This window comes from Phyllobates terribilis, unplaced genomic scaffold, assembly GCF_046119375.1.
Source record: "Phyllobates terribilis strain yellow unplaced genomic scaffold, ASM4611937v1 Scaffold_1__5_contigs__length_1240528914, whole genome shotgun sequence".
In the NCBI taxonomy this organism is placed as follows: Eukaryota; Metazoa; Chordata; class Amphibia; order Anura; family Dendrobatidae; genus Phyllobates; species Phyllobates terribilis.
Genome location: NW_027362761.1, coordinates 252,590,630 through 252,662,718, shown reverse-complemented (window position 1 = coordinate 252,662,718; position 72,089 = coordinate 252,590,630). Strand labels below are relative to the sequence as shown.

General features: G+C 44.9%; 2 long non-coding RNA genes and 2 other non-coding genes across 4 annotated transcripts; 3 read left to right on the top strand and 1 right to left on the bottom strand.

Moving 5' to 3' along the window:
- Positions 1 to 13,598: 13,598 nt before the first annotated feature.
- Positions 13,599 to 30,840, bottom strand: LOC141256403 (uncharacterized). Its single transcript, XR_012317370.1, has 3 exons — positions 30,743 to 30,840; positions 19,024 to 19,363; positions 13,599 to 16,312 (listed from the first exon to the last, which is right to left on the bottom strand). It is a non-coding gene; the product is annotated as an uncharacterized lncRNA (long non-coding RNA).
- LOC141256392 (uncharacterized) lies at positions 30,802 to 36,343 on the top strand. Its single transcript, XR_012317359.1, has 7 exons — positions 30,802 to 30,959; positions 31,208 to 31,254; positions 31,678 to 31,746; positions 32,687 to 32,720; positions 33,019 to 33,080; positions 34,812 to 34,889; positions 35,937 to 36,343. It is a non-coding gene; the product is annotated as an uncharacterized lncRNA (long non-coding RNA).
- On the top strand, positions 32,801 to 32,945 carry LOC141175221 (small nucleolar RNA SNORA79). The gene has a single exon (XR_012253023.1). It is a non-coding gene; the product is annotated as a small nucleolar RNA SNORA79 (small nucleolar RNA).
- On the top strand, positions 36,074 to 36,218 carry LOC141175243 (small nucleolar RNA SNORA79). The gene has a single exon (XR_012253025.1). It is a non-coding gene; the product is annotated as a small nucleolar RNA SNORA79 (small nucleolar RNA).
- Positions 36,344 to 72,089: the final 35,746 nt, after the last annotated feature.

The window sequence follows — 72,089 nt, the reverse complement described above, 5'->3', positions numbered from 1 at the left end:
TGGACCACAAACTCACAAACGGGAGTACAGAGACAACAAGCAGGAGTTAGGTACGAGTTCAGACTCTGCAGAAAAAGGAAAGGAACGGACATAGAGGCAAAACAGGTAAAGGATAGGAGAGAGTTCAGACTGGAACTGAGTGTACGAAAGAGACCGACACTGCAGCGGGATACAGGAGCGGGTCTGGGAATACGGCCCCCAGAGAGGCGGGACGAACAGGCAAGGAGCGTGTTCAGACAGGACAGACAAGATACAGGAACAGATCTAGGTAATCGGCCCCTAGAAGGCGGGAGGAACAGGCTAGGAGCGTGTTCAGACAGGCCTGGAAATACAGCCTCCAGGAAAGGCAGCAGGCAAGAGTACACAGACAGGACTCAGTTCAGACACGGGAACTGACACCGCAAGGCAGGAGACATAGACAGGACTCAGTTCAGACAGGAACAGATACCGCAAGGCAGGGACACAAACAGGACTCTGTTCAGACGGGAACAGATACCACAAGGCAGAGACACAAACAGGACTCTGTTCAGACGGGAACAGATACCGCAAGGCACAGACAGGCAGATCTAGGAATACGGCCCTTAGAAGGCGAAAGAACAGGCAAGAAGAGTGTTCACAAGAACAGACCACAGTTCAGACACAGAACAGGAAAACAGGATAGGACCTGGCATGTCAGAGACAAAAAGCCGACTGACAGGAAACAATGCTCAGGCGCCATCTTGAGGAAGAAGGTGGTATAAATACCCAAAGATGGACAGCAATAGGCTGAAGGTGCAACAGGGGCGTGTCCGCAGCAGGTACAAGAAACAGGAAGTTCAGCGGGCGTCGCCCTATGCAGCCAAAACAGACAAACAGACAGCAAGGAGGGAAGCCAGAGAGACATTCTGGACTGGAGATCAAGTGCGCGCTCTTGCACAGTGGGAGATGGACCACCATGCAAGGACGCCGCCAGGTATGTTACAGCTAGGGGTATTAATGGGGCCATCATACAGAGTGGGGACTATTAGGGGGGCATTATACTGTGTGGACTACTGTGGAGGCCATCATGAAGTTTGGGGACTACTGTAGGGTCTATCATACAATGAGGGGGCCATCATAAAATGTGGAGGCTAATAAGGGACCATCACACAGCATGGGATCATGATACAGTGTGGGGGCTACTAGAGGCCATTATACAGTGTGGGTGCTACTAAGTTGCAATTATACAGTGTGTGGACCATTATACAATGTATGGGCTACTAAGGGGCCATTATAAAATGTGGAGGCTACTGTAGAGCCATAATACAGTGTGGGGGCTATTGTGAGGTCCATCATGTCGGAAAGGGGTTAACGCAATATTGACATCGACGTCTGACAAGTCTGGAACCCAACACTTGTTCCACCTCATACTCCTTGTCCTCCAAGTCAAACTCATTAGGGAAAGGAAACCATGCCGGGGCCTGGCAAGAGGCTTTAGTCCTAGCTCAAACTACAGACATACTCATCAACATCTTTTCAAGCACTCTGCCACCAAAAGGACCTGGAAAGAGTTCTCCAGGTGTCAGAGAAATCAGGATGTCCAGCCAACACAGAGTCATGCAATTTGTTAAGAAGATCAATGCAAAGCCATGAAGGCACAAAAAGGCTGCCAAGTGGCAAGCTCTCCGGTGCATCAACCTGAGCTTCCACAATGCGCTGTCTGAGATCAATCACCAGTGCATCCACCACCACCCCTTCACTAAGAATTTTGACTGGATCTTTGTCCCACAACACTGGAACAAAACTACATGATAAAGCATCAGCCTTAACATTCTTAGTACCAGGGAGATGTTATGCACACGCCCGGACTGACTGGCGTGTGCGGGTGTTGTGGTTCCACTGGACCATGGACCGGAGAGTGCCTGGAGGGGCGTGACTAAGTATCTGGCCGATCCGACCAAGGTGGCACGACGGCATACGACGCCAGTGCACCAGGGAGAAACCGGGCAGAGGGACCAGGTGCTACTCCAGGTCAAACTCCTGACACGGGGGTTGACCCTCACTGGGATTACTGGAACAGGCAGGTTAGGCTGGCACAGACTGGTGGATGTAAGCAAACACGGCAGGTATGCAGATGGGTAGATACAGGCGAGTATGCAGGCAGGGAGGTACTGGCCGAAAGGACGGGCTGGAGCACAGAAAGGTTAAGACCCAGTACAGACTGGGTCACAGAACCGCAGATGCGGTAGACAACCACAGCAGAGAGGGAACGCCCGAAGCGGTGGGCAAGAACAGAGCAGGACGGGGCTGCAGGAGCAGCGAGGGCAAGAACAGAGCAGGACGGGGCTGCAGGAGCAGCGAGCACAAGCAGGGCAGGACAGGACAGGACTGCCGGAGCAGCGGGCAGAAGCAGGGCAGGACAGGACAGGACTGCCGGAGCAGCGGGCAGAAGCAGGGCAGGACAGGACAGGACTGCCGGAGCAGCGGGCAGAAGCAGGGCAGGACAGGACAGGACTGCCGGAGCAGCGGGCAGAAGCAGGGCAGGACAGGACAGGACTGCCGGAGCAGCGGGCAGAAGCAGGGCAGGACAGGACAGGACTGCCGGAGCAGCGGGCAGAAGCAGGGCAGGACAGGACAGGACTGCCGGAGCAGCGGGCAGAAGCAGGGCAGGACAGGACAGGACTGCCGGAGCAGCGGGCAGAAGCAGGGCAGGACAGGACAGGACTGCCGGAGCAGCGGGCAGAAGCAGGGCAGGACAGGACAGGACTGCCGGAGCAGCGGGCAGAAGCAGGGCAGGACAGGACAGGACTGCCGGAGCAGCGGGCAGAAGCAGGGCAGGACAGGACAGGACTGCCGGAGCAGCGGGCAGAAGCAGGGCAGGACAGGACAGGACTGCCGGAGCAGCGGGCAGAAGCAGGGCAGGACAGGACAGGACTGCCGGAGCAGCGGGCAGAAGCAGGGCAGGACAGGACAGGACTGCCGGAGCAGCGGGCAGAAGCAGGGCAGGACAGGACAGGACTGCCGGAGCAGCGGGCAGAAGCAGGGCAGGACAGGACTGCCGGAGCAGCGGGCAGAAGCAGGGCCAGAGCGGAGCAAGGCTGCCGGAGCAGTAAGCAAGGAGTCAGAGCAGGCTAGAACCACCGGAGCGGTAAGCAAAGGAGTCAGAGCAGGCTAAAACCGCCGGAGCGGTGAGCAAAGGAGTCAGAGCAGGCTAGAACCGCCGGAGCGGTGAGCAAAGGAGTCAGAGCAGGCAAGGCTGAGTAGGGGGGACAGGGCTCTGTTCACACGGAACAGACAGGAAGGGAAAGGCAGAGCCAGACACCCACAGGGTACTTGCAGAGAAGTAGCGAGTGGACCACAAACGGGAGTACAGAGACAACAAGCAGGAGTTAGGTACGAGTTCAGACTCTGCAGAAAAAGGAAGGGAACGGACATAGAGGCAAAACAGGTAAAGGATAGGAGAGAGTTCAGACTGGAACTGAGTGTACGGAGGAGACCGACACTGCAGCGGAATACAGGAGCGGGTCTGGGAATACGGCCCCCAGAGAGGCAGGACGAACAGGCAAGGAGCATGTTCAGACAGGACAGACAAGATACAGGAGCGGGTCTAGGTAATCGGCCCCTAGAAGGCGGGAGGAACAGGCTAGGAGCGTGTTCAGACAGGTCAGACAAGATACAGGAACGGGTCTAGGTAATCGGCCCCTAGAAGGCAGGAGGAACAGGCTAGGAGCGTGTTCAGACAGGCCTGGAAATACAGCCTCCAGGATAGGCAGACAAGAGAACACAGAACGGGACCTGGCACCTTCAGAGTGCAAGCACACACTGAATGAAGCACTGTGCTCAGGCACGAATAGATGGGAGCAGCTGAGCTATATACCAGGTGACAGACAGCAATAGGCTGAGGACGCACAAGGGGTGTGACCCACAGCAGGTACAAAAAAGCAGGAAGTGATCGGGCGCCGCCCTTAAGCAGCAGAAACAGACACAAACAGACAGCATGGAGGGAAGCCAGAGAGACATTCTGGACTGGAGATCAAGTGCGCGCTCTTGCACAGTGGGAGATGGACCACCATGCAAGGACGCCGCCAGGTATGTTACAGGAGATATGTCACAGAGAAATCAAATTGAACAAAAAAGAGGGCCCACCGGGCATGTCCAGTATTCAAGCACTTAGCAGTCAACATTCAGTACATTTTTATGGTAAGTAAAGACCGTTACTCTATGCTTAGCCCCTCCAACCAATGCCTCCATTCCTCGAAAGCTCTCTTAATAGCAAAGAGTACCCGATCGCCTATATCACTGGTGGCAAACATATGGCACCCGTGCCAGAGGGGGCACGCAGAGCCCTTCCGGTGGGCACGCACGCCATTTCCTCAGCACTGACACCACTCTCCTCAGCCCGCGCACCATCCCCCTCTCACTAGAGCCGCTAATGAAGCGCTGAGAAGGGTGAGGAGATGGCGCACATGCCCACAGGTAGAACTGTAATATGTGAAGTCCAGATCAGTGTTGGAACAGACAGAGGTGAGTAGTTATTATTTTAATCTGAGGCCATTATATGGCGTGGAGCACCATGTGGGGCCCATTACATGGCATGGAGAACCATGTGGGGCCCATTGAGCTGCGTGGAGCACTTTGTGGGGCCCATTGTGTCGTGTGGAGCGCTGTGTGGGGCCCATTACACTGCGTGGAGCACTGTGTGGGGACAATTGCGCTGCGTGGAGTGCTGTGTGGAGTCCATTGTGCTGCGTGGAGCACTGTGTGGGGCCCATTACACCGAGTGGAGCACCATGTGGGGCCCATTGCGCTTCGTGGAGCGTTGTGTTGGGCCCATTGTGCTGCGTGGAGCGCTGTGTGGGGCCCATTGCGCTGCGTGCAGCGCTGTGTGGGGCCCATTGTGCTGAATGGAACGCTGTGTGGGGCCCATTGCACAGCATGGAGCGCTGTGTGGGGCCCATTGCGCTGAATGGAGCGCTGTGTGGGGTCCATTGTGCTGTGTGGAATGCTGTGTGCAGCCCATTGCACTGTATGGAGCACTATGTGGGGCCATTATACTGTATGGAGGACTATGTGGGGTCCATTATACTGTGTGGAGCACTTTTTGTGGCCATTATACCGTATAGAGGACTATGTGATGCCCATTACACTGTATGGAGGACTATGACCACTGTTACTTTATGAAGTAATTACTCTGGAATGCTTCAACGGATCCCCCTGATTCTGAGATTGTTTTTTCGTGACATATTGTACTTCATGATAGTGGTAAAATTTCTTCGATATCACTTGCTTTTATTTATTAAAAAATTTTACAATTTTCAAACTTTGAATTTTCATGCCCTTAAATCAGAGAGATATGTCACACAAAATAGTTAATAAATAGCATTTCCCACATGTCTACTTTACATCAGCACAATTTTAGAACCAACATTTTTTTTGTTAGGAAGTTCTAAGGGTTAAAAGTTGACCAGCGATCTCTCTTTTTTCCAACAAAATTTACAAAAACATTTTTTTAGGGACATCTTATTTGAAGTGACTTTGAGGGGCCTTTATGACAGAAAATACCCAAAAGTGACACCATTCTAAAAACTGCACCCCTCAAGGTGCTCAAAACCACATTCAAGAAGTTTATTAACCCTTCAGGTGTTTCACGGGAATTTTTGGAATACGGAAGAAAACAATGAACATTTAACATTTTTTCACAAAAAATGTTACTTTAGACCCAATTTTTTGATTTTCACAAGGGTAACAGGAAAAAATGGACTACAGAATTTGTAGTGCAATTTCTCATGAGCATGCTGATACCCCATATGTGAGGGAAAACCACTGTTTGGGCGCTCTGCAGGGTTCGGAAGGGAAGGAGCGCCATTAGACTTTTTGAACGTAAAATTTGTTTGAATAATTAGCAGACGCCATGTTGCGTTTGGAGAGCTCCTGATGTGCCTAAACAGTGGAAATCCCCCACAAGTGACACCATTTTGGAAACTAGACCCCTCAAGGATTTTATCAATAGTGAACATTTTGAACCCAGAGGTACGACACAGAATTTGATAACATTAGGTCATCATATTGAATAAGTTGTCATTAGTCTTGAGCGCAAGTGCTCGCTACTTGAGTTTGCATCGGGTACTCAGGTATGCACTATGTATCGCGCGTGCTCGAGTGACATGCTCGAGTCTCCACCCCATATGCTAATTTTGCATCGCCATATTTTGACACCTATAATTTTTTCATCTTTTGGCCGACAGAGTCATGTAACGGCTTGTGTTTTGCGGGATGAGTTGACGTTTGTATTGGTGCTATTTTCAGGCACGTGACATTTTTTGATCGCTTTCTATTCCGACTTTTGGGAGGCAGAATAAACAAAAACCAACAATTCAGGAATTGTTTTTTTTTATTTTTTTATTCTGTTCCGCGTGTGGTACAATTGATAAGGTAGGTTTATTTTTTGTGTCAGTACGTTTACAGTGGTACCACATTTATATAGTTTTTCTATGTTTTGGCGCTTTTACACAATAAAAGCTATTTTATAGAAAAAAATATTTTTTTGCATCGCTTTATTCTGAGAGCTATAACTTTTTTATTTTTCGGCTGATCGAGCAATATGGCGGCTTGTTTTTTGCGGGACAAGATTACGTTTTTATCGGTATCATTTTTATTTATATTCATCTTTTTGATCGCCTGTTATTCCATTTTTTGTTTGGTGTTATGATGATAAAGTATTGTTTATTGCTTCGTTTTTTGTTTTTTTTTACCGTGTTCACAAAAGGGGTTAACTAGCGGGATAGTTTTATAGGTCAGGTCGTTCCGGACTTGGCGATACCAAATATGTGTACTTTTATTGTTTTTTTTTTCAGAATAATATTTATTGATGGGTACATTATATTTTTATTTTTGGTGGATTATTTTTATTTTTATTTTTTAAAATATTTTTACAATTTTTTTTCTTCATTTTCTAACACTTTTATTTACTTTTATTCTTTGTCCCACTATGGGACTTTCACTTTTTTTATTCTGATCGCCTGTATAGCATAGGGATGGAGCACCATGACCAAAGTATCTTCCTGCTGTCTGGTGACCCGGATGTTGTCATGACGACATTGGGTCGTCATGGCAACATCCGGGAAGCCGCGGCAGACAGCGTTGGACGCCGGCAGGAGAGGTGAGTATCGCGATCACCTCCCCTTGCACCGAATATCTCTCGCAGCTCACCTCAGAGTCTGAGGGTGCATGGCAGTGATATCATGCACTGCTCAGATGCTGAGATCAGCTGCTGGCAGACAGGACACAGCGCTGAAGCAGAGGGGAATAAGGAAGGTGAGTAGAAGTGTTTATTTTTCTCATGTGTGCAGTGATGGGGGCCATGTATACCAGAATAGGGGGGCCATGCATACCAAGATTGGGGATGAGGGGTTCATGCATACCAGGATTGGTGATGAGGGGGCCATGCATACCAGGATTGGAGATGAGGGGGCCATGCATACCAGGATTGGGGATGAGGGGGCAATGCATACCAGGATTGGGGATGAGGGGGCCATGCTTACCAGGATTGGAGATGAGGGGGCAAGGCCATTCCCTTCAAAGTGGGTTTTCTCACTGAATAATAGTGGTAAGTAGAAGCTTGAAAAGGGTGGCAGTTAAAGAAGCACTTCAATCAAAGTTTTTATCCTCTTATATATTGCAATAATATTATATAGCACGGTGTACTTGTAATTATTAATTTTGCCTTTCTACCCAGCTAATTCTTATCTTTCTCTTCTCTATGTACTAAAATGAAATCTTTTGCTCCTGCAGAAATCATTCCCCTCTTCAACTCCTGACCCAGGCCTGTCCCCCTGCCATTGACTTTTGCAGTGATTTATGACTCAAGGCTTCAGATGGTCAGTTTTTAAGGGGAACCAACCTACCAGCATTTGTGTATTTATTGCTAAATTCCCTCCCTAACCATCCTTTTAGCCTGCTAGTCACTTAAACATGTTGAAAAAAAAGTATTAATAATCTTGTTTTTCTTATGCAAATTGGTCCTTTGACACAGTGCTATATAATATAAAGATTGTAAGATATTAAGAGGATAAAAATTTTGATGGGAGTTCTTATGCATGCATGCATGCTACCACTCCATTTAAAGGGGCTGGCCACTTTCTTTTATTAGTGGAAATTCTTGGAGAGGATAGATTTGGACCCTTGGGTCTCCTGGCCTTGTACCTCGATGGATAGCTGTTCTATCCCAGGCGGGCGGAGACGGAAGGGTGAGACTGTGTAATGTTGTACCATCTTGGGTATTTGCTGGGACTGTTCTGTGTTTATTGTCCGCTTTGTGGTTCAATAAAGTATTGCCACGCTGTTTTACCATCACCCTGTGTTGTCTGAGTAGCGTTACGCCCACGGAAGACCCCGGGTCTTCACAGTTGCACTAACAAGAGAAAGTGGCCAACCTTTTTAAAGTAAGGGACTAATGCAAACAGCTGAACACATTCTAGTAATCAGTAGAGGACCCAACTGTTGGGCCCCCAGAGATCAAAGATTTAGCACCTGTCATAAGGAAAGATAATGAATGTTTGTTGGAAGTCCTGTTTATAGGGGCTGTCAACTTTGGACAGTCCCTACTTGTTAGAAGCATCCTTGACAATAGGGTGTCCTCCTGCTTTGACGAGTACGTTAGCTATATTCTCTGGTGAGATCTGGCAGAAAGAATTCAATTTCACTGCAGCACCATCATAGGGGTAATAAAGCGGTACACATATTCAAGTTAATTATCTGTTTGTGTAATGCAGGATTGGTCACGTCCTCCTGAGTGAGAAATTCTCTTTGTAACCACTTTTGGACAAGAGATAAGGATTCAAGAAACAGTTTTACATATTAGAAGGTCAGCCGCCCCTGTTGAATGGCAACCTTTGTACAAAGGAAACACAACTTTATTTGGAGTATAATAAATATAGACTATTAGACCAATATGAAGCATTATATTTATTTCTATTAAAGTAGACATTTAGACTAAATAACTTCTACTTTACAAGATATATAGAAATATATTTATACATATAATTAGATATCATTGAAAATGTGGACATGTTTCCAAAAGACAATGCAGTTTACATCCTTATAACTTTGAAAGGCCGAGATGAGGCTCAGTTCAGAAGTTCTCCTGCGCTCTTTCCTGGGGAGTCATATGCAGTGTTTCCAACATCATTGAAAGGAGATGTACTGAAAAATGGCTGATTATAGAATTCACCTTCAGATGACCTTAAAGGGGGTGTGTGAATTCTATGCTTTACTGTGGTATCAGGACATATTGAAAAAAATCTTATGTTCCTTAGAAGGTAGACTCAACCTCAGATGAACAAGTACACATAACTAATTACACTCTGCCATTATTTAACAAAAACTAGGCCAAAATGCAGAAGTATTTTTGCGCAAAAGTAAGTACACCTTTATTTTTATTTTACTCACTTATATAGCGCCACTAATTCCACAGCGCTTTATTGATTCTATAGGAATTAAGAGTGTAAGTAGTAGCTAGGTGCTGTAATTAAAAGCCCTTGATTAATTGATCATCAGTAAGTGTAACCACCCCTATAAAAGCAAAAGGTTGGGCAGTTTGCTGGCCTATGGCATTCAGGCGTGTGTCAGCACAATGTCAAGGAGGAAAAGCATCAGCAATGATCTTAGAGAAGCAATTATTGCTGCTGATGAATTTGGGAAGAATAAGTCAATTCCCAAACAATTTGCAGTCTATTATTCAACACTTCCCAGGAGTGGATGCCCCAGCAAATTCACCCCAAGGTCACGTGCAATACTCGACAATTTGCAAATCCAAGAGCTATAGCTGAGACTATTAGGGTATGTGTACACAACATTTATCAGATGCCGGCATTCCTACCAACTTTTGCTACCGTAAGATACTTCAGGAAAAAGATGACAGTGTTTTGACGGAGCCCTGTTCAAAGTGTTTTCATCTGGTGGCTGATTGGTGGGCTGCTGGACCCCCACCAATGTCAGACTGATGATGTGCTTGGAAATCCAATTTCAGAGAGCTGTACTTAAACAAATGCCGTTAAAACTCAATGAACTTAAAGGGAACCTGTCACCAGAAATAGCTCTATTAACCTGCAGATATGCGGTTAATCTGCAGCTTAATAGCGTCTGCAGGAAGAAAATGAACTTTATTCTCCCCTCCAGCATTCGGTTTCAGTCATGGGGGCAGTGGCGCCACGGGTTCAGTCATTGCTCTGAGTATACAGAGCGAGCCCTGACTGACACTCGCTCTGCATTAGGGCTGGCTGTCAGTCAGGGCCGGGTGCACTGATACAGCGGCCGTTCTGTATTCTCAGAGCAGTGACTGAACCAGAGCCGTCCCCATGACTGAAACTGAATACTGGCGGGGAGAATGAAGTTCATTTTCTCCCCGCTGCATTCGGCTGCGTGCCGGGCAGCATAATAACGCTATTAACCTGCAGATTAAACAAATATCTGGAAGTTAATAGCGTTATTTAACCCCTTTCTGGCCCAGGGCGTAAAAATACGTATCTGTGCCCTGGGCCTTATGGGCCTGATACGTATTAGTACGCCCTGTCTTTAATGCGGTGATCGCATTAAATTTCCGGCGCTATGTTACCTCAGTGTAGATGGCGCCAGCATCTCGGGGGGTGTCGCCGCTCCCCCGATCGCTGTGATTGGCTGTTCAATTCTAAACAGCCAATCACAGCATTTCTCACTGTTTCCGGCAATTAGATTGCTGGAAACAGTGATGTGCAGCCTAAGAGCACCGATCCTAGGTTGTTGCTAGGAGACCCCAGCCCTGGCCCCAAACTGCTATGATCGGTGCGATCGCCGATCACATCGATCATAACGGGACCGTGCGGTCACGGCTTGTGACCTGCCTGTCACCGCCCCATGACCCCCTGTGATGTCAGAAGAGCCCCCAGCCAGCTCTGATTGGAGCGATCGATGATGACTACGTCACTGATCAACGTCCGTGTTCGCTGCTTTTCAGGACTTTTTTTTCGTCCCTGTCAATTCTCCCCCCCCCCCACTTTGCACCACCTCCATGCGTGCATCCAACAGCCGCCGAGAGTTGATCGGTGACACAAATCACCGATCAGAACTCGCGCTCGCTACTTTACCCTTTTTTTTTCAACTAACCTTTTTTCTTTTCTAGAGGGCGGTGGCGTTATCTGATTGTGCGCCGTGCTGTGCCTTGCTCCAAAAGACATCTTACAGAAGACATCTGAAAGACGACAACTGTAAGTAGGATTTTTTGATCCGTCCTCATCCACCCCAATCCCCCTCTCTCCCCTCTCCTCCTTCCCCCCTTCCCATCGCCCTTTCTCCCACCAAGTGCCGATCATTACTTGATCAGTACTTGATCGCTTGACTTTTATCTGTTTTTTTTTCCTGTGCTTTCTGCAGCGGCTGAGCGCTGATTAGTGACCACAGATCACTGATCCGCACTCGTGCTCGCTGTTTTACCCCCCCACCTTTGCACCACATCCGCGCTCACACCCAGCAGCTGCCGCGTGTTGACCGGTGACATAGTTCACCGATCCGCACTCGTGCTCGCTGTTTGTACCACCTACAGTAGTTCCTTTTTCTCTTTTTTTTTCAGAAAAAAAATGTTCACACCAAGCACACTGACACACACACACTCTAAATAAAGTACTGATACACACGCACCACATACATAATAAAAAAAAATGTCCCGCTCATGGCAAACTCGCTATTCAGTGGAGGAGGCATACGCTTTTCTTGCCTCCGACACTGACAGCGAGGGCGAGGATCCCACATTTCTTTAGTTTTCTGATTCCTCGTCGTCCTCCTCCTCCTCACGCACTGCTGGACCGCCACGCAGTCGCCCCAGAAGAGAAGATGAACCAGCGCCCCCCACTACTGACCCCATATGGACCTCGCCCCCCGAAAATTATGAGTCACTGATTCCTTTCGTGGCAGAATCAGGAATCAAGTTTGACACCACCAGCCTCACAGAAATAGACTTTTTCAAAGTCTTTTTCTCTGAGGATTTCATAAACCTCATGGTGGGCCAAACTAATTTATACGCTCATCAATTTTTGGAACAAAACCCCTCTTTATCATTTTCTAACTGGTCTCCTGTAGACGCAGAAGAAATGATGACGTTTTGGGGCCTGGTCCTTCATATGGGGATCTTGAAGAAGCCAGAAGTTCAGCAATACTGGAGTGTTGACGTTTTGTATAACACTCCAGTGTTCCGAATGGTCATGACCCGGAAACGCTTTGAGGCCATCCAGAAGTTCTTGCATTACAACGATAATGCAAGGTGTCCTGCACGCGATGACCCGAACTTTGATCGTCTTTTCAAAGTTCGGCCGGTCATCAAGCACTTCAACAACAAGTTTGCTGAAGTGTATGTGACCCAAAGGGATATCTGCGTGGATGAATCCCTAGTTCATTTTAAGGGGTGGCTTGGATTCCGGCAGTACCTGCCCAGTAAGAGGTAAAGGTGCGGGATCAAGCTGTATAAACTTTGTGGGAGTACCTCAGGGTACACTCACAAGTTTAGAGTTTATGAAGGGAAGGACTCCCGGATTGAACCCCATGAATGCCCCCTGTTCTGGGAGTGAGTGGGAAAATTGTGTGGGACTTGGTGCACCCACTACTGGATAAAGGTTATCACTTGTACGTGGATAACTTTTATACCAGTGTCCCTCTCTTCAAGTCCCTCTCTGCGCGAGGTACCGCAGCCTGCGGTACTGTCCGCAAAAGCAGAGCCCAATGTAGCAACCACCTGTTGGTGGTCAAGTACAAGAGGGATGTCCTTCTCTTGACCACCATACATGGTGATGGCAGCACCCTCAGCACTGTACGAGGTTCCACTACACAGGTCGTCAAACCAGACTGTGTAGTGGGGTACAACAAGTACATGGGGGGAGTTGATCTCTCTGATCAAGTCCTCCAGCCGAACAGTGCTTTGATAAAGGCCAAGGTATGGTATAAGAAGCTGGCTGTGCACATTGTACAAATGGCAATGCACAATGATTTCCTTCTGTCACTATGTGCAGGCCAGACTTCTACGTCGTACCTTCACTACCGGGAGACAGTTATCAAGGCCCTGATATTTGGCAGTGGTGACGGAGCGGGCCCCGTAACTTCCGGAACTGAAGGACTTCGAATTGTACCGGGCCAGCTTTTTCCGGGGCAGATCCCTCACAGTGGAAAAAAACGTAAGTCACAAAAGAAGTGCCGAGTGTGTTATAAAAGGGGAATACGCAAGGACACCATTTATCAATGTGACACCTGCCCCGACAAACCTGGCCTGTGCATGAAAAACTGCTTCAAAAGATACCATACTTCCATGGACTACTAAATTAATTTCTAACGTAAGACAACCTGATGAACACTACACAACTGATGTAGTGTTCGTCAGGTTGTCCTACGTCAGTTGTGATCTGTTCGTCAGGTGGTCCTACACAACTGACGTATGACACTACATTATACAATTAAAAAATCAGGTATAGTTCCCAAAAGGGGGCACTTGTTGGGCATTTCCACTGTTTAGGCACATCAGGGGCTCTGAGAACGTGACATGACGCCCACAGACCATTCCATCAAAGTCTACATTCCAAGCGTCACTCCTTCCCTTCCGACCCAAACAGTAGTTTTCTCCAACACATGGGGTATCCGTGTACTCAGGAGAAATTGGACAATAGATTTTGAGGTCCACTTTCTCCTGATACCCTTGTGAAAATATGTTTTTTTTAACATTATTGCGGAAAAATTTTTTTTTTTATTTTCACAAGTCAACGTTACACTGTGTTCCAAATTATTATGCAAATAATATTTTCTCAGATTTTCCCAAATTACCTATATGAATTGCAGTCATTGTAATTTTCCAGTCAAGTAACTATTAGAGTACAATTGAAAGGTTTATGTACAAACTGCCTATGATAACAGTATATTTTAAAAAAAATAAAAAACTCAAACTGCACTCAAAATGCATGTTCCAAATTATTATGCACAGCAGAGTTTTCAACCTTTTCATTTTAATAAAGAACAAAAAAATGGTCATTTTTGAAATTATAAGCATTAGCAGGTTATTACAAACTGAAATCAAACAGTTTTCAACTCAAAACTTTATTCTAGGTGATGTTACATTTTCACATAGGACCCCTTGTTCGAAAGGAGCTTCTGAACTCTCTCGTCCATTGAATTTGTCAGGTTTTGGATGGTTTCTGCTTCAATTGTTTTGCATGAGGACAGAATTCCCTCCCAGAGCTGTTGCTTAGATGTGAACTGCCTCCCGCCATCATAGACACTCCTTTTGATGATGCTCCAGAGGTTCTCAATGGGGTTGAGGTCAGGGGAGCATGGGTGCCACACCATAAGTTTGTCCCCTTTTATGCCCATAGCAGCCAGAGATGCAGATGTGTTATGTGCAGCATGAGACGGGGCATTATCATGCATGAAACTTTAGTGACTCTGTGTCACAGTATGTCACAAGTTGTAACAAGAAACCATAGGAAGTCATTACATCCAATGTTGCAATGTGTTGCTACAACTTCAGTGTCGCATGACAAATGTCGCCCCCTCCTCCACCCGGCACCACACTTTCAAGGGTATCGGCATCCTGGATGCAGATACTAATAAACACAATACAACCATGGAACCACGGAGCCGTCAGCTTCGTTTCATCATTCTCCCTGTGCGTCTGAGTTCGGAGTCTTAGCACAGCGGATACAATGACACTGTCGTCACTACATCGCGCCCGCTCTAACCAGTGTAGAAATCGGAATCACTGTGTGAGTGGGCAGTGTGGGGTCTTTCATACTGTGTGAGGGAGCTGAGTGGAGGCCATCATACTTTGATGGGACTATGTGGGTTTCATCATACTGTATGAGAGGCTGTGTAGGGGCATCATACTATGTGGGGCGACCATTATACTGTATGAGAGTACTGTGAGGGCCATTATACTGTGGAGGGAGCTTGGGCCATCATACTATGTGGATGACTGTGGGGGCCATCATACTGTGTGGGGCGACTGTGGGGTTCGTCATACTGTATGGGAGGATTGTGGGTGCAGTCACATTGTGTGGCGGGACTGTGGGGCCATCATACTGTGTGGGGGACATTATATTGTGTGGGGGCTGTCATACTGTAAGGAAAGACTTTGGGGCCTTCATACTGTGTAGAGGACTTTGAGGGCCATCATACTGTGTGGGGCGACTAACCTGCTGAATATTGTTCTTTTCATATACACCTCTCGACCATGCAAAGAAAATAAAAAGCTATTTTATCATATGTGTGGTGAGTGTAAATCTACTTTTTTGATATGTTACATTTGAACTTTCTCAAATATTGTGCACCACACATGTGAATACTGCCCAATGTGTTCATCCTGTTTTTGGGAGCAGTGCCGACCCTTTTTCTCTATTATATGAATTAGTAATTTCACTTTATAAAATTGCTAAAGTATACAAGAGTTAAGATATAACCTTACAAAAAAAACCTGTCACCAGTTTTCGAGCCTATGAACAAATGCCACCAGATTTAACTGCTCCTGGGCTGCATTCCACAAGGTGTCTATCAGCTCCTGACTCCACCTGTATACCCCAAAAAATATCATTTGATATGCTCCCGCTTTGTATGTAAATGAGGGTGGTCCAGTCCGATGGGCGTCTTCTTGCGGCGTCTGTTCTTCCTCTCTGCTCCTAATCACGTCCTACTGCTTTGATTTATGTGGATGACGAGTCCTGCGTCATCCACATAGCGAACAGAGATCTTGGCCTTCACAGTAGCCTCACAGTACCGCTCAAGCGCACTCTGCTCTACCCTACTTTGAGCAGAGCATAAAACAGCACTGCGCAAGCGCATACCGATGTCATCAGAATGAGGCTACTGCGCAGGCACGAGATCTTGGTTCGCCATGTGGATAAAGCAGGACTCGTCATTCACATCAATCAACGCTAGGTGCTTGCGCAGTGCTTTTTTATGATCTGCTCACAGAAGGCAAGGAAATTATCAAGATCCGAGGCTGGAATCTCCCTTTTGCAATTGCTGACCAATGACGTCCCAGACGTGCTCAATGGAAGACAAGTCTGGAGATGCAGGCTGATTCCAGTAGCAAGCGGCCTAGTGTCGAGTTGAAAAATGTTTCGACACTTTAGAGAAATGGATGTACCACTGGTTCCACAACAAAATCAATGTAACGCCAAGCTGTTATTGGCCATGACTGTAGATAGTGTATTTTTTTCTACTGTATGTAGCTCTCCTGTATTAGTTTTTATCTTCTCAGTTTGCTATCAAGCTTCAGGGCAAGCAATAAATATTACCAGCCAGTCAAGAATATACTTGGTACTGATAGTATGTGAAACATAGAATTTGTAACCTAGAGAGAGAAGATAGATATATTATTGTGTGGAACAAAGAAAGAAGATTCTAATGTTGCTCCTCCTATCTATACTAAACTACTCAACATTGAAATTGTAACACCAACTCCTGGAGTTATAGAAATCACAGGATCCATAGACATGTTAATGATATGCAAATGATGAAGAAAAAGAAAACAAAATTTTCAACATCTCGATTTATCCACTATTGAGCGTGAGCGCCACATGCAGAATTACAAGCACTTACACACTTTGTCATGTTATCAAAGAACTTATTAATGGATTGTCTGTGGAATGTTCTGCCACATTGAATGCACTTGGGCAAATCATTAAAATCCTTCAGCCTGGCTGCATTTATACTCCTGATACAAAGTCTGGAGATGCTGCAGGACATGGCAGCACATTTTGGCCATGCAGGCTGCTTACATTAGTACGATCTACATGCGGCCTACTGTTGTCGTGTTGAACAATGGCTCTTTCTACACTTTAGAGCCATGGACGTACCACTGATTCCACAACCAAATCAATGTTATGCCGAGCTGCTACTTTACCTGAAATGAAGACAAGAGGGGTTCGGGTACCGTACATTACGCCACCCCACACCATAATCCTGGGAGTAGGACTGGCTTGACTTTCCCTTGAAGGCCTCTAAATGGCATTGCGCCCATGTTGTCTCCAGATGGAGATCGGAGGCTGGAATAGAGCAAAAGTGGCTGGAATGGAGGTCTATCCTCTTCAGCAATAAGTCCCGTTTTTGTCTTAGACGCAATGATAGCCAGAGATTGGTCTGAATAATGCCAATGTTGATAATGCCAGTGAGCGGCGCTATCGGCGGCCGCTCACAGGCATCACGTGACCCCAGCGCCAACGTCACAAGTGAGGTGTGACTCAGCACTGGGGTCCCCGCGGTGGCTGCTGGGTTGTGGGCGGGGTTACCCCCGCGCGCTTTCCCAATGAATGGGGAGAGGCAGAGCGCGTGGTGGATGCCGGGTGTGACGCGGGGGATAACCCCACCCACAGCCTGGCATCCACCATGGAGATAGGAAGAGCGTGACCCCTGGCTGCTGCCGGCACTTGTCGTGACATCAGCGGATGTCAGAGCCGGCTGCAGCCGGGGGTCACATGATGCCTGAGAGCGACACTGGTAAATATTACCAGTATGGCTGGAATGGAGGTCTATCCTCTTCAGCAATAAGTCCCGTTTTTGTCTTAGACGCAATGATAGCCAGAGATTGGTCTGGAGACCATGTTTCCAATGGCCTAAAGAGGTATTCTTGAAGGAACGTTTCACCAGTGCTACTGCCAGGATTATGGTGTAGGATTGCATAATGTTCAGTAGCTGGAACCCTCTAGTTTTCATTACCGGTACTCTAACAGCTCGGTGTTAGATTTGTTTGGTTGTGGAACCAGTAGTTTAACCCATTTCTGCAAAGTATCTAAATGTGCTACCATGGCCTGTAGTGAGTTCGGACATATCTGACATCGAGAACATCTGTGACTTCATTGGTCGACAATTGCAAAGGGAGCAGCAAGCAGTGGCTCTTGACGATTTATGTGCCCAAGTACAATCACCTGGCAAAACATTCCTGAGGCAACCATTAATACCTCATTAATAGCATGCCAAGGCGAGTAAGTGAATGTATTTTTGCACGTGGCGCTCATACTTGATACTGTATGAATCGACATGTTGTGAAACTTTTTTTTCCATTTTTTTAACATTATCGTGTTCATTGATCCTGTGATTTCCATAATTTCATTAATTTTTCTTCTTGGTGTTGCAGTTTCAATGCTAAGGTGTGTTTTATCCACTGATGCTACAGAGGGCAAAACAAATAATAAATACATTTGTTCTGGCCACTGTCCGTTGTATATATTTACCATATATATACTGTATCATTTTTTAACACTTTTCATTAGTTTACTATTTTGCTCATCTATTTTAAATTAAAGGTTATTTCTTCATTTTTCTCTACCCTAACAATTTTAAACAGTGAAATGACTTTTAGGACGGAGACTTTCAACTGAGCCTCGAACGCGGATCTGAGCCAAGTCCCTCTGAGTATAAAAGCTGAGTTTTCCACTGAGATATTTTACCTTAAATTTTACCAATTCTGATTTTTTGTTTCTACTCTCACTACCCTACACTCTCTCGAAATTACGGATTACAGGAAAAAAACCTTTCTGCAATTTTCATATATTGTTTAGTTCAAGAAAATAAGACTCATTGTGCATTGTGTGCGTCTAATATATAGCAATATATTTATTATATAACTACAGTTAGGTCTATATATATTTGGACAGAGACAACATTTTTCTAATTTTCTAATTTTGGTTCTAGACATTACCACAATGAATTTTAAACAAAACAATTCAGATGCAGTTGAAGTTCAGACTTTCAGCTTTCATTTGAGGGTGGCACATGTTAAGGAGCTGAAACTCCTAAACCCTTCATCCAATTTTAATGTGGATACCCTCAAATGAAAGCTGAAAGTCTGAACTTCAACTGCATCTGAATTGTTTTGTTTAAAATTCATTGTGGTAATGTCTAGAACCAAAATTAGAAAAATGTTGTCTCTGTCCAAATATATATGGACCTAACTGTATATTTGAATTTTCCAAGCAGAGACTATATATATGTACACACACACACACATATATATAAATATATAAACCATATTCTTATGTATTTAATCCTCCCCCTTGTAGTTACCCATTGTAAATCCAAAAGAACCAGAATATTCCTGCGGAGCCCTCTCTCTACTTGCAGAAGCCGCTCGGTTAGCCATAGCAATATTGCGCAGTCGTACTCCATCATACATTCCTTGCAGCTTATTATACTGCCGGTTCCACTCCATTAGCTTTTCTGACAGTTCACTATCTTTTCTTTCGTATTCTTCCAGGATTTTCTTCAGCGAATTCACTTCCCCCTTCATGGCTACTAATTCTGAATCCTGGCTTTGAATTTGATGGGCATGAAGTTTTTCCACTTGCTTCAGATGTCCTTCTGCCTGGCTGTACTTATATTCCTGATACAATCGCTCCTGGTAAACCTGGTTACAAATTCAAAGGTTGGCTTAAGTGATGGCAGCCAATAATACTCGATATACCATACAGAGGACAAAGATTTGGATTTATTAATGACAGATTATTGTAACTACACTACTTAAGTCATTTCCTCACACCTTTACCAACACAAGAAACCAAGCAACAAGTCTTGGAACGATTTCTAAAGAAATGTAATATTACATATTTATATTGTACTCATCTGCATATTCCAGATTCAAAACACCTTCTCCGCCAGGCGCAATCTTGCTTTACGCACGCTAACCGAGGCCAGCGCTGTGTCTTCACCCCTGCACCCGATGTCTGATATTGTCTGCAGCGCTGACATCACGTCAACCATGCTGCAGCCGATCAGTGATCTCAGTGGCTCTGATTGGCTTATGCCGTATACGCATGCAGAAAAGCTGAGCTCACTGATTGGCTGCAGCGTTGATGTCAATATAAAGGTATGTGCATTCAAAGTTTTTTCCAAGCGTTTTTCTGCCTGAAAAAGCGCTGCAAGAAATAATGTAAAAACGACAATGCTGTGCACGTATGCGGTCTTTTGTCACTCCCTTTCACCTCCTCTGGATTAGGAAACCGTGAGGAGGCTAAATGAAGTAGTGTGTTAATACCTCAGAAGAAAAAAAGACGCCAGCGGCACAGCAGTCACAAATTAAAATAATGGCGAAACCGCTTCAGAAAAAAGATTGACGGCTTTTTCCTTAAGTGTCTAAGCCTAGGAAAACCTCAGCCAGTGCACTGGCCCCTTAAAGCACCACTCCAGCGTTTTGTTTTTTTCTCAGTGCTGAAGTGCCCCTTTAAGTCCCCGGATATATCCCCACTTCCAGCGTCTTCACCGTTTTTCGGCACGGCTCCAGTCCCACAGCCCCATCAATGTGTGCACATAACAGGCACTCAGACCAGCGGCAAAGAATCAGTATTGGACCCATGGAGGGTAAGTAAAGCAATGTTATTAAAAAAAAAAACACTCGACAGGGGTTTTTTGAAACCGAAAAATCCTTTTCAGGCACCCATAGACTGCTATGAACGAAAGCTGTATCCCTATATACAGTACCTTGATTTATATGTAGCCGCCCCTATGACTGAAAGTGAGGACACAGCTTCACTTCCTCCTGGTAGCCGCAGTGCACCACAACGCATACACCGACGGCTTCCCGAGCAGCGACGCAAACGAACGTGACAGCGTGTGCCAGGTCCGCTCCGTGCGTACGTCTGATGGCCTGAGTGATGTGCGTGCACCTGCGGAGCGGGGCCGGATCACATAGCTCCTGCCTCAAGCGCGGGCAGCTTAACCCCCAGCATGCCGCAGTTTATGTGGATGCTTAGATGCAGGAAGGGAGCTCCTGGTCACCCATCGGCTCCCGACAGGGTTGTCGCAGGTGCTGATGGGTTGCTGTGGATGTCAGGGCGCCTGATAATGGCCCTTATAGCTGCCATGTTACTAGACCCTGCCTAAGGTATTGTATATAGTCATAATACATGGGTATAGCGGTGTATTATGTGAGCTCTTGTATAGCGGTGTATTATATGGGCTCTGGTGTATAGCGGTGTATTACATGAGCTCGTGTATAGCAGTGTATTATATGGGCTGTGGTGTATAGCGGTGTATTATATCAGCTCTGGTGTATAGCGGTGTATTACATGAGCTCGTGTATAGCAGTGTATTATATGGGCTGTGGTGTATAGCGGTGTATTATATGGGCTCTGGTGTATAGCGGTGTATTATATGAGCTCGTGTATAGCGGTGTATTATATCAGCTCTCGTGTATAGCGGTGTATTACATGAGCTTGTGTATAGCAGTGTATTATATGGGCTGTGGTGTATAGCGGTGTATTATATGAGCTCTGATGTGTAGCGGTGTATTATATGAGCTTGTGTATAGCGGTGTATTATATGAGCTTGTGTATAGCAGTGTATTATATGAGCTCTGGTGTATAGCGGAGTATTATATGAGCTCTGGTGTATAGCGGTGTATTATATGAGCTCTGCTGTATAGCGGTGTATTATATGAGCATGTGGTGTATAGTGGTGTATTATGAGCTCTGGTGTATAGCGGAGTATTATATGAGCTCTGCTGTATAGCGGTGTATTATATAAGCTCTGGTGTGTAGCGGTGTATTATATGAGCTGTGGTGTATAGCAGTGTATTATATGAGCTGTGGTGTATAGCGGTGTATTATATGGGCTCTGGTGTATAGCGGTGTATTATATGAGCTCTGGTATATAGCAGAGTATTATATGAGCTCTGGTGTATAGCTGTGTATTATACTAGCTCTGGTGTATAGCGGTGTATTATATGAGCTCTGGTGTATAGTGGTGTATTATATGAGCTCTGGTGTATAGCGATGTATTATATGGGCTCTTGTGTATAGCAGTGTATTATATGAGCTGCGGTGTATAGCGGTGTATTATATGAGCTGTGGTGTATAGCGGTGTATTATATGAACTCTGGTGTATAGCGGTGTATTATATGAGCTCGTGTATAGCGGTGTATTATATGAGCTCTGGTGTATAGCGGTGTATTACATGAGCTCGTGTATAGCTGTGTATTATATGGGCTGTGGTGTATAGCGGTGTATTATATGAGCTCTGATGTATAGCGGTGTATTATATGAGCTCGTGTATGGCGGTGTATTATATGAGCTCGTGTATAGCAGTGTATTATATGAGCTCTGGTGTATAACGGAGTATTATATGAGCTCTGGTGTATAGCGGTGTATTATATGAGCTCTGCTGTATAGCGGTGTATTATATGAGCATGTGGTGTATAGCGGTGTATTATATGAGCTCTGGTGTATAGCGGAGTATTATATAAGCTCTGCTGTATAGCGGTGTATTATATAAGTTCTGGTGTGTAGCGGTGTATTATATGGGCTCTGCTGTATAGCGGTGTATTATATGAGCATGTGGTGTATAGCGGTGTATTATATGAGCTCTGGTGTATAGCGGAGTATTATATAAGCTCTGCTGTATAGCGGTGTATTATATAAGTTCTGGTGTGTAGCGGTGTATTATATGAGCTGTGGTGTATAGCGGTGTATTATATGAGATGTGGTGTATAGCGATGTATTATATGGGCTCTGGTGTATAGCGATGTATTATATAAGTTCTGGTGTGTAGCGGTGTATTATATGAGCTCTGGTGTATAGCGGTGTATTATATGAGCTGTGGTGTATAGAGGTGTATTATATGAGCTCTGGTGTATAGTGGTGTATTATATGAGCTCTGGTGTGTAGCGGTGTATTATATTAGCTCTGGTGTATAGCGGTGTATTATATGAGCTGCGGTGTATAGCGGTGTATTATATGAGCTGCGGTGTATAGCGGTGTATTATATGAGCTCTGGTGTATAGCGGTGTATTATATGAGCTGTGGAGTATAGTGGTGTATTATATAAGCTGTGGTGTATAGTGGTGTATTATATGAGCTGTGGTGTATAGCGGTGTATTATATAAGTTCTGGTGTATAGCGGTGTATTATATTAGCTCTGGTGTATAGCGGTGTATTATATGGGCTCTGGTGTATAGCGATGTATTATATAAGTTCTGGTGTATAGCGGTGTATTATATGAGCTCTGGGGTATAGCGGTGTATTATATGAGCTCTGGTGTATAGCGGTGTATTACATGAGCTCTGGTGTATAGCGGTGTATTATAAGAGCTCTGGGGTACAGCGGTGTATTATATAAGTTCTGGTGTATAGCGGTATATTATATGGGCTCTGGTGTATAGCGATGCATTATATAAGTTCTGGTGTATAGCGGTGTATTATATGAGCTCTGGGGTACAGCGGTGTATTATATGAGCTGTGGTGTATAGCGATGTATTATATGAGCTGTGGTGTATAGCGGTGTATTATATGAGCTCTGGTGTATAGCGGTGTATTATATGAGCTCTGGTGTATAGCGGTGTATTATATGGGCTCTGGTGTATAGCGGTGTATTATATGAGCTCTAGTGTATAGCGGTGTATTATTTGAGCTCTGGTGTATAGTAGTCCATTTATTTTATGAGCTCACTGAAGTTCTAGTTCTCTAATGAGGCTAGAAGTCAAAAAATTTTAAAAAAAGGTTTACAACATGTATAGAAAAAAATACCCCCACAAGAAGAAAAAAAAAATCTTCACATCATTGGTATTGTTGCCTCCGTAACAACTCCTCCACCCATTCATTTACCATATTATTTATCTTGCACAGTGAACGCTGGGGAAAATGAATAAAGAACGCCAAGATTGGTGTTTTTCTGCCCCATCTCTAAAAAAAAAATACAGAGTAAAAAGTGATAAAAAGTTCCTACATACCCTAAAATAGCACACATAAAACTACAGCTCGTTTTGAAATTTGGGATATATACAACATTTTGATTTTTTTTTTGTCAGATCTTTTTTCATGGCTCTCACCGTTAAGGTTAAATACTAGTTTTAGAGAATGGATCCTTTGAAGGCAGTGATACTAAATATGTGTTGTTTTTTTGCGAGGATTTTTTTTTTTTTCACAAATAAACTTTTTTATTATTAAAAGTGGGATTTTTTCATTGTTTCTCTTTATACATAAAAACGCTTTATTTTGTTTATGCAACACTTACCAGTCCCACGTGGGAACTTGACCATGCGATCCTTTGGTTACATTGATAATACAGTGTACTACTTATGTATTGCTGTGCATTGCCAAAGACTGACAAGTAGCTAAGTAAACCTCGCCTCCGGCTGAGGAATATGGCAGACATGGGGGCTATTGTTAGGGCTTTAGTTGTCATTATGCCATTAGTCATCCCTGCAAACCTTATTTATTATCCCAGACAGTAACCTTGACACTCAGTAATCATCCATCACATTCTATTAGCCCCCCAGGAGAACCAGGATGAGCTGTAAATAGTTATCACTGAAGTGTGTGTGACTGTGCCCTGTGATAATCCCTGTGCTGTGTGTATGCAGAGGGTGGGTCATTGTCCCTCTGTTACAAAGGTTTGTGTGATGGATGGGGGTGAATGTGTGTAATAGGGTGGTGGCCCTTGGAAAGTAGGTGTATATGATGAGGAGGCCTCAGGTGCAAGGGTGTGTGCTGAGTTGGGTCAGTTGGGGTGCAGGTCTGTTTAGGAGAGTGTGTGCATGCGTGTGTGTGTTTGTGTCCTCAGGTGCCGGTATGTGATGAACGGGGGTCCTCTGGCCTGAAGGAGGGTCCTGGGGTGGAAGCATGTGTGTAGGAAAGACCATGGAGTGCAAGTGTGTGTGAAGGGTGGGATTGGCTATTGAAATGCCTATTCACACTCATTATCCGCCAGTGTAAACATGCCGGCAATCACAAAACAAACGAGGAAAACGCTCATTCGTTGGGTGATTGGATCATTTATCAATGATTTAGATGAAGGAATTGAGGGTAAACTGATTAAATTTGCTGATGACACAAAGCTAGGAGGGATAGCTAATACTAGAGAAGAGAGAGAGAGGATTCAAAAAGACCTAAATAAACTGGAGCAGTGGGCAGCAACCAACAGAATGGTTTTTAACAGGGAAAAATGCAAAGTACTACATCTGGGCAATAAAAATGAAAAAAGCATATACAGAATGGGAGGAATAGAGCTAAGCAACAGTACATGTGAAAAAGACTTAGGTATACTAATAGATCATAGACTGAACATGAGTCAACAGTGTGATGCAGCAGCAAAAAAGGCAAATACAATTCTGGGATGTATTAACAGAAGCATACAGTCTAGATCACGTGAAGTCATTATTGGTCTTTACTCCTCTTTGGTCAGACCTCATCTGGAATACTGTGTACAGTTTTGGGCACCACATTTTAAAAAAGACATAGACAAACTGGAGCAAGTTCAGAGAAGAGCGACCAGAATGGTGACTGGTCTGCAAACCATGTCCTATGAGGAACGGTTGCAGGATTTGGGAATGTTTAGCTTGCAAAAAAGAAGACTGAGAGGAGACTTAATAGCTGTCTACAAATATGTCAAGGGCTGTCACATTGTAGAAGGATCATCTTTATTCTCATTTGCACAAGGAAAGACTAGAAGCAATGGGATGAAACTAAATGGGAGGAGACACAGATTAGATATTAGAAAAAACTTTATGACAGTTAGGGTGATTAATGAGTGGAACAGGCTGCCACGAGAGGTGGTGAGTTCCCCTTCAATGGACGTCTTCAAACAGAGGCTGGACAGACATCTGTCTGAGATGATTTAGTGAATCCTGCTTTGAGCAGGGGGTTGGACCAGATGACCCAGGAGGTCCCTTCCAACTCTACCATTCTATGATTCTATGATTTATGCTGGCATAAAAATAGTAGTTACGGGCCAAGCATCGTCCCATGTGCACAGGTGATGCGCTGCCGATATGTGCTTTATATGGGAACTGAACGATTGTATTAGCCTTTCCTCTATTTCCATAATGTTTTCGACTGACTCTTTAAACAAACAATAAATGATTGCTAATTGATTTACAGTCATGGCCTAAAGTGTTGGCACCCTTGAAATTGTTCCAGAAAATGAAATATTTCTCCCAGAAAATGATTGCCATTACACATGTTTTGTTATAGAGATGTTTATTTCCTTTGTGTGTATTAGAACAAAAAAAACAGAGAAAAAAAGGCAAATTGGACATAATTTCACACAAAACCCCCAAAATGGTCCAGAATTGTTGGCACCCTTAACTTAATATTTGGTTGCACACCCTTTGGAATAAATAACTGCAATCAATCGCTTCCTATAACCATCAACAAGTTTCTTCCACTTCTCAACTGAAATTTTGGACCACACTTCTTTTGCAAACTGCTCCATGTCTCTCATATTTGCAGGGTGCCTTCTCCCAACAGTAATTTTAAGATCTTTCCACAGGTGTTCAATGGGATTTTGATCCTAATTCATCACTGGCCACTTCAGAACTCTCCAGTACTTTGTTTCCATCCATTTCTGGGCTCTTGAAGTATGTTTGGGGTCATTTTCCTGCTGGAAGACCCATGACCTAGAACGCAAACCCAGATTTCTGACACTGGGGGCACTACATTGCGACCCAAAATCCTTTAGTAATCTTGAGATTTCATGATGCCTTGCACACAGTCAAGGCACCAAGTGCCAGAGGCAGCAAAAACAACCCCAAAACATCTTTGAACCTCCACCATATTTGACTGCAGGTACTGTGTTCTTTTCTTTGTAGGCCTCATTCCTTTTTCGGTAAACAGACAGTAGAATGATGTGCTTGGCCAAAAAGCTCTATCGTGGTCTCATCTGTCCACAAGACACTTTCCCAGAAGGATTTTAGCTTACTAGCGTACATTTTGGAAAACTGTAGTCTAGCTTTTTTATGCCTGTGTCAGCAGTGGGGTCCTCCTGGGTCTCCTGCCATAGCATTTCATTTAAATGTCGAAGGATAGTACGTGCTGACACTGATGTACCCTGAGCCTGCAGGACAGCTTGAATTTTTTTGGAACTTGATTTGGGGCTGCTTGTCCACCATAAAACTATCTTGCATTGCAACCTTTCAGCAATTTTTCTCTGCCGTCCACATCCAAGGAGATTAGCTACAGTGCCATGGGTTGTAAACTTCTTGATTATATTGTACACCGTGGACATAAGAACATCAAGATCTCTGGAGATGGACTTGTAACCTTGAGACTGTTGATATATTTCAACAATTTTGGTTTTCAGGTCCTGAGACAGTTTTCTTCTCCTTTTACTGTTCTCCATACTTAGTGTGGCACACACAGATACACAATGCAAAGATTGAGTAAACTTCTCTCCTTTTATCAGGTTTGAGGTGTGATTTTTCTTATTGCCCACACCTGTTACTTCCCACAGGTGAGTTTGAATGAGCATCACATGCTTGAAACGAAGTTCTTTACTCACAATTTTGGAAAAGTGCCATTAATTTTGTCTGGCCCATTTCTGGAGTTTTGAGTGAAATAATGTCCAATTTTCCTTCTTTTCTCTGTTTTGTTTGTGTTGCTCCAATACATACAAAGGAAATAAATGTGTATAACACAACAGGTGTAATTGCAATAATTTTCTGGGAAAAATACTTCATTTTCAGGAACAATTTCAAGGGTGCCAACACTTTCAGCCATGACTGCATGTATGAAGTTATACGGTATTTATCAGATTACAAGATGGACTCCCAACCCCCCCTCCAAATTTGGGAGGGAAAATGGGTGCATCTTATAATCAGAAGGTATTGTATTTTACCTGTGGGGCGGCAATGGTGGAGCGGGGTCACAGCTTCAGGAAGTCAGCAACGGCTGGAGTGCGGCGATGCTGCGGGCTCCGTCCTCTCAAAAGAAGTCGGTGGTGAGTGGAGGCCCCCTCTCCTGTACATATCCCTGTGGTGGGCTTTGGGAAAATGGGCGCTGGAGATGGCGCATGCGCAGATTAGGAGACACTTTTTGCGCTTTCATCTTGGAGCAATTTGTGTCTCATACTGCTTGTGCCTCATTATTCCCCGATTCTTTCCAAGTACACTCCCCCGAAGAATTCACCATAGTGGAGTTTGGAGTGTGACTGGTTGAGGTTGCGGACAAGTGTCTTTTATACTGATAAGTTCAAACAGGTGCCAGTACTACAGGTAATGAGTGGAGGACAGAGGAGCCTCTTAAAGAAGAAGTTACAGGTCTGTGAGAGCCAGAAATCTTTCTTCTTTGTAATTGACCAAATACTTATTTTCCACCAAAATTTGAAAAACATTTCTCTCCAAATGAGACAATGTGATTCTCAGGATTTGTTTTTGTGGCGCCCCTGAGGGTTCAGTCGCCACAGAGGTACTGCACCTCACCCAGAGTTGTGGTATCTCCTTCTCTCAGGTAAGGAGGGAGTGCTGCCCGGAACCCCAACACCTGCATCCAACACTACACTACTCCAGGCTGGCTGGAAGGGCAAGATGCATGTGCACAGTGCTGAGCCCTGTCCCTGGCTGGAGTGGGGGCAACCAGTAGTGGGTGTGGGTGGAGGAAGCAGTTTAGGGGAGCACCATAGTAGTAGGTATATAAAGGGAAGCCATCTTAGGGTGACGGGATCAGTCAGTGAGAGGAGTGAGAGAGGACAGTCAGTCAGGGAGCAGAGTCTCTTTAGGAGCTCTGCTCCACAAGTAGGGCCCAGTGCTAGAGGCCCAGGAGGGGAGCAGAGGAGTAAGCTCCGTTCTGTTAAAGGGATCTCAGGGGCTACGGCGAGTGCAGGACGGCACCCTTACGCCCCGAATCTGTCAGAAGACAGAGGGATCGTAGGCCGCAAGAAGGGGACCGGCCCCTGGACCAGCCGTGTTACTCCAGGTCTCGGCTGGAAAAACCGGAGGCTTCTGGCTTTTATAGTCTAGTTGCCAAAGCCTCATTCTAATCTCCGTGAGGGTCAAGCAGGTCCAGGAACTCCAGTTAGACAGGAGGGACTTCAGAGCACCCGAGCGGGACTGAGAGTGGGGAAGCGCAGGGCAGGAGGGAGAAGACCCAGCGTGAAGACGGTCTAGAGAGGAACACAAGAAAGCAGGGTTCCGTCAGGTGCTCTTAAACTACCTGAGGAAGAGCTGAACCCCTGTTCTGGTAAACGCAGCGCGACGTGGGAGGCTGACATCCGTACAGTGCACCTGTGGAACTTACATAAGAACTGTGAGTAAAGACTCGGATGACTGCACCGCACTGCCTCGGTCCATTATTTCAGCTACGCCATCTTTCCCCCTGCACTACAACGGCCAGCGCAACCAACAACACCTACACTGCCCTGGAGCTAGCTCTTCCTGTGCAGAGCCACACCATCCCTGCTGCAGTAACATCAGCTTCAGAGGACTGGTCCGCAGCGGCGGCTCCCTTTGGCCGCATTCCACAGGTGGCGTCATGAACTTTACAAATCCCCTATAAATATATTCCCCTTTTTGTTGACCGCCCTGGGCCACGGACCGGGCCAGCCATCGTGATATCCCCCACCAGCATCCACCGGCCCGGCTGCCGAGTACCCCACGGCTCTGGGGGCGCGTCATTTTCTCATTTTGTCTCTCATAGTTGAGGTCTACCTATGATGTCAATTACAGGCCTCTCTCATCTTTTTAAGTGGGAGAAATTGCACAATTGGTGGCTGACAAAATACTTTTTTCCCCACTGTATATTGAGAACTAGCTGGTGCATTATACTATATGGAGGCTATTTATACAGTGTGGGGAATACAGTTAGGGTCCTACAGTGTGGGAGATAATGTGGGGTCTTTGTGCAGTGTGGGGGCCATCATACAGTGTGGGAGATAATGTGGGGTCTTTGCACAGTGTGGGTGCCATCATACAGTGTGGGAGATAATGTGGGGTCTTTGCACAGTGTTGGGGCCATCATACAGTGTGGGAGATAATGTGGGGTCTTTGCACAGTGTGGGGGCCATCATACAGTGTGGGAGATAATGTGGGGTCTTTGCACAGTGTGGGGGCCATCATACAGTGTGGGAGATAATGTGGGGTCTTTGTGCAGTGTAGGGGCCATCATACAGTGTTGCATACATCAGTTTGGAGGCTACTAAGGGGTCAGTATACTGTGTGGGGATACTATACAGTGAGGGAGCATTATACTGTGTATAGGAGAGCATCATACTGTGTATAGGGAAGCTGTACATGGGGGAGACTCAGGACATTATTAAATGTTAAGTGGGCACCTATTGTTATAGGGGAACTCAGGTTATTGTGACTGTCAGAGGGGCACACAGAGGGCATTATTACTTTCTAGGGGGAAAATGTGGGCACTGTTTTCTAGGGCACTTACACACGGCATTACTATATTCTAGAGGTTGTTTTACCATCTAGAGGGCGCACAGCAGGTGCATTAATAGGGACACATACAGAAACGGAGGCTCAGTATTGGATTATCAGCAGGATGAGGGGTTTGTGTAGGTTGGGAATAGATGGGGACGATGCCTGATATGTAAGGAGTCATATGTGTCTTTGTTGTGATCTCTGCAGACCTGAGACTCTGAGTCCTGGATGGAGGAGTTGTCCTGTCGGTCTGGGCCAGATGGAAAAGTGAACAATTTAATCAGAAAGAACGTCAGCTGTAAGTTATATAACCGTGCTGTGATCTCTTATATGTTCTGCAGGACTGGCATCTATCAATATATGGTCACCATATGGCGGTACTATCAGTGCTGGTCTTTGTATATTTTCAGTAACAGCGCGGTCATCTGCTGAGGTTCTCCTACATCCACTATCTGGGTGCCCCTCCATAGCTGTAATCAGGGTTACCTGGTTAGGGGCCCACGCAGAAGTTTCAGCCCCCTGAACCAAAACCCTAGCTATGCCTCTGGTGGTTTAGTAATTCATTTTATTGGAATAAAAAGTTCTAGATTAAGGGCCATCCTCCTGGCTAGATATTATACTGTACGGACTGGGGAGAGAATACTGACTGTATCACCTCCTGCTAATCTCTGTGCTGTATTACGAGGCTCCTCCTTCTGATCCAGTCTCCTCCTTACCAGCGCGCACTTCCGGCGGTAGGAGGCGGAGCTCTGTGCTGTGGGCGGCTCCGCCCCTTCCCATGACGTCCTCCATCACACGCAGGAGCCGCTGCAGACTGCTTACGGGCGTGTGACCGCGCACTCTAAGCTCCTGTGCTCCTGCTTGCCCAGGAGGTCAGTGTGGGGGCGCGGGCCGGGACTTGTACGTTCTGCTCCCGTCTCGGCGTTCTGTGTATGTGGCGCTGTGTAGGTCTCTCTCGTTTATCGGAAGCCGTTAATCTCAGGGCCGCCATGTTGGCTGAGCACGAGGTGGCTCCGCAGTCGTGTTCCCGCGCTTTCTATGGCGCTAGGACTTGGCCTGCCCCTCTTGTTCCATGAGTGCTCACAGTGAGAGGGCCTCACTACAGACTTCTTATTCTTAGGTGTCCGGAGCTGCAATGACGAGCCTGTGGAAGATTCCACCCGGAGGGTAAGGTTGTTGGTCTCAGACAGCCCTGACATTAGTGCTTCCTCAGTCCGGTACCTGCCTGTTATTCATCCGCTCCTTCCCTGTGATCACACAGTAGTGTTAGTCATGGGGGATTTGTGGTGTTTGCTGGAACTTGAACTATTCCCCAGATCCCTGACTGTGCCCTTAGTGACCTGACTATGCCCCAATCCCAACGTGCCCTTAGTGACCCCTATAATGCATCCCACTTGCCAGTAACCTGCTGTGATGAGTTTGCATAGTCCGTGTTTCACCTGACAACCAATGATTATGTTCTTGCCCTGAGCAGGCTTGTACTGTGCCCAGTGATGCAATATAGCTGGTGCCCAGCTGCTGCTCCCCATAATATATTACATATATTTATAATTTGCTTCCACTTTAATAAGATTTAATGTTTAACCTTAGCTGGTTGGTGGACTGTGACACACATGGACTTCCTGCTGGAGATGACTTGGCAATTTGGATCCAGTGCAGGTAAGCAACACTCCTATCAAGTACTAATGTGTTCTTGATCTTAATGGCCCTGTCACACTTAGCGACGCTACAGCGATCCCGACAACGATACGACCTGTCAGGGATCGTTGCTGCGTCGCTATGTGATCGCTGGTGAGCTGTCAAACAGGCAGGCTCACCAACAGGGGAGCAGTGACATCATGGAAAGAATCTTTCCACGATGTCCTGCTCCTGGTTACCAGCCTGCTGAAGCAGGAGCGGGCTGGTAACCATGATAAACAGCTGGTTACTAGGGGCACACGCGCACCTAGTAACCTGCTGTTTATCATGGTTACCAGCCTGATCGCTGGTCACACAGCGATGTGTGCTGACCAGCGGGAGGGCAAAGACCAAAAAATGGTCCAGGACATTTTGCAGCGATCAGCGACCTCACAACAGGGGCCTGATCGCTGCAAAGTCACACATAGCGACATCGCTGGTGAGGTCGCTGTTGCGTCACCAAAACTGTGTCTCAGCAGCGATCTCGCTATGTGGGACGGGGGCTTAAGTGATTCTTGAGTGTCTCCTGCTACAGTCCTAAGGTTAAGTACATGCAGGTTGTTCTGTTTTTTTTTGTTGTTTTTTTTAACCCTTTTGTAGACACTTGAGTGCATTTACATGAGCCAGTGTTGCAATTAAACAATTGCATCTATCTACAAAGATTTGAACATATTTCCTGTCAATGCATTAAAGGGTCAACAACTGTCTTGCTTTATTCCCCCTAGTTCAAGCCTAAAAACCATAAACCTTGTATGTAGACTGGCTCCATGATGACCCTGTGGTGTTCTGTGATGAGTTTGCATAGTCCGTGTTTCACCTGAGATCTGTGATTATGATTTGTGCTCTGAGACACACTTGTCCGTTCTGTTTAATTCCCTTTAGTAACTTTTGTTACTTCATGATGTTTTTCTGTTTTCTTTAGGTGATCTGGAGGTCAGGATGGTTAGTTTTGAAAGGTAAATTTCATTGGTTTGAACTACAGAATCGGATTGCATTGTTACCCTATTGCTAGTGATTTATTAACACTCCCACTCATCGATGGCTGTTCCTTTCTGAGCCCCCAGCTATGGGCTTTGAGATTTTAGGCTGTCGTAGATTAAAATTGCCTTTTTCACTCAGGAGTGAGTAAAGGTGGGTTGGCTGCCTCTCCTCACTTCTGAATTTTGCGGGGCAAGACAAAAAAGCCACCCTACTGTGTGTGGTGTGATATGTCAGACTAGCAAGTACTTTTTCTAAGCAATCTTCTTGTTACAGGTTATATGGACCGGTGAGAACCTACAGTTGATGTAATCTTGCTTTGCATTTTTGGTTGGAAGGTACGTATATAAATCAAACCTCCAAATTTCAGTTACAGTATCTATTGCCAGTCTGTGGCTCCCCCTTTTTATTTCGGAGCCTTGCACTGATGTGTTTGTACTTTAGAAAAAGTTGCCAGAACGGTCCTAATTTTCCACTAAATGTAATGATTTTTTAGCAAATTGGGTCTAAACTTCCGGGTTGTGTGATCTTTGCATGCAGAGCAGGATCCCACAACTTTTGGCGGATATCCTCACTCTTTGCATTACCCCAGTGCTGTCTCAGACTTTACTAGGCCATTGTTGGATGGTAACGGCTTAGATGTTACTGTTCTATTACCACTTAAATGGGTTGTGCTACCATAAAGAATACAGTTCTCAAAGCAAAAAAAAAGTTGGAAAATAGTTTTGTAATTTATAGTGGTTAAAAATTATTCTCCATTCCTAAGATAACCTTTTTATTTTTTAATTATGCTCTGGCGCCCCCTGGTGTTCATTTTGTCTGATCAGTGGCTGGTTGAGTTTGCGCAGTTCCTGTCATAAGAGGTCCAACTCCCCATCCCTAGTGTGCACAATGTATTCTCCTCACACAAGTCTGATAGCTCATGCTCAGCTCAGGTCTGACAGCATGTCTGTGATTCATCCCAACCCCCTGCACTCACACAGCTGACCTCTGGGTGAGATCGTTCTGCTTCACTGACTTGTTTGAGCGCAGAGGTCAGCTGTGTGAGTGCTGGGCGTTGCGCAGTTGGGGGGGAATCGGACCTCTTATAATGACAGGAACTGCACAAACTTGACCAGCCAATGATGGGACGGATTGAATTAGCGCCAGGGGGCATAATTAAAAAAATAACAGCATTCAGAAGAGAACCAGAAGCATAATTTTTAACCACTATAAATTACAAAAATATTTCCACCTTTTCAGTTTTAACTGTATTATTTATGGTGGCACAACCCCTTTTAAGTTGGTCAGTTTTCATGAAGAAACATGAGCACTCAGCTGAACCGGCGCTTCAGTGTGTAGGAGAGCTGGCCAAGATGACTGTCAGTCAACAGCCATCTAATGTACGTGGCTGGTGGCCAGTGTGAAAATTTCAAGATGACATTTGTTTATTTTTAAAACTGATTGTGATATGAAGTAAAAACTGATAGTTTAAAAATATATGTAAGGCTGTGTGCCCACGATGCGGATTTAATGCGTTTCCGAGGTGCCATTTCCACTTTGAAAACTCATTAAAAACACTTGTTAAGTTGCCATGTTTCCCAATGATGATCCACATGTTCTGTGCACATGCTGCGGATTATCAGTGCGGAAAAATCCGCAGCACAACCATTTCTTGTGCGTAATCGCCGCCTTTAACTTTCATTGAACCGCATAACATCTGCATGTATGCAGACCGGCTCTCTGCACTACATTTCCAATGCCAGCCGCCGGCCAATCAGTGGCCAGCAGCTAACATCTATGAATGTGAGTGACGTCATACGCCACTGCGCTGGGATGCAGATATCAGCTGCTGGCCTCTGATTGGCCGGCGGCTGGCATTGGAAATGCTGTGCTGGGAGATGGTCTCTGCGCGGAAATGCAGCACTGCTGTCGGCAGCTCCTCTTGGACCAGGTCTGGATCGTCAAGGGGTCTGTGCCTGCGGACTGCATAAAGCAGCCTCAGGAGCTGCGTGCGGTCCGTGTGTTTGAGACCTCTGCTGTGTGTTTTATTTGCTTCCTGTATAAGATTTACTGTTCTTTTTCCTTAGATGGTTGGTAATCTACAACCACTGTGACATATATGGACTTTCTGCCAGAGATGACTTGTACATTCAGATCCTGTGCAGGTAAGCATACACCTCTCAAATGTTAATGTGTAAATGGTGATCTTTAGTGCAATTCTCCCTGCTTTAGTCTTAAGGCTATTCACACTAGGTGTGTTTTCTGCCTTGTTCGTTTTTTTTTTTTTCTGCAACAAAGCCTCTTTTGGCAGAAAAGAAGCTGCTTCAAAAACATAGGTTTTGGTCCGTTTTTCAGGATTCCAAAGTTCAACTTTGCTTCCACTACAGAAGCATGAACACAGTTCTTGCATTGGTGACCTATGTAAAACCATATTAACCAGAATTACAAATGTAACAGTTGGGGAGGTGAATTGTTCAAGAATAGTTTATCCAAGACATTAGCAGAGCATTGAGTTTGTAGGACACGTTTTACACTTGGAACAATGCCTGAGCAACTCGGGTACTAATCCAAATTGCCATCTCGGTTGTCCAAGACAAGATGGTTTAAAATTGGGAGAATCACAAGAGTAAGTGAATTTCACATACTGCTGTACTTGCTTTTTTCATTAAAACCACAGCAAAACCTGATGCCTGTGTTTTTTTTGCATTACCCCTTGCTTTCAATGGGTGAAAAACGCTGAAAGTGACCTGCTCTATTGTGCAGAAAACCATGGATAAAAAGCAAGCGGTGTATGAGATTTCTGAAATCTCAGACTTTGCTGGTACTGTGAGACGCAGCTGAAAATTTGCATTGAAAAAAACGCCTATTGTGAACAAAGTGATGAACATTCTGACACTTCTGACCCCTTGGTAGACACTTGGCTGTATTTACATGACAATATTGTTGAAAAATTGAGAAGTGCATCTGTCTAAACTCCAGAGATGTTGTGGGTTAAGCTGAAGCTGTGATTTGACCACTTTGTGTGTACATGGACAAGCTCCATAATGACCCTGTAGTGTTCTGTGATGAGTTTGCATAGTCCGTGTTTCACCTGAGATCTGTGATTATGATTCATGCTCTGAGCCATACTTGTCCATACTGTTTAATTCTTTATAGTAGTAACTTATGGGCTGTTTATCTACTTCATTTATCATTTTATGTTTTTTCTTTAGGTGATCTGGATTAAGGCAACAGGGAACGGTTACTTCTGAAAGGTAACCTTCGGTGGTTTGAATTATAAAATTTATTCATGAAACCGGCTTATGCTGATTTTGTCAAGCCATTAAAAGCTAGAGATTTGCTGAAGTTTCAACAGCTGTTCCTTTCTGAGCCCCCAGCTATGGGCTTTGAGATTTTAGGCTGTCGTAGATTAAAGTTGCCTTTTTCACTCAGGAATGAGTTAAGGTGGGTTGGCTGCCTCTCCTCACTTCTGAATTTTGCGGGGCAAGACCAAAGAAAACCTATTCTAAATGTGTGGTGTGCCAGAATAACAAGTGCTCTTAAGTAATCTTCTTGCTGAAGGATATATGAAATGTCAATGGACTCATGAGAACCTACAGTTGATGCAGTTTTGTGTTAGGTGCAGAGATCAATTGTTTGAAATTCTTTCTGGTAAAGCTATATATCTTCCTAGTGTTTTGACCTTTAATGGTGAAATCGATGGTCTTTTTACAACCTGGGAAAAACAAATTAAGACTACTAAAGCCACTAAATACCAACGTGATTTATCAGATAAAGAGAATGATAAGATTTACAAATGGCAATTCAGAGCAACCCAGAATGATAGAAAATCATCAGTGTCTTCCGCCCTATCCACCAATAATGAATCTAATGAATCTTCGTCTTCTAAATACAACTAAAATACTAGATGGGGACATAATAAACGAGATCCACGGAGAAACAACCCTCGCGGTGGACTTGTTATTGACAAAGAATCATCCGACACTAATCTTAAGGTAATTAACCTCTCTGAGCATGTTTTGAGCCAATCCCAGATTGACATTCTGGGTAAAGGTCTTTCCTTTTCACCTTCGGGTAATTTTGACCCCTTTGTGGCAATAAAAGACCTTCACCTGTTCGCCCGCAAATTGGTTTTTAAAAAGATGTTTCACAAACCTATTGATCCTTACATGTTTCCCACTCTAGAAGAACAGGAAGCCGTAGAGACCTTACAGGACCTTATGGATGAACAAACAATACCAAATATATGTAAGTTGCCCGATTCTATCAAACCCAAATCTCAAAAATTTCCTCTCCTTTCACTGTACCCTCACATTGACCTGTTTGTTCAATTGGTCACTGAGGAATTTAAGAATATATCCACCAGACGTCTATATGATAACTGCAGTAGGGAAGAGAGGCGGGCTATTGACGAACTTAGTGACCTTCGTGATATAGTGATAAAACCTTCAGATAAAGGTGGCAATATTGTTTTATGGCCTATTTCAAAATATGAAAATGAGATTAAAAAACACTTGGGGGATTCGACCACCTACAAAAAACTTACCTTTAACCCCCTTTCAAAATATCAGGATCTTCTTAGGTCCATTCTGCTTGAGGCAGTATCATCAGGGACATTATCAAAACAGGAATCTGATTGCCTTTTTGATAAGAGCCCACGTATTGCCACCTTCTATCTTCTTCCGAAGATTCACAAGAATATGATTGCCCCCCCAGGTAGACCTATAGTGTCTGGTGTACAAAATTTCTGTGAACCAATCTGCCGGTTTATTGACCATACCCTCCATCCTTTGGTAGAGACATTACCGTCCCACCTCAGGGACACTACTGATTTTCTCAAACAAATGGATGGGGTACATGTGGATGAGGATGTCCTCATGTGGTGGTGTGTGACGTTGAATCTCTTTATACGTCCATCCGCCATGAGGACGGAGTTAGGGCTACCAAGGTTTTTCTGGAGATGTCGGACATGGAGATTGGGATGCGCGACCTTGTGGTCGAGCTCTTACAGTTTTCCTTGAGTCACAATTTTTTTCTGCATGGAGAGTCCTTCTACCTACAGCTCCAGGGGACAGCAATGGGAGCGGCTTGTGCCCCTTCCTATGCTAATTTGTTCCTGGGGCTGTGGGAGAGGGAGATCTTCATGACCGATCCAGTACAGGGTATTCACAAGATCCTGTACTGGGGTCGATATATTGATGATATTTTCTTTTTATGGCAGGGCTCTGACACGGAGGTTGCGCATCTCATCTCCACTCTAAATCTCAATAGCCTCAACATCAATTTAACTTTCAAGACTGGGAGACACAATATGGAGTTTTTGGACGTTTTACTGAATATTGACAGTCATGGACTCATCCAAACGGATGTTTTTCGGAAGCCTACGGCGACTAACGCCCTTCTGCATGCGAATTCCTCTCATCCCAGGAAACTGATTCATGGCATCCCCACAGGCCAATTTTTGAGAATTCGCCGAATTTGTTCCAACGATGAGAGTTTTGAAAAACAAGCACTGGACCTCAAAGATAGGTTCAGAAAGAGGGGCTACAGTGAGAAAGTTATGCAGAGAAGTTACCGGAGAGCTAAATTCTCAGATAGGAAGAACCTACTATACCAACAACGAAGAACTGGAGGAAAAGATATTGTAAGATTTATCTCAACATTCAACTCTAGAAGTAATGAGATATGGAATGCCTTGAACAAACACTGGCAGGTTCTTCTGCTGGACCATACCCTCTCCTCCTATATTCCACGTAACCCTATGGTTACTTATAGACGGGCTCAGAATTTACGTGATAGACTTGTTCATAGTCATCTTTATAATAAGAAAAAACTTATATATTTGGATCAAAAGGCCCTTTATGGGGATGTAGACCCTGTGGGTCATGTGTGGCCTGTCCAAACATTTGTTCTGAGAAGGCATTCACTAACGCGGACAAATCCAGGGAGTACACTATAACCCACGCCATTACGTGTACAACAATAGGGGTCATCTATAGTGCTAGATGCCCCTGTGATAAGATATATATCGGCATGACTACTAGGGAGCTCCGTAGACGAACAAGGGAACATGTTTTGGACATTATAGCAGCCAAAGAATCAACTAACTTGGATGAGCTGAAAACCTTACCCCATTTTAAAAAATACCATGAGTGTGATGCCTCTCTCCTCAAGGTTAGTGGAATAGACCGGGTCTATGTGGGGATCAGAGGTGGAAATTGGAAAAAGGTCTTGGCCCAAAAAGAAGTGAAATGGATCTTTACTCTTAATACCATGGTACCTCATGGTCTTAATGAATCCAATAGCTTTGTTCCTTTCCTTTAAATATACTCTCTCACCCTTTTGTACTCTGCTCTCTCAGCTTTTTTCATTTTTCCTTGCGGCCTCTTTTTCTTCTCTTCTCTTTCTTTTTCTTTTTCTTTCTTGGCTGGTGGTAATCTTTCTGCTTATCATTATTTTTATCGGTTTACTATATATATTTTTTATTGTTGTTGTTTTTTATGCTGTTTTTACTACTTGTTATTTATTCATTTTTCTTTTGTTCATTAGTTCTTTCGCCTACCTGATGTATTCCCTGAGGATTTCTATTTTTGCCATGAGTTGAAGTGAAGAAATATACCATTATGCTGTACTTCGAATTATTTTCTGGGATGGACTGCAAGCGTGCCACAATATGGACATACACATTTTACTATGATCATTTTACTTTTTTTGTCATGTTTCTTATATGTATTTTTCATGCTTTTTTCTGTAATGTTTGTTTACCACGATTATTCCATGTTCTCATTTTTGTGGGCGTGGACATAATATCCATCAGGTACACATTGTTTCACCTGTCTTATTTACCTACATATCATATTTTCTTGTGTTCTACCTTCACTTATATCCTTATGCACATTTTTTATACTTGTTATTACATATTTTTTCATTGTATTATTTTTTCTCACTTTTTTTTGTCATTTTCCTTCTCTCTTTGAGTCCCCCATTCTTTTCTTGTTCCTCTAGACACGTTCACACTCTTATTCCTGCATTCTTCTGTCTTTTCTTCTACACTTACCTATACCACTGTCTCTTTGCGTTCCATGGTGGCACGCATCAATCTCTTGCAGATATCTCTCTCCCCTCTCCGCTATTACTATCTCGGACATTTTTCATTACCTCACTTCCGGTTTGCGTTTCACATGCATCCCGGATGTTCTGTTTACGTCACTTCCGGGCGCCGTTGCGCTCCAACGTGACACGCACGCCAGCACCGATGCTGCGGGTGGACGGCGCTCTGATGAGATGCGGTCTCCTGACAGATCGCTGCTTGGCGCCTTTTTTTGCATAGCGCTATGCTTCCGTCCTCATACCCTTCTCCTCATTGGCCAATTGCCCTATATATACCCCCTCCTCATCCCCTTTTCTGTATCCTGGTAAAAGCCTACGGCGAAACGCGCGTCGGACCTGTGTGGACTCTGAGGGACTTCCAGGTAGCTCATTTGATACCTTTATGTCTTTTTTCTAGTACCTTTGACCCCTGTATCAGCTGTCTTACCTATTAACTTACTGACCCCCTTTCTATGTGGTCTGAGTATTTACCCACTTGGGACATCTTTGATGCACTTTGCACTTTACTTGAATGATGGTCTCCATATGTATTTTTACTTCAGGCTGACCTGGGTCACTGTGTTCCTATACATGATTTATTTATTGATCTATGCTTCTACCTACCCTCAGATGCCCATTTTTCTGTTTACTTTTTTCCTCGTTTGTATTATTGTTCTTCATGTGTTTTTATGAATTCTTCAATAAATGCTTATTTTATATTGACCATGAGTCACATTTATAGGTTCTTTACTTTCTACTTCTACTTTAAGATGGTGCCCACCTTATATACTCTCCTATACAGTGCACCCAGGATCTACTCTCCCCACCCACACACCACCAGGTTCCCCCTTTCTAGGTGTTCCCTCCCCCCACTCCAGCCAGGGACAGGGGTGGTTGTGCTCACTCCCGGGAGCATGGTTGCCCTGTCCCCCGGAAATGTGGTGTAGTGCATGTGGGTGTTAGGGTCCTGAGCCACACTCCATCCTTACCTGGAAGTGAGATATCACACCTCTGGGTGAGATGCAATACCTCTGTAGCAACCGAACCCTCGGGGCGCTACGGATACACAGCTGATAGTCCTACTGAATAGACTGTTAGAATTTGTATTATGGCAAGAAAAAAGCAGCTAAGTAAAGAAAAACGAGTGGCCATCATTACTTTAAGAAATGAAGGTCAGTCAGTTCGAAAAATTGGGAAAACTTTGAAAGTGTCCCCAAGTGTAGGTGCAAAAACCATCAAGCGCTACAAAGAAACTGACTCACATTAGGACTGCCCCAGGAAGGGAAGACCAAGAGTCACCTCTGCTTCTGAGGATAAGTTTATCTGAGTCACCAGCCTCAGAAATCGCAGGTTAACAGCAGCTCAGATTAGAAACCAGGTCAATGCCACACATAGTTCTAGCAGCAGACACATCTCTTCAACAACTGTTAAGAGGAGACTTTGTGCAGCAGGCATTCATGGTAAAATAGCTGCTAGGAAACCACTGCTAAGGACAGGCAACAAGCAGAAGAGACTTGTTTGGGCTAAAGAACACAAGGAATGGACATTAGACCAGTGGAAATCTGTGCTTTGGTCTGATGAGTCCAAATTTGAGATCTTTGGTTCCAACCACTGTGTCTTTGTACGATGCAGAAAAGGTGAACTGATGGACTCTACATGCCTGGTTCCCACCGTGAAACATGGAGGAGGCGGTGTGATAGTGTGTGGGTTCTTTGCTGGTGACACTGTTGGGGATTTATTCAAAATTGAAGGCATACTGAACCAGCATGGCTACCACAGCATCTTGCAGCGGCATGCTATTCCATCCGGTTTGCGTTTAGTTGGACCATCATTTATTTTTCAACAGGACAATGACCCCAAACACACCTCCAGGCTGTGTAAGGGCTATTTGACCAAGAAGGAGAGTGATGGGGTGCTACGCCAGATGACCTGGCCTCCACAGTCACCAGACCTGAACCCAATCGAGATGGTTTGGGGTGAGCTGGAGTGCAGAGTGAAGGCAAAAGGGCCAACAAGTGCTAAGCATCTCTGGGAACTCCGTCAAGATTGTTGGAAGACCATTTCCGGTGACTACCTCTTGAAGCTCATCAAGAGAATGCCAAGAGTGTGCAAAGCAGTCATCAAAGCAAAAGGTGGCTACTTTGAAGAACCTAGAATATAAGACATATTTTCAGTTGTTTCACACTTTTTTGTTAAGTATATAATTCCACATGTGTTAATTCATAGTTTTGATGCCTTCAGTGTGAATGTACAATTTTCATAGTCATGAAAATACAGAAAAATCTTTAAATGAGAAGGTGTGTCCAACTTTTGGTCTGTACACCACGCTGATGAGTAGAGTATTAAAGAAAAAAAATAATTAGAAGATACTTCAAAATGCAATAGAGAAACGTAGAGCTAAGATGTTCATATTAGATTAAACGCAGTAGGACTCCTGCCATCACGCTCTGTGTGACTTAATTCAGTATACGTATATATATGATTTTACAACAGAAAAAAATAAGACCATACTTCCATTTGGTCCGAATAATAGGTAGAGTGATTGGTATAGCAAGGTTTAGACCAGGGTTCCCCAACTCCAGTCCTCAAGGCCCACCAACAGGTCATGTTTTCAGGATTTCCTTAGTATTGCACAGGTGATAATTCCATCATCAGCACAAGCAATAGTTACATCACCTGTGCAATACTAAGGAAATCCTGAAAACATGACCTGTTGGTGGGCCTTGAGGACTGGAGTTGGGGAACCCTGGTTTAGACCACCTAATAGAATTGTGACAGGAGAAGAGAGCACTCACATTACAGCAGAGTCTATGCTGGGAAAGGAAATCCCCCTGTCATATAAGTTCACTATTTTACATGCATGAGTCATCATAGAGGAGAGCTGTGCACGCTAACTCGATGTTGAATCATCGCTCAAACAGGCAGCAAAATTGCTTGGTGAGAGTTAGACCCATGTACTCACGAATAAATCCCAAGTGTGAGGTTAGTAAATTAATAAATATTCATATGTATAAAAAGTGTCAGAGAAAAAACTGAAGGTGCTATAGTGTCATTATAAAGTGTGATTTTCAATTAAAAACCAAGTTTAATAGAGAAATATAAAAAGCTGTATGAGCCTAATTAAAATATAAAGGAAATAAATTAAAAATTGATAAAAGCTATATCAATAAAAAATATCTGTAAATTCATTCAGACCTTGGTGTTTCAGAGTATTGAGCTTGTATATCCAAAATACCTCTTTTCTATTAAGTTGATCACTCCGATTGGGCGTATCAGGGGGTATATGTTCAATTGGGGTGATCGGTAAATAAATGGAACATTTATTATGTGCTATAGTAAAATGCCTAGACAGGCCATGCAATAGAAAACCTTTTGCAATGTTCAACATGTGTGAATTTTAAACTCTTGTGTAAGGGTTGAATCATCCTTCCTATTTACTGATAGTTGCATGTGTAATCGATTAAATAGATAACAAAGCTGGATTGACAGCTCGGGAAGCTTTTAATAGGGAAAGTGTCATTGCCATCAGAAGAAGAAAAGTGAGTTCTTTGTGACAAATGGCGAGGCAGCACAGGCATTTATGAGTGCTGCATTTGAAAACTCCTTTAGGGCGCTCAAGAAAGGTGGACCCTAAATTTCTGTCAGTATAGCTGGTTGTGTTCTTGTGTGACCTCAGTCTGCTAGGCGCTATTAAATTCCTGATTGTGGGAGCTCTTCAATAAGTATTGCTTGGATTACTGGGGAGATGTTTCCTTAAAACTGGATCGTTAAAAAGATTATGCCAATTATCTTGTAGGATCTTGCGTTTAGATATATTGGAAGAACTGAAAGTGGTGATAAAATTTGAACTAAAATCATCCTGGAAAGTGCATCCTATAACATTGTAGATTGGAGAACATATTTTATATTACTATAAAAGATGTTCTATTTAAGATTATGTCCCCATTTTATAGTGTAGGATTTTAATTAGAATAGGTCAAAGGGGTCTGTCCACTGGTCCCCTCCTTGTAGGGACCCTATGAGCTCTCTCCACTACAGACAAATGGGTAAGGATTTCTTTGAAGGTGTCAAGGAGACATTTTTCAAAGAAGCTATCAGGGTCACTCCCCTCCACCTTCTCCGGAACCCCCACTAGCCAGATATTTTTGCGTCTCTGGCGATTTTCCAGGTCAGCAGATTAGCCAGAAGATCCGCCTCTGTCTGTGAATGACTTAGAGTATCTCTACGGACAGGGGGCACAGCGTCCTCCAGTTTACTCGCTGGGTCTTCGACATCTGTGGTGCTCTCCGCCCCCTTCTGCACATCATGTCGGATTATGGAGATGATCTCCTGAATAAATCCCGCCTTTCCAGCCAGTGTATCACGGGTGGTATTACATCTGTTGACTGCATTAAGCACGTCCAGCAAAGAGGGAGAGTCTCCTAATGCTGGCTTTCCAGAAGCATTTTTTTCCTTTTTCCCCGCCTCTGGGGCCCCCGGAGAGGTGGGGGCCAATTCAAGAGATCAATCCTCCATATCAAGGGTCACATATCGGGACCGTGTTAGGGACTTAGTTAAAGAAGTTGTCCTGTACTTTTTTTTAATTGCCCTATGGATTCAGCATGTGGGCATAAGTATATTTGTAAATACCTTGTGTTGCTGATAATGCCTGTGAGCGGCTCTATCGGTGGCCACTCGCAGGCATCACGTGACCCTGCGCTGACGTCATGACAAGTGAGGCGTGACTCAGCACTGGGGTCCCCGCGGTGGCTGCTGGGTTGTTGGCAGGGTTATTCCCCGTGTCACACCCAGCATCCACCGCGCGCTTTCCCAATGGAGAGGGAGAGCGTGCGGTGGATGCCGGGTGTGACACAGGGGAATAACCCCGCCCACAACCCAGCAGCCACCGGTGGAATGCGGGAGAGGGACCCTCGGGGGTCACGTGATGCCTGTGAGCGGCCAGTGATAGCGTCGCTCACAGGCATTATCTGCAACACAAGGTATTTACAGAGATACTTATGCCCACATGCTGAATACATTGGGCAACTTAAAAAAAAAGTACCGGACAACCCCTTTAAGGATTCCCGTGTGCTCCCTTTCGGCTTCTGGTTCCTCTGTGTTGTATTTTGTGCCCTATGGGCAAAATGTTCCATTCTAGCTGCCACATTCCCACTGAGATTCCTCTCTCCTTGCACAGGATGTACAGGTGTGTACCTGGAATTCCAGCTGTGCTGCTCCTTCCTCTTTGCCAGATATTTTACTGCAGGTCATTTTTCCCCCCTCTGACCAGATACTCTTTAATGACAGGAGGACTTCCTCCCCTCTACAGGGATAGTGCCTGAAACACTGGACGAGACAGGGATTGAGATTCTGAGGGAGAAAATGGCGCCAAGTCCTTTCCCAGGGGGGAAGAGTGGAGAATGACCACTACCCACTCCTTCTGCAGACTAATCCAGCAGGGGTACCCTCTCTGTGTTCCTGGACCGAGGTCTCCTTGGGCCCAGACTTTCACACTCACACGTGTTTCGCTCTTCTACTTTTTATCCAAGCTACCATTGCCAGCAGGAGTATGGCAACTTTAACCCCTTACTGACATTGTCAGTAATAGTACGTCCCTGGGCCGCAACCAAGATCGCTGTGATTGGCTGTTCAACTGCAGATTGCCTGAAGCACCTATGTGCAACCTAGGATCGGTGCTCTAAGAGCGCCGTTCCTAAGCTGGTGCCCGGCAATGCCAGCCCTGGCCCCAGCCCGCTCTCATTGGTTTGATCGACGATGACATCGATCGGACCAATCAGAGAGCGTGACCGTGCGGTGACAGGCCTGTGACCTGGCTATCACTGCCTTATGACCCTCCGTGATCGCCAGCCCTGGCCCCAGCCCGCTCTCATTGGTGCGATCGACGATGACATCGATCACACCAATCAGAGAGCGTGACCGGCCTGTGACCTGTGTCACCACCCTATGACCCACCTGTGACCACCCTGCAAGTACTCACAGTTGCTGAGGATTAGTACAGGGCGGTCACACTGCTGATCTTCTCTGAGCTGTGCCTTGTGGTGCCACAGAAGCCTTTGTGACACCACAAGACCTTCTCCCTGCTCTGGTTTTCTGCTCCTGCTCCGGTCTGCTGCTCCTGCTCCGGTCTGCTGCTCCTGCTCCGGTCTGCTGCTTCCTGCTCCAGTCTGCTGCTCCTGCTCCGGTCTGCTGCTCCTGCTCCGGTCTGCTGCTCCTGCTCCGGTCTGCTGCTCCTGCTCCGGTCTGCTGCTCCTTCTCTGGTCTGCTTCTCCTGCTCCGGTCTGCTGCTCCTGCTGTACCTGCAAAAAGAAGAGAGAAGACTTTGGTAAGTCACTGATCTCACCTCATCCACCCCAATCCCCATCTTCCCCCTCCTTTTACCTTCACCCCACCCCTCTTTTTATCCCCCCGCACTCCTCCTTTCTGCCACTGAGCGCTGATCAGTACTTGATCGCTGATCAGTACTTGATCGTTTGTTTTTGCCAGCTTTTTTTTTTCATGCATCCTGCAGTGGCCGAGCGCTGATCGGTGATGCAAATCACTAATCAACGTCCGTGCTCGCTGGTTTCCAGGACTTCTTTTTGTCCCTGCCCATTCACCCCCCCCACTTTGCACAACCTCCGTGCGTGCATCCAGCTGCCGCCGAGTGTTGATCTGTGACGCAAATCACAGATCAGCACTACTTTACACGGACTTCCTTTCTTTTGTACAGTACGGTCATTGTGGTGCCACAGAAGCCTAGTAAGTAGATCCCTACTTGATCTCTCCTCATCCACCCCAATTCCCCTCTCCCCCTTCCTTTTAAACCCTTCCCAATCCCCCCTTTCTGCCACCGAGCGCTGATCAGTACTTGATTGCTCGATTTTTGGCAGTTTTTTTTTTTCGTGCGTCCTGCAGCGGCCGAGCGCTGATCAGTGACAACATCTCTGATCAACGTCCCTGCTCGCTGTTTTTCAGGACTTTTCTTTGTCCTTGTCCATTTTTTCTCCCCCCCCCCACTTTGTACCACCTCCGTGCGTGCATCCAGCAGCCGCCGAGCGTTGATCGGTGACGCAAATCACCGATCAGCACTCATGCTTGCTGTTTTACACTTTTTTTCCACTGACTTTTTTTCTTTTGTAGAGGGCGGTCTCGCTGTGCGATTGTGCGCCATGCTGGGCCTTGTAGTGCCACAGAAGCCTGTGACACCACAATCCCTGCTCCTGCTACAGAAGACATGAAACAGAAGACAACTGTAAGTAGTACTTGATCGCTCGACTTTTGGCATTTTTTTTTGTGCTTCCTGCAGCTGCCCAGCGCTGATCAGTGACCGCAGATCACTGATCCGCACTCGTGCTCGCTGTTTGCACCACTTGCGGTTGTTCCTTTTTTTTAATCTTTTTCTTTTAGAAAAAAAAAAGTTTACACCAAGCACACTGACACACACACACACACACACACACACACGGAATAAAGTACTGACACACACGCACCACATACATACATAAAAAAAAAAAAATGTTCCTGCTCATCCCAAACCCACTATTCAGTGGAGGAGACATACGCTTTCCTTGCCTCCGACACTGACAGTGAGGGAGAAGATCCCACCTTTCTTTATTTTTCTGACTCCTTGTCTTCCTCTTCTTCCCCAGGTGCTGCTGAACCGCCACGCAGACACCGCAGGAGAGATGAACCAGCGCCCCCCGTTACTGACCCCGTATGGACCTCGCCCCACGAAAATGACGAGCCACTGATTCCTGATTTTGTAGCGGAATCAGGAATCAAGTTTGACACCACCGCCTCACAGAAATAGACTTTTTCAAAGTCTTTTTCTCTGAGGATTTTGTAAACTTCATGGTGGGCCAAGCTTATTTGTATGCTCAACAATTTTTGGCACAAAACCGCTCATCATTTTCTAACTGGTGTCCTGTAGACGCAGAAGAAATGAAGTTTTGGGGCCTGGTCCTTCATATGGGGATCCTGAAGAAGCCCGAAGTTCGCCAATACTGGAGTGTTGACGTTTTCTATAACACTCCAGTGTTCCGAATGGTCATGACCCGGACACGTTTTGAGGCCATCCACAAGTTCTTGCATTACAACGATAATGCAATATGTCCTGCACGAGATGACCCCAACTTTGATCGTCTTTTCAAAGTTCGGCCGGTCATCGAGCACTTCAACAACAAATTTGCTGAAGTGTACGTGCCCCAAAGGGACATCTGCGTGGATGAGTCCCTAATTAATTTTAAGGGGAGGCTTGGATTCCGGCAGTACCTGCCCAGTAAGAGGGCCAGGTATGGAATTAAGCTGTATAAACTGTGTGAGAGTACCTCGGGGTACACTCACAAGTTTAGAGTTTATGAAGGGAAGAACTCCTGGATTGAACCCCCTGAATGCCTCTCTGTTCTGGGAGTGAGTGGGAAAATTGTGTGGGATTTGGTGCCCCCACTGCTGGATCAAGGTTATCACCTTTACCTGGATAACTTTTATACCAGCATCCCACTCTTCAAGTCCCTCTCTGCACGAGGTACCGCAGCCTGCGGTACTGTCTGTAAAAATCAGAGAGGCCTCCCGAAGACGCTAATTGGGCAGATGCTCAAAAGGGGTGACAGCAGAGCCCAATGTAGCGACCACCTACTTGTGGTCAAGTACAAGAACAAGAGGGATGTCCTTCTCTTGACCACCATACATGGTGATGGCAGCACCCTCAGCACTGTAAGAGAGGTTCCTCTACATAGGTCGTCAAAGCAGACTTTGTAGTGGGGTACAACAAGGACATGGGGGGAGTTGATCTCTCTGATCAAGTCCTCCAGCTGTACAGTGCTTTGAGAAAGGCTAAGGTGTTGTACAAGAAGCTGGCCATGCACATCGTACAGATGGCACTACACAACGCTTTCCTTCTATCACGATGTGCAGGCCAGACTTCTACGTCGTACCTTCAGTTCCAGGAGGTAGTGATCAAGGCCCTGATATTTGGCAGTGGTGACGGTGTGGGCCCCAGTACTTCCAGAACTGGAGGACCTCGAATCATACCAGGCCAACCTTTCCCGGGGGAGGTCCCTCAAATAGGAAAAAAAGGTAAGTCACAAAACAGGTGTTATCGAAGTGGGATATGCAAGGACACCACTTATCAATGCGACACCTGCCCCGACAAACCTGGTCTGTGCATGAAAAAATGCTTCAGAAGGTACCATACTTCCATGCACTACTAAATTCATTTCTGACTTACACAACTGACGTATGACAACCTGACGAACATTACACAACTGACGTAGGACAACTTGACGAACGCTACACAACAGACGTAGGACACTACATTATAAAATTCACATATCAGGAATCAGTAGATCAGTTCCAAAACGGGGGCACTTGCTGGGCATTTCCACTGTTTAGGCACATCAGGGGCTCTGAAAACATGACATGACACCCACAGACCATTCCATCAAAGTCTGCCTTCAAAAACGTAACTCCTTCCCTTCCGAGCCCTGTCATGCGCCCAAACAGTAGCTTTCTCTCACACATGGGGTATCAGCGTACTCAGGAGAAATTGCACAACAGATTTTGAGGTCCACTTTCTCCTGTTACCCTTGTGAAAATAATTTTTTGGGGCTAAAATAAAATTTTAGTGGAAAAAATGTGATTTTATTTTTATTTTCACATGTCAACGTTATAATTTTCCGTGAAGCACCTGGGGGTTCAAAGTGCTCACCACTAGTGATGAGCGAGTATGTTCTGTTAACCCTTTCGGTGAGCATGCTCGAGTGCTCGCCGAGTATCTTCAGTATGCTCGGGTGTTATGTTTTAGTCACTCCGTGTGTATCATTTGCTACTGTTTGACAGCTTTAATACATGTGAAGAATGTCTAAGAAACAGGCATTTCTCACATGTATTAAAGCTGTCAAACAGTTGCAAATCATGCACATGGCGTGACTCAAACATAACACCCGAGCACGCTGAAGATACTCGGAAAACACCCGAGCATGCTCATAGATCTCGAATAACGAGCATGCTCGCTCATCACTACTCACCACACATCTAGATAAATTCATTGGGGGTCTAGTTTCCAAAAGGGGGGCACTTGTTGGGCATTTCCACTGTTTAGACAGATCAGGGACTCTGCAAACGCAACATGACACCCACAGACCATTCCATCAAAGTCTGTATTCCAAAACGTCACTCCTTCCCTTCCGAGCCCTGACTTGCACCCAAACAGTAGTTTTCTCCCACATATGGGGTATGAGTGTACTCAGGAGAAATTGTACAACAACTTTTGGGGTCCAATTTCTCCTGTTACCCTCGTGAAAATAAAAAAATTGCGTCTAAAAGATATTTTTTGTGGAAAAAAGTGATTTTTTTTTTCACGACGCTATGTTATAAACGTTTGCGAAACCCTTGGGGGTTCAAAGTGCTCACCACACATCTAAATAAGTTCCTTAAGGGGTATAGTTTCCAAAATGGGGTCACTTGTGGGGGGTTTCCAGGGTTTAGGCACATCAGGGGCTCTCCAAACGCGACATGGTGTCTGCTGTTAATTCCAGCGAGTTTTACGTTGAAAACGTCAACGGGTGCTCCTTCCCTTCCGAGCCCTGCCGTGCGCCGAAACAATGGTTTTCCCCCACATATGTGGTATCAGCGTACTCAGAAGAAATTGCACAGCAACTTTTGGGGTCCAATTTCTCCTGTTGCCTTTGTGAAAATAAAAAAATTGAGGTCTAAAATAATATTTTAGTGAAACAAATTTAAATGTTCATTTTTTCCTTTCACATTCGATTAATTGCTGTGAAGTGCATGAAAGGTTAGTAAACTTCTTGAATGTGGTTTTGAGTACCTTGAGGGGTGCAGTTTTTATAATTGTGTCACTTTTGGGTATTTTCTGTCATATAGACCCCTCAAAGTGACTTCAAATGTGGTGTGGTCCCTAAATAAATGGTTTTGTAAATTTTGAAAATCGATGGTCAACTTTTAACCCTTATAACTCCCTAATAAAAAAAAATGTTGCTTCAAAAATTGTGCTGATGTAAAGTAGACATGTGGGAAATGTTATTTATTAATGATTTTGTGTGACATAACTCTCTGATTTCAGGGCATGAAAATTGCAAAATTTTCAAAATTTTCGCCAAATTTCAGATTTTTTCACAAATAAACGCCAGTCATATCAAATAAATTTTACCACTATCATGAAGTACAATATGTCACGAAAAAACAAACTCAAAATCAGTGGGATCCGCTGAAGCGTTCCAGAGTTATTACCTCATAAAGTGACAGTGGTCAGAATTGTAAAAATTTGGTCATTAACGTGCAAACAGCCTTTGGGGGCTAAAGGGGTTAAGGACCCAGCTGCGTCTATTCCTCCTACCCACACAGGAAATACGAAAACTTACGCCACCGTCAATTCAGATATCTCAGGACCTTTGAACCATTCAGTGATGCAATCAGGTATGGCAGAGTGACTACTAACGACCCCCTCTCCTCCTCTTAGCACCATTCACTTCTCAGCACTCGGTCTCGACCTCAAGGTGACTGCCATTTTCACCTCAGCAGGCGATAAACTGATAGTTTTCGGATGGCGCCGAGGCCGTCTTCCTGCCCCATCAACTGTCTTTCACATCACAGGAGGGTCTTCTCACCCTCGAACAGGCTTAGCCCGGAGGGGATATCTATATATGCAGATTGTTTTGTAAGTTATATGTCCGGATGATGGGAGCTCTGCTCCAATGCGACCATTCAGCTCGACAGCATAACCACTCCCTCCGATTTTCTGCTGTTCTGAAGGACTATGTTCGCTCCAGATATATAGGTGTGATTCTTGTAATATCAAGCAAATGGAATTTTTCTTTATTTTCATCTTTTGAATTAAGTAAGAAGATTGGAATCGTGAAATCTGGGTTCATTTTAGCAGGGAAATTAACTTTATGGAGAAATCCCGTCATTAATGTTAAAACAACATGATCTGTAAATACTCTCAGGCCTCCATCTGAGTTAATTAGAGACACACCTGTGGATGTTTTGTAATACACACCTTAAACACACTGCTTCTTCTTGTAGCATCATGGGAAATTCTAAAGAAATCAGCCAAGATATCAGGAGGAGAATTGAGGACTTGCACAATACTGGCTCATTCTTGGATACAATTTCAAGATACCTGAAGATGCCTTGTTCATCTGTACAAACAATTATATGCAAGTACAAAAAAGATGGGAATGTCCAGCCATCATACCGCTCAGTAACGAGACGGGTTCTGTATCCTAGAGATGAACGTGCTTTGGTCCGACATGTGCATATCAACCCAAGGACAAAAGCAAAAGACCTTTTGAAGAAGATGGCGGAAGCTGGTAAGATTATGTCAATATCCACAGTGAAACGAGTACTGTATCATCATAGGCTGAAAAGCCACTCGGCCAGGTAGAAGCCATTACTCCAAAAGAAACATAAAAAGGCCAGATTAATGTTTGCAAATGCACACAGGAACAAAGGCTTTAATTTTTGGAGACATGTCCTATGGTCTGATGAAACTAAAATTTAACTTTTTGGGCATAATGACCATCATTATGTTTGGAGGAAAAAGGGAGAAGCTTGGAAGCCTAAGAACACCATCTCAACTGTGAAACCCGGGGTGTGGCAGCATCATGTAATGAGGTTGTTTTGCTGCAGGAGGAACTGGTGCAGTTCACAAAATAGATGGCATCATGAGAAAAGAAGATTATGTGGCAATACTGAAGCAATATCTCAAGAAATCAGCCAGTAAGTTAAAGCTTGGGTGGAAATGGGTCTTACAAATGGACAATGACCCGAAGCATGCTGCCAAAATGGTAACAAAGTGGCTTAAAGGGGTATTCCCATCTCCAAGATCCTATCCCAATATGTAGTAGGTGTAATAATAATAATATTAGCAAATACCTCCAATTAGAAATGTAGTATAGTATTTTTGATTCGCTATGTCTCTTTCCTCATGTGCAGGAAATACAGGACCTTCGGTATCCACGTTTACGACAACTAGCAGCTAGCTAAATAACTTTCCCTTTATCAGTGGACGTAACCATGGATACCTAAGGTCCTGCAATACCTGCACATGGAGGAAAGAGACATAGCGAATTAAAAATACTATACTACATTTCTAATTGGAGGTATTTGCTAATATTATTATTATTACACCTACTACATATTGGGATAGGATGTTAGAGATGGGAATACCACTTTAAGGATAACAAAGTCAATGTTTTGGAGTGGCCATCACAAAGCCCTGATCTCAGTCCTATTGAAAATTTATGGGCAAAGCTGAAAAGGCAGGTGCCAGCAAGGTGACCTACAAACCTGGATCAGTTACACCAGTTTTCTCAGGAAGAATGGGCCCAAATTCCGACTAACTATTGTGAGAAGCTTGTGGAAGGATATCACAAACGTTTGAAGTCATTTAGTTTAAGGGCAGTGGTACCAAATACTAATGAAATGTATGTAAACTTTTGACTTTGCAGTAAGTAATAAAAATGCCTTAAAACATTCTCCCTCTCTCATTATTCTGGCATTTGGCAAATATAAAAATTGATGGTAATCCTAATTGACCTAAAATAGGAAAGGTTTATTCTGATTTCATATCAGATATTGAGAAAAACATGCATACGTGTCTTTTTAGAAAGTGTATATAAACTTCTGGTTTCAACTGTATATGTATATATTGTACCCATAAATTAATATTATTATGAAGAAAATAATAATAAAAAAAAGTATACATATTTGGCATTGCCGCATCTGGAACGACCTGACCTATAAAACTGTCCCACTATTTAACCGCTTTAGTAAACACGGTAAAAAAAATAAATAAAAAACAAAGCAAAAACGGTGCTTTATCATCATACCGCCAAACAAAAAGTGGAATAAAACATGATCAAAAAGGTAAATGTAAATAAAAATGGCACCATTGAAAACGGCATCTTGTCCCACAAAAACAACCCACAATACAGCTCCATCAGCTGAAAAATAAAAAAGTTATAGCTCTCAGAATGAAGCGATGCAAAAACAAAATATTTTTTCTATAAAATAGTTTTTATTGTGTAAAAGCGCCAAAGCATAAAAAAACGATATCAATGTAGTATTGCTGTAAATGTACTGACCCGAAGAATAAAGCTGCCTTATCAATTTTACCACATGCAACAGCATAAAAAACACCAAAAAAAAGCAATTCCTGAATTGTTGATTTTTGTTTATTCTGCATCCCAAAAATCGGAATAGAAAGCGATCAAAAAATGTCACGTGCCCAAAAATGGTACCAATAAAAAGGTTACTTGTCCCGCAAAAAACAAGCCCTTACATGACTCTGTTGGCCAAAATATGGAAAAATTATAGCTCTCAAAATATGGCAATGCAAAAACTAGTCTGCAAAAAAAAAAGCATTTTTTAGTGTGTGACAGCTGCCAAACATAAAAACCCGATATAAATCTGGTAACGCTGTAATCGCACAGGCCCAAATAATAAAGTTGTCTAATCACTTATACCGCATGAGGAACGGCATAAAAAATAAATAAAACCAATTCTTCACCTACTGCTGATTTGTTCATTCTGCCTTCCAAAGATCGCAGTATTGCTCGGCTCACATTTATCCTGCGCTCTGCACTGAGCACCTACAGCGGGGTTTCCATGTTTAATCTCTGTAATACGTGATTCACACAGATCCCCAGCGCGGAAGATTCCCTATAATGAGGCAGATGGAGGCACCGTGGACGAAGTCTGGCCTGTGATCTCACAGTGTCCGTCTTTTTATTAGGCGACGTATAAAAGTTCTGGTGACCACACTTTTGTGAACCTCTGACAAAAAGGACACCGCTAAACAGAGGCCATACTGAGTCCAGAGTAACTCTGCTGCCTCATTATAGTGAATGGATCCCTTGGGGGTTTCATGTGAATTATGTCACTTGGAGATTTAAATGGAAACCCCGATATCAGTGCTCAGTGTAGAGCACAGGATAAATGGGAACATTTTACATAACATTTTGGATCACAATAAAAGCTTCGACCAATCCACAAAAAAAGCAAGTCCCCACTCAGGTCCGTCATTTGTTAACGGAAATATAGGGGGCTTCCACGTTACTAGTAGCACAAAGGCTCTGGCAAAGCGAAATGGCCATTGCCCCCAAAAAGAAATTCAGCAAATTTTGTGCTCCCAAATACAAATGTCTACCTTCCTTTTGAGCCCCACAGTGTGCCTAAACCGAAGTTAGCGTCCACATGTTTGGCGTTTCTGTAGCGATAAGAGCCCACCTAATTTACGGGTGCATGTCTCCAGAAGCATGAGCTGGGTACAACGCACTGGTCACTATAACGGCAGTTTATTTACATGTTTCTGGAAAACACCCATGTAGTTAAAATCCTGACTACACCTGTAGATACAGTTAGGTCCATATATATTTGGACAGAGACAACATTTTTCTAATTTTGGTTCTAGATATTACCACAATGAATTTTAAACAAAACAATTCAGATGCAGTTGAAGTTCAGACTTTCAGCTTTCATTTGAGGGTATCCACATTAAAATTGGATGAAGAGTTTAGGAGTTTCAGCTCCTTAACATGTGCCACCCTGTTTTTAAAGGGACCAAAAGTAATTGGACAAATTAAATAATTGTAAATAAAATGTTCATTTCTAGTACTTGGTTGAAAACCCTTTGTTGGCAATGACTGCCTGAAGTCTTGAACTCATGGACATCACCAGACGCTGTGTTTCCTCCTTTTTGATGCTCTGCCAGGCCTTCACTGCGGTGGTTTTCAGTTGCTGTTTGTTTGTGGGCCTTTCTTTCTGAAGTTTAGTCTTTAACAAGTGAAATGCATGCTCAATTGCGCTGAGATCAGGTGACTGACTTGGCCATTCAAGAATATTCCACTTCTTTGCTTTAATAAACTCCTGGGTTGCTTTGGCTTTATGTTTTGGGTCATTGTCCATCTGTAGTATGAAACGACGACCAATCAATTTGGCTGCATTTGGCTGGATCTGAGCACACAGTATGGCTCTGAATACATCAGAATTCATTTGGCTGCTTCTGTCCTGTGTCACATCATCAATAAACACTAGTGACCCAGTGCCACTGGCAGCCATGCATGCCCAAGCCATCACACTGCCTCCGCTGTGTTTTACAGATGATGTGGTATGCTTTGGATCATGAGCTGTACCACGCCTTCGCCATACTTTTCTCTTTCCATCATTCTGGTAGAGGTTGATCTTGGTTTCATCTATCCAAAGAATGTTCTTCCAGAACTGTGCTGGCTTTTTAGATGTTTTTTAGCAATGTTCAGTCTAGCCTTTTTATTCTTGATGCTTATGAGTGGCTTGCACCGTGCAGTGAACCCTCTGTATTTACTTTAATGCAGTCTTCTCTTTATGGTAGTTTTGGATATTGATACGCCTACCTCCTGGAGAGTGTTGTTCACTTGGTTGGCTGTTGTGAAGGGGTTTCTCTTCACCATGGAGATTATTCTGCGATAATCCGCCACTGTTGTCTTCCGTGGGCGCCCAGGTCTTTTTGCATTGATGAGTTCACCAGTGCTTTCTTTCTTTCTCAGGATGTACCAAACTGTAGATTTTGCCACTCCTAATATTGTAGCAATTTCTAGGATGGGTTTTTTCTGTTTTTGCAGCTTAAGGATGGCTTGTTTCACCTGCATGGAGAGCTCCTTTGACCGCATGTTTACTTCACAGCAAAACCTTCCACATGCAAGCACCACACCTCAAATCAACTCCAGGCCTTTTATCTGCTTAATTGAGAATGACATAACGAAGGGATTGCCCACACCACTCCATGAAATAGCCTTGGAGTCAATTGTCCAATTACTTTTGGTCCCTTTAAAACAGGGTGGCACATGTTAAGGAGCTGAAACTCCTAAACCCTTCATCCAATTTTAATGTGGATACCCTCAAATGAAATCTGAACGTCTGAACTTCAACTGCATCTGAATTGTTTTGTTTAAAATTCATTGTGGTAATGTCTAGAACCAAAATTAGAAAAATGTTGTCTCTGTCCAAATATATATGGACCTAACTGTAAATTCCCAAAAGGGGTATAATTTCCAAAATGAGGTCATTTGAGGGGGGGATTCTGCTCTTATAGCACTTAGGGTCTCTGTATATGGAGTCTGTATACTATTGTAGGAAAATCTGCACTCCAGGAGGCAAATAGCGCTCCGTCCCTGCCGGGTCTCGCCGTGTGGCTAAGCAGTACTTTACAGCCACATATGGGGTATTTCTACATTCAGCAAAAAATTGTGTGATAAATTTCGGTGCCATTTTTACCCATTTCCCAGTGTGAAAATGTAAAATCTGGGGCTAAAACAAGATTTTGGTGGTAAAAAAGTAATTATTCTTTCTTCACTGCTCAATGGTGTAAAATTCTGTGAGGCACATGTTGTGTCAACATGCTCACTGCACCCCTAGATTAATTTATTGAGAGGTGTAGTTTGTAAAATGGGGTCTCTTATGAGGGGTTCTGCTGTTCTGGCACCTTAGGGGCTCTGCCAATGTGACATGGCACCATCAAACCAGCCCAGCAAAATATGAACTCCAATATGACGCTTCTTCCCTTCTGAGCTTTGCACTGTGCCTCAAAAGTAGTTTTCGACCACATTTAGGGTATCAGCATACTCAGGAGAAATTGCACAACAAATTTTGGGGTCCATTTTCTCCTGCTATCCTTGTGAAAATGGAAATATTGGGGGCTAAATCAACATTTTTGTGGGAAAAATATATATTTTTAATTTTTACAGATCCACGTTGTAAAATTCTGCGAAACACCTGTGGGTTCAAGGTGCTCACCACTAGAGATGAGCGTTGTTCTACTCGAACTGTTCGCCAATCTCAAATTCGAGCTGTTTTGGGCGGTGTTCGAGCCGTTCGGCGAACACGAACAATTTGAGAAAAATTCGGCTGTTCGAGGTTATGTTCGATAACTGTTCGTGCACCAAAATCATAACTGGATTTTTTCTCAGTAATGATGAAAATTAATGTTAATACGCAGTTTGAGTGTACAGCGGGGTGGGGGGAGGGGCAGGGGATGGATCTCTGCAGGAACAATGAAGATCTCCATTTTTTTTTCTCTTTCCCGCATTTGCAGCGGGGAGGTGCAATCTGTCAGCCTATCAGCAGCGCACACACGGAGCGAAGTGCTTTTTTTCACACAAGCAAGGGCATGTGTCATTGGCAGTGTATGTCACATGTCCTTGCCCTATAAGACCAAGCCATTTTCCCCGTCGCCACCATTTTCTCACTGCTGCAACTGCGTGTTAGACGGCACCGCTGTTGCTGTGTGCGCTATACCTTGTTAATTTCAAGCCAATTTTCGCACAAATCTACAGATAGCTTGGGAGTAGGGAATAGTTGTGATTGCAGTCCTTTTAAGGACTAGGTTACAGCATTTCCTACGACTTTTATCAGGCAGGTCTGTGCTCTTAAATAGATAGATTGTGGGAGTAAAGACTAATTGTAATTGGAGTCCTTTTCAGGACTAGGTTACATCAGTTCCTATCAGTTTTTGCCAGGCAGGTCTGTGCCAGTGCTGTGCAAGTTTTTTTCACAGCATTTGGCTGAATCTAGCAAAGCTAATCCTTTTTGGCCTATTGCAGAGTGTGTTAGTCAGTGGAGTAGCCTATCTGTGTTGCAAGATATACCACCTGTGTATAGAATACCAATTTTTTTACTGCACCTAGTGAAGTAAAATCTTTTGGGCATAGCATCATTCTATTAGTCCATCTATACTGACCTCCATCAGGTTGCAAATTGAATATAATTTTTTTCTGCATCTAGCTCTGAAAAAATATTGGGCTTCTAGCTGTGTGTGGGACTTGTTCTATTAATCCATCTATACAGACCTCCATCAGGTTGCAAACTGAATATATTTTTTTCTGCATCTACCTCTGAAAAAATATTGGGCTTCTAGCTGTGTGTGGGACTTGTTCTATTAATCCATCTATACAGACCTCCATCAGGTTGCAAACTGAATATATTTTTTTCTGCATCTACCTCTGAAAAAATATTGGGCTTCTAGCTGTGTGTGGGACTTGTTGTATTAGTCCATCTATACTGACCTCCATCAGGTTGCAAACTGAATATATTTTTTTCTGCATCTACCTCTGAAAAAATATTGGGCTTCTAGCTGTGTGTGGGACTTGTTCTATTAATCCATCTATACAGACCTCCATCAGGTTGCAAACTGAATATATTTTTTTCTGCATCTACCTCTGAAAAAATATTGGGCTTCTAGCTGTGTGTGGGACTTGTTGTATTAGTCCATCTATACTGACCTCCATCAGGTTGCAAACTGAATATATTTTTTTCTGCATCTACCTCTGAAAAAATATTGGGCTTCTAGCTGTGTGTGGGACTTGTTCTATTAATCCATCTATACAGACCTCCATCAGGTTGCAAACTGAATATATTTTTTTCTGCATCTACCTCTGAAAAAATATTGGGCTTCTAGCTGTGTGTAGGACTTGTTCTATTAATCCATCTATACAGACCTCCATCAGGTTGCAAACTGAATATATTTTTTTCTGCATCTACCTCTGAAAAAATATTGGGCTTCTAGCTGTGTGTGGGACTTGTTCTATTAGTCCATCTATACTGACCTCCATCAGGTTGCAAACTGAATATATTTTTTTCTGCATCTACCTCTGAAAAAATATTGGGCTTCTAGCTGTGTGTGGGACTTGTTCTATTAATCCATCTATACAGACCTCCATCAGGTTGCAAACGGAATATATTTTTGTCTGCATCTAGCTCTAAAAAAATATTTGGCCTTCTATCTGTGTGTGGGACTTGTTCTATTAGTCCATCTCTACTGACCTCCATCAGGTTGCAAAGTGAATATAATTTTTTTCTGCATCTACCTCTGAAAAAATATTTGGGCTTCTAGCTGTGTGTGGGACTTGTTCTATTAGTCCATCTATACTGACCTCCATAAGGTTGCAAACTGAATATAATTTTTTTCTGCATCTACCTCTGAAAAAATATTTGGCCTTCTAGCTGTGTGTGGGACTTGTTCTATTAGTCCATCTATACTGACCTCCATCAGGTTGCAAATTGAATATAATTTTTTTCTGCATCTAGCTCTGAAAAAATGTTTGGCCTTCTAGCAGTGTGTGGGACTTGTTCTATTAGTCCATCTATACTGACCTCCATCAGGTTGCAAATTCAAAATAATTTTTTGTCTGCATCTACCTCTGAAAAAATATTTGGCCTTCTAGCAGTGTGTGGGACTTGTTCTATTAGTCCATCTATACTGACCTCCATCAGGTTGCAAACTGAATATAATTTTTTTCTGCATCTACCTCTGAAAAAATATTTGGGCTTCTAGCTGTGTGTGGGACTTGTTCTATTAGTCCATCTATACTGACCTCCATAAGGTTGCAAACTGAATATAATTTTTTTCTGCATCTACCTCTGAAAAAATATTTGGCCTTCTAGCTGTGTGTGGGACTTGTTCTATTAGTCCATCTATACTGACCTCCATCAGGTTGCAAATTGAATATAATATTTTTCTGCATCTAGCTCTGAAAAAATGTTTGGCCTTCTAGCAGTGTGTGGGACTTGTTCTATTAGTCCATCTATACTGACCTCCATCAGGTTGCAAATTCAAAATAATTTTTTGTCTGCATCTACCTCTGAAAAAATATTTGGCCTTCTAGCAGTGTGTGGGACTTGTTCTATTAGTCCATCTATACTGACCTCCATCAGGTTGCAAACTGAATATAATTTTTTTCTGCATCTACCTCTGAAAAAATATTTGGGCTTCTAGCTGTGTGTGGGACTTGTTCTATTAGTCCATCTATACTGACCTCCATAAGGTTGCAAACTGAATATAATTTTTTTCTGCATCTACCTCTGAAAAAATATTTGGCCTTCTAGCTGTGTGTGGGACTTGTTCTATTAGTCCATCTATACTGACCTCCATAAGGTTGCAAACTGAATATAATTTTTTTCTGCATCTAGCACTGAAAAAATATTTGGCCTTCTAGCAGTGTGTGGGACTTGTTCTATTAGTCATCTATACTGACCTCCATCAGGTTGCAAATTCAAAATAATTTTTTGTCTGCATCTACCTCTGAAAAAATATTTGGCCTTCTAGCAGTGTGTGGGACTTGTTCTATTAGTCCATCTATACTGACCTCCATCAGGTTGCAAACTGAATATAATTTTTTTCTGCATCTAACTCTGAAAAAATATTTGGCCTTCTAGCAGTGTGTGGGTCTCATTGTATTAGGCCATCTATACCAAGCTCCACCAGCTTTTCAATTAATAATAATTTTTCGCTGCATCTAGCCCTGAAAATAATTTTTCTTCCCAATAGTGGTAGCAATAGAAATATGGGGCGCGCTCCTGGCTTACAAAAATATACGCTTCATAACAAAAAACACCAGCTTAGCGCACTGCATTAATAAGATGGCATCATCGTCTCTCCCAGTGCTAGGCCTACTACCCAGGCAAGCATTCCTGTGCCTAAAACACAATGTATGGGTCCGCGCTAGCCACTATGCTGAGGGGTCTAAAGCTGCTGCTAACGCTTTATAACAATTCAATTGGCAGATTTTCACAGAGCTCTTCCACAATGCCCACCCATCGGGACAACAGTTGCCCACCTTCCCTATGGGATCTAGTGGCGAATAGTTGATGCCATTAATCAGAGCGTCAGTTGCCCCGTCGACGTGGCAAGCATACAGTAAGGCATGGGAAGAGTGGACACGACTAGTAGCAGGCAGACGGGTTGACCAATGTGAACAAGCCAGATCACAAGTCACCATAGAATTTCTCCACCAGCTAATGATGAGGGGCATATCAGGGGCGTCAGCGCAACGGTGTCTGACCGGAGTAGCATTTCACTTCCAACTACTGAATTGGGGAGATGTGACAAAGATTCATCATCAGACAATCCATAAAAGGGTGGAAAAGGGGTCAGCCAAGTCAGGAGTGTAGACGTCCCGTCCCGTGTCACTAAAACTGATTTCTCACATCATATCCCTAACACCATTAACATGACACTCACAATTTGAAGCAACACTACTGTCTACTGCATTTGTGATCGCCTTCTTCGGGGCGCTATGCATAAGCGAATTAGTCCCTCAATCCAAAATTAGCACCAGTGGAGGCTTATTACACCAGGACGTAGTCATAGGCAATAATGCAATACGTCTACTCATACACAAATCGAAAATGGTTCCAGCGGGCAGGGGCACTTGGGTACTTCTACAACCCACAAACGGTACACTGAGTCGGGTAACAATAGTAAAACCATATCTAACCATCAGATCACAAAGTAATTTGTTCCTATCACACATTGATGGGACGCCATTATCAAGATACCAGTTCCAAGCTATATTTAATAAATGCATAACATCGGCAGGGAACCACCCCAAAGATTACGGGACACACTCATTCCGCATAGGCGCGGCCACAGAAGCAGCAAGAGCAGGACTGTCAGAAACGGAAGTTCAGAGGATAGAGAGATGGTGATCCACGTGTTTGGCAAGATACATAAGACCGGACTTGTTATCCTAACGTGGTTTGTTTCTTTTACAGGTGACGCTAAGCCAACAGTGTGGGTGATAGGCCACTCGTATATATATTGGGCAGATTAAAGGGCGAAAGTCCGCCCAGGCGGGAGGAAATTAGAGTTTCATAACACATATTTCAACTGGAGAGGTATTAGAGGCCTGCTATGGCCACAGGTACTAATGGAGGTAATCAAGGTAGGGAGAGAGGCAAGATGTCTGGTCATCTTAGTTATACAGGCCGGGGGAAACAACCTAGGTCATCACAAGAGCGCATAACTAATGGCAATAATGAAACTAGACACTGAGCGCTTCAGAGAATTTTTCACAAAACTAACTATAGTATGGTCAGAGATTGTGCCGATAGCGGTATGGCAAGGTGCGCGAGACATCACGGCCATCGAACGGACAAGGCGGGTAATAAATATTCGGATGGCAAAATTTAGAAGAGACAGAGGTGGTGTAGTGATACGACACCGACAACTGGAAGGAGATAAAGCAGGCCTCATACGGCCCGACGGTGTTCACTTAATGGATATTGGACTGGACATATTCCTGTCAGGACTCCAGGACGGAGTGGAACAAGCGTTAAGAGTGATGGGTGGGGGTCAGAGTCCTGCATACGAGTACGCAGGATCCTCCGTGGCCTGGAAATAGAAAGGACATGTTGGAGAGTTACACTTGTTGGCCAAGTTGCCGGAGTGGAGACCCAGGGCATGCTGCAACAAGCTGAATTATTTTAGAAATAAAATGTCTTTCTAATGGAATGAGTATAAAGAGTTAATAAAGCTGTGACCGATCCTCACCCATCCAGTTGTAAGAGTTACATTATTGTATTGTCAAGGAAAGGGGGGCGGTAGGGGGGCTGAGCGTCTGGGTTTGGTTGGGGGTCCCCACAGTCTGCCTAGGCTAGATGCATTTAAAAATTCTTATTAGATACACAGGCGGTGCAGCTTGCTTCGCAGCTGGGCTACTACGCCCAAAGTATTGCCTAGGCTAGATGCAGTTAAAAATTCTACGCTGACTAGCAGACACTGAAGATTTGGAGCAGACCTCTGAGTAAACAGCTCTTCAGACTCAATCATCTGTGTTACCCCAAGCCATAGTGTATATAGTTTCTTACAGTTAAAAGGGGGGGGGGGAGCGACCCAACCCACCTGGAATTGACGATGCCAACGTCACGTAAGACACAGCAAGGGGACTCCAAAAAGAGTTTCCATTTTTTCCCAAAATTGTGGCACAGACACCACTTAACCCTAGAACGCATACCTGGGGCCTCGCAGTCCCGCCCTGTTAATTGTTTTCTATTTTCTGCAAGATTACTTTAGTTAGAATTTTGAAACTCTAGGTATTCTTCATGTATATAGTTGTTTGTCATTTGAGTTTGAGTTATTCAATGTTATTTGCACACGGGCCTAAAAGGCCCCAGGTATATGAAAGTGTAGATTTTTATGGTCATGCATTCTAGGGTTAAGTGGCATCAATTGCCCCACAGTTGCTTAAAACGGTTGATGAGGTGATATTACCAAATCCTCAAGCTTTTAGCCTCCCAAGGATAACACAGGATTAGAAAAGTCCTTGCAAATCCATGATTTGTTCATCTTTATGAACGTGAGTCTGTCTACATTCTCAGTGGACAGCCGCGTGCGCTTATCTGTCAGCACACCATCAGCAGCGCTGAACACACGTTCAGAGAGAACACTGGCTGCAGGGCATGACAAGATCTCCAAGGCGTGAGTGGCGAGCTCCGGCCATTTTTCCAGATTGGAATACCAAAATGAGCAAGGGTCCAGTGACACAGTCATGGCTTCGATGTTCACTTGGAGATACTCCTGCACCATCCTCTCTAGGCATTGACTATGTGTCAGACTTCTTGTCTCCTGTGGCCTTGCAAAGGATGGTCTAAAAAAGTGGTGAAACGATTTCACAAAATTGCTGTTACCAGCAGATACTGTGTTACTGTTACGGTTTGAGTGATGAAGACTCGACAGTCGCGCGGTTGGCAAGTTAGAACTGTGAGATTCACTTCGTGCACCACTGGTGTTTTGTGGAAAAGCACATGTAAGATTCTGCAACAGCGTCTGCAGATACTCCTGCATGCGTCAATCCCTTTTTATGGCAGGAATTATTTCGGCAAATTTACTTTTGTACCGGGGATCTAAGAGTGTGGCAACCCAGTAGTCGAGATTACTTCGAATTCTGCAATCTGAGGGTCATGTTGCAGGTAGTGCAGCAAGAAGGCACTCATGTGTCTTGCGCATCCAGGAGGACCAAGTCCTTGTTGTGTTGGTAGCGAGGTAAGAATCATGCTTCTTTCCTCTGCCCTCTCCCCCCAACCTCGCACAACAGAAATGTGATCAAGGTCTCCCTCATCTGATGAGTCTTCCATGCCCATCGCCAGTTCATCCTCCACTTCTTCCTCGGCTCCTGCACCTTCCTCAACAGTTTGGCTGCTACCATGCGCCCTGTTTAATCCCTCTCCCCCACCCTCCCATGCCTGCCTCCTTGGTGCTGCCAACCGTCTGGACCTTGGAGATGTTATCCCTTCCGCATACGACTCCTCCTCTACTTCCTCCACCTCCTCTTGTCCGACCACCTGACTCTGAATTCTGTTTAATGTGTGCTCCAGCATGTAAATCACCGGAATAGTTATGCTGATAATGGCATCGTCGTCAGCACTAAACATCTTCGTCGCCATTTCAAAACTGTGCAGAAAGGTGTGTGGCGCCCCTGAGGGTGCAGTCACCACAGAGTTACTGCATCTCACCCAGAGGTGTGGTATCTCACCCTCAGGTAAGGAAGGCGTATGGCTCGGGACCCTAACACCTGCATCCAACACATACCCGCAGTGGGGTTAGGGCGAGATTGCTCCTAAGGGAGAGCACAGTCCCAGGTCCCTAGCTGGGAGGATCCTATGTAGTGGGTGCTTAGGGGAGCAGCTTAGGGGAGCACATGACAGGGAGAGTATAAATAGGAAGCCATCTTAGAAAGAGCAAGCCAGTCAGAGGAGGAAAAGTGACAGGAGCAGAGGCTCGGCATGAGCTCTGCTCCGGAGGCGGGCCTAGCCTGGGAGGCCCAGGACTGAAGGAGAGAAGAGAGGAGTGGGAGCAGGAAGGCTCCAGGAACCGAAGGGACCCTAGGGCTACGGGCCGTGCAGAAGGCCACCTGTACTCCCGCTGCTACCAGGAGGTAGAGGGGTCAGGCCAGATAAGGGGAACCGGTCCCTCAACTAGAGGAGAAACAGCAAGGCTCAACTAGAAACCGGAGGCTGCAGCATTTCATGTACTGCAGGCAAAAGTCCACACCAGTCTCACTAAGAAGGTAGCCACATAGGACCCAGGGGACGGAACACAAGTCGCCCGCCAAGGCCCGAGGATACCGGATAGAAGTGTCACTGGGTGTGAGGTGCAGGGAGAAGGCCAGAGAAAGGACACACAGAAGGGGGTCCTGCTAAGTACTCCGGAGCTATCTGGGGGTGGACTGAGCCCCTCACTGAGTACGCACAGCACGACGGGTGAGATAGCTCTGGTACCTGTAATCTGGACTGCAACAACTGTGAGTAAAGATCTTGGGACTGCATCACACGGACTCTGTGTTCATTACTGACTCCCTGCACTACAACCACCATCATCCACCCACACTGCCCTGAAGCTACACTCTTCCTGTGGTGAGTAATAATACCATTGCAGCAAAACCACCAGCTTCAGAGGACTGTTCCGCAGCGGCGGCCCCTTTGGCCGCACTCCACAGGTGGCGTATGCGGACATTATAAAATCCATATATACAAATTACCGTTGGATTGACCGCCCTGGGTCACGGACCGGGTCACCGCCACAGTGACTACAACCCCCAGCGTCTACCGGCCCGGCTCCGGGTACCCCACGGCCCAGGGGGCGCGTCAACTTCATAGGTCCCTGATCTGAGACCACTCCTGCTGTGTGATTTGCCCCACCTCTGGATCTCGTTGGCCCAGGCTATACGTCAGAAACTATTGCACCAGGGCTTGTCGGTGCTGCCACAGTCGCTGCAACATGTGCAGAGTTGAATTCCACCGTGTCGACACATCGCATTTCAGCCGGTGAACTGGCAGGCCCAACGACTTCTGTAGAGATGTAAGTCGTTGAGCTGCAGGATGCGAACGGCGGAAGTGAGCACACAGCGACCGTGCCCTCTGCAGAAGGCCATCTAGTCCGGGATAGTGGGCTAAAAATTTATGGACAACCAGGTTCAACACGTGAGCCATACAAGGCACGTGTGTAACATTGCCCCGGCGAAGGGCCGCACCCAGGTTTGCAGCATTGTCGCACACGGCCTTCCCTGGTTGCAGGTCCAGTGGAGACAACCATTCATGAAACTGGGTCTCCAGAGCTGACCACAAGTCCTCAGCTGTGTGACTCACATTTCCCAGACATTTCAAAGTAAACACTGATGCCGTTGAGCCCTGCTGCCAGCATAGTAAGGAGGTGCGCAGTTAGAAAGCAGGTGGCATTACCAGACAGGCTTTGGGTGCAGGTGGAGGACCGAGAGGAGGTTGAGGAGGCAGAAGCAGTGGAGGAACTTCTAGATAAAGAGGATTGACGTACAACTCGCGGGGACGGCAAGACTTGGACAGCAGCCCCTTGTCCTGCTGTCACCATAGTTACCCAGTGCCCTGTCAGCGACATGTAACGCCTCTGTCCATGCCTACTCGTCCAAGTGTCTGTGGTGAAATGCACCCTGTCACACACAGAGTTTCTCAAAGAAGCGGTGATGTTGTGTGCGACATGCTGGTGGAGCGCAGGCACACCTTTCTTTGAGAAGTAGTGCCGACTGGGCATCTGGTACTGGGGCACTGCGACGGACATAAGGTCTCAAAAATCCACTGTGTCCTCCAGGCGGAAAGGCAGCATTTCTGTAGCCAACAGCTTGCAGATGGTGAAATTCAACCTCTTAGCTTTCTCATGGCTAGGAGGAAATGGTCTTTTACTTGTCCACATCTGAGGGACCGAGGGCTGGCTGTTGTGCTTTGACGGGGTTGAGTAGGGTGTCCCTGGCAAACTGCCGGTCTGTGAGGAAGATGCAGGCGGACATGTTAGGTTACCTTGATCCAAAGGTGGTGCTCTCGATGTCAGAGAGCTCTCAACACCAGCAGGTGTTTCCACTTCCCAATGAACTGATGACCTGCCAATCACACTGGCTGTTGCAGATAAAGAGGTGGCAGGTCTGCGTCCAAAAACATGTGTGACTGCTGTCCCCCCAGTCACAGAGGATGAAGAGGCCGCGGATGCACAAGATGGGGCAGACGGTGGTTGGCCCAGCCTGCTAGGCCGCATTGTAGCACAGTGAGCTTCCCACTGCAACTTATGCTTCATATCCATGTGACGGTACATGCATGAAGTACTCAAACTATGGATTTTTTGGCCTCTACTTAGCTTTTGGTGACAAATATTACAGATAACACGAGTTGGGTCATCCTTATCGATCTGAATAAATGCCCAGGCTATGCAAGGCTTAGAGCCCATGCGACCTGAAGAGCCACTACGACTTGTGGTCAGAGGCGGAGTTGTGGTTGAGGATGCAGTTGTTGACGTGCTTCCAGTACTCCGTCTCTGTCCAGGAAGGCGCAACCTAACCTCGTCGTCAATAGCATCTGTGACGCCCCGCTGCGCTTGGTATCACAGATCCTAGAAGAGTGTATTGATGGAATCCTCCACAAGAGGCCCCCATAAACATTCACACATCTCCACCTTCCACCTCAGACCAGCAGAGGGAGCCCGTTAGGGATATAAATAGGGAAGGTGGAGCTAGGCAGTTCAGTTCCTCTGAAGAGTTCCTGCAGTAGAGAAGCCTAAGAGAGGTCAGTCTGCAGTGGAGCTCAGTCTAGTCTAGAGAACTCAGTTAATAGTTCAGCAGTGGAGCACGAGGCTCCTGCTAGCTAGATTCAGGGAGCCCAGATAGAGCTTAAGGTGTGCCGGCGTCATAAGATCGGTGAAGCGCGGCAAGCTGCCGTTAGTGTGTATAGCCTATTGAGGGCCCGAGTAGGCCGAAGGCGAGTGGCGAGTTAGTACATAAGGGGCAGAGGAGCTTAACCAGCTCACCCCGAAGCATTTACCGGACACCGGATCCGAGCTTACCGGGATCTCTATGACCCAGTAAGGCATAACCGGAATCCCTGGAGAACTACAAGTCCCAGGATCGATAAGGTGCTGATACGTAACAGAGCCAGGAGACGCTTAGGCCCCGCATACTGGGAGCGTGAACTTCAAGAGAAGGCCCTACCACAAGGTCAGCCAGCGCAGGACAGAGACAAAGTTAGGCCTAGCTCCAGGCAGGTCAGAAACTTACTGCGCAGAGGCAAGAAACAGGAGGCCCTACACCCGCTCATTGGGGAGGATCCTGATATGCACCCTTCACCCTACAGTGCTCCAGGATGTGCCTGAATTTCCTCCAGTAAAAGGTACTGAAGTGACTACCGTGTCCGTTTCCGTTCTTGCTCTGACCCAGCTGGGTCTCGCCTGTCCTGCATTCCCCCTGCATACGCTGCCCTGAGACCTAGCTCCACCTGTGGGGAGCTATACCATCGAGCTGCCTTATCACGGGCCTCAGTGGACTGCTGCAGCGCTGGTGCTTCTCACCAGATACCACAGGTGGTGTCACAAACTCTTATAAAATTAACAATTATCCACCCTTTTAAAGAGTGACCCCAGGGTACGGGCCAGGGAGCCGACCACCGCGACATCCCAAAGGCCAGGCAAAGGCCCGGGTGACCTCATCGACTGGCTGACTGTGGGTTGACAGTAAGTGGGATCTCCAACCTTGTCATCATCACCCTGTGTGTTATCACACCCGTCGTCCTCAAAGCCAACCTCTTCCTGCCCTGACCGAAAAGTCAAGTTGTCGCTCCAATCAGGTATTTGAGTCTCATCATCGTCTTCATCATTGTCTCCACCAACAGGAGTTACAGTTTGGGAACGAGGGTCTACATTATGCTCAGAACCTTCTTCATCTGGTCCTGGATCCGACTTATAAAGATTCTGGGCATCAGTGCAGATCATTTCCTCGTCTGGATTAACAGAAGCTCTGGAGCAAACCTCCGTTTCCCAGGCTATAGTATGAGTAAACAGCTGTGCAGACTCAACCATCTGTGTTACCCCATACTCAGACGGGCAGCTGGAGACTTGGGAGCTGTGAGGAAGCAAGTGCGATTGGGGTGACACCTCTGAGGACTGGAGTATTTGTGATGTTGAAGTTGAGGTGGAGGAGAGCCCACTTGAAGGAGCACTTGATATCCGCTGAAGCACCTGCTGTTTTTGTGCCTCATCTGGAATTTGTAGCGATGGGCGTGTCCGTAACAAAGGGATCGTATCACATTGTCCACGAAAAGAAGTCGACATGTTAGTTTGGCTGGAAGATGGTCTTTCTTCTGCAGATGTTACTCCCCCCCCACCGCGGGGGGCTCGACCCACCAGCGGACAGGCACCAGTATTAGGAGAGGGGGGCTGGCCGTCAGGGTCCACCGCGGCTCTGGCACAAACCCGGCGACACGGAGGTGGCACGGACAGGAACGGACTGGCCGTGTCGGCTTCTCACTTTTTGGATTTTAGAAGGGCATGACATGCCTATATCTGTGTCTCCCCCTCCTTTTACTCCTCCACCTCTTTTATTTTCGCATGACTATATGTACTTGTCACTTTTCCATGTGTTAGTTATGTCTTCTGAGCAGTTTGTCAGCTTTTGGACACCTTTGAAGGTGTTTTCTATGTGTTTCTATGTGTTTTTGTTTGCCTGCCATTGGTTTTAACGGTGTTCGAAGGTGTTCGACGAACAGTTCGACGAACAGTTCGGCGAACACACGGGTGTTCGACGAACCGAACCGAACTCGAACACTACGGGGGTGGCTCAACACTACTCACCACATATCTAAATAAATTCCTTGAGGCGTCTAGTTTCCAAAAATGGGTCACTTGTGGGGGGTTTCCACTGTTTAGGCACATCGGGGACTCTCCAAATGCGATATGACACCCACAGACCATTCCATCAAAGTTTGCGTTCTGAAATGTCACTGTAGTTTTCCCCCACATATAGGGTATCTGCATTTCAGGAGAAATTGCACAGCAAATTTTGGGGTCTACTTTCTCCTGTTACTCTTGTGAAATTAAAAAAAATGGGGCTAAAAGATAATTTTTGTGGAAAAAAATGTTTTTTTTTTATTTTCACGGCTCTACGTTATAAACTTTTGTGAAACACTTGGGGGTGAAAAGTGTTCACCACACATCTAAATAAGTTCCTTAAGGGTCTAGTTTCCAAATGGTGTCACTTGTGGGGGGTTTCCACTGTTTAGGCACATCAGGGGCTCCCCAAACATGACATGGCATCAGCTAATTATTCAAGCAAATTTTACATTCAAAAAGTCAAATGGCGCTCCTTCCCTTCCAAGCCATGCCGTGCACCCAAACAGTGATTTTCCCCCAGATATGGGGTATCGACGTGCTCAGGAGAAATTGCACAACAAATTTTGGGGTCCATTTTTTCATGTTACCCTTGCGAAAATAAAAACATTTGGGTCTAAAGTAAAAAAATTTTGAAAAAAAGTTAAATGTTCATTGTTTTCTTACACATTGCAAAAATTCCTGTGAAGCACCTGAAGGCATGAAGGGTTAATAAACTTATTGAATGTGGTTTTGAGCACCTTGAGGGGTGCAGTTTTTAGAATGGTGTCACATTTGGGTATTTTCTGTCATAAAGGCTCCTCAAAGTCACTTGAAATGTGATGTGGTCCCTTAAAAAAATTATTTTGTAAATTTTGTTGGAGACATTATAGGGAAAATATACAGTACAGACCAAAAGTTTGGACACACCTTCTCATTAAAAGATTTTTCTGTATTTTCATGACTATGAAAATTGTACATTCACACTGAAGGCATCAAAACTATGAATTAACACATGTGGAATTATATACTTAACAAAAAAGTGTGAAACAACTGAAAATATGTCTTATATTCTAGGTTCTTCAAAGTAGCCACCCTTTGCTTTGATGACTGCTTTGCACACTCTTGGCATTCTCTTGATGAGCTTCAAGAGGTAATCACCGAAAATGGTCTTCCAACAATCCTGAAGGAGTTCCCAGAGATGCTTAGCACTTGTTGGCCCTTTTGCCTTCACTCTGCGGTCCAGCTCACCCCAAACCATCTCGATTGGGTTCAGGACTGGTGACTGTGGAAGCCAGGTCATCTGGTGTAGCACCCCATCACTCTCCTTCTTGGTCAAATAGCCCTTACACAGCCTGGAGGTGTGTATGGGGTCATTGTCCTGTTGAAAAATAAATGATGGTCCAAGTAAACGCAAACCGGATGGAATAGCATGCCACTGCCATGCTGGTTCACTATGCCTTCAATTTTGAATAAATCCCCAACAGTGTCACCAGCAAAGAACCCCCAGACCATCACACCTCCTCCTCCATGCTTCACGGTGGGAACCAGGCATGTAGAGTCCATCCGTTCACCCTTTCTGCGTCGCACAAAGACACGGTGGTTGGAACCAAAGATCTCAAATTTGGACTCATCAGACCAAAGCACAGATTTCCACTGGTCTAATGTCCATTCCTTGTGTTCTTTAGCCCAAACAAGTCTCTTCTACTTGTTGCCTGTCCTTAGCAGTGGTTTCCTAGCAGCTATTTTACCATGAAGGCCTGCTGCACAAAGTCTCCTTAACAGTTGTTGAAGAGATGTGTCTGCTGCTAGAACTCTGTGTGACATTGACCTGGTCTCTAATCTGAGCTGCTGTTAACCTGCGATTTCTGAG